This window comes from Canis lupus, chromosome 9, assembly GCF_003254725.2.
Source record: "Canis lupus dingo isolate Sandy chromosome 9, ASM325472v2, whole genome shotgun sequence".
In the NCBI taxonomy this organism is placed as follows: domain Eukaryota; kingdom Metazoa; phylum Chordata; class Mammalia; order Carnivora; family Canidae; genus Canis; species Canis lupus.
The window spans coordinates 61,369,876-61,441,964 of record NC_064251.1 but is presented as its reverse complement, the minus strand read 5'-3'; the positions used below and the strand labels follow the sequence as shown (position 1 = coordinate 61,441,964).

Here is a 72,089-nt window from a genome sequence, read left to right as displayed (position 1 = left end):
TGTGTAAATTGCCCTGGGTAACATTGACATTTTCACAACATTAATTCTTCCAATCCATGAGCAATATTTTTCTATCTCTTTGTGTCTTCCTCAATTTCTTTCAGAAAAGTTCTATAGTTTTTAGGATATAGATCCTTTACCTCTTTGGTTAAGTTGCTTTTGGGTGCAATTGTCAATGGGATTGACTCCTTAATTTCTCTTTCTTCAGTCTCATTGTTAGTGTATAGAAATGCCACTGGCTTCTGGGCATTGATTTTGTATCCTGCCACACTGCCAAATTGCTGTATGAGGTCTAGCAATCTTGGGGTGGAGTCTTTTGGGTTTTCTATGTAGAGTATCATGTCATTGGCAAAGAGGGAGAGTTTGACTTCTTCTTTGCTGATTTGAATGCCTTTAGCGTCTTTTTGCTGTATGGACATTTTCTTTCCTGGACAGATACCTTATTATAAAATATTACTATTGTCATTTTTGAAAATGAGGAATCTGAAACTCTTTAATATTAAATAATTTCTCTGAATTGAAAGTAACCTTGAGTATCATCTAGGTCAACTCCAGTCTGATATATGAGCTATCTTTGCAATACCCTTTTCTGGTGAGGATGGATGTCACCTTTCAATAATTCTGACTCTTGGTATATGGGGGGCAACATGGCAGAGAGTAGGGTCCCCAAGTCACCTGTCCCCACCAACTTATCTCGGTAACTTTCAAATCATCCTGAAAACCTACGAATTCGGCCTGAGATTTAAAGAGAGAACAGTTGGAATGCTACAGTGAGAAGAGTGCATGCTTCGACCAAGGTGGGAAGACAGAAAAATAAATAAATAAAAAAATCCAAGGGGGAGGGGCCCCGCGAGGAGCCGAGTTAAGGCCGAGTGGTGAATGTCCCCAGGACAGGAAAACCCCAACCTGGAGAAGTAGGAGCTTCACCAATGTTCCCAGAGGGAAAGGCGCTTGCAGGGAGCTCCAGCAGGATACTAGGAGGGGCAGTGGAGCCTCCAGGTTCCCGGAGTCTCTAAAAGAGGAAGTGCACCCCGGGGAGAGCAGCCACACCCCATGGCCGAGCTCCCTAAAGGGCTGCAGCGTGTGGCCGGCAGGGCCGGGAGCAGCTCGGGTGGCGGCGGCTCAGGTGGCAGTTCTGCACCACGGGGGCTGCACGGCCCCAAGAGCGTGATTCCAGCAACGCAGGCCCCGGAGCCCAGTGTGCCAGGGGACACAGCCCATGATCCAGTGCTCCTCCCGAGACAGGCAAAGGCGGGGAGGACACAGGACAGCAAGGATGCTCCTGCCCCCGGGTGGCCCCGAGCTGTGCAGATCAACGGCCCCGCCCCTAGAGCATCCAGGCCCCTGCGGACTGGGAGCTCCAGTAGTTACTGCGGGAGCTGACTCCAGGGCTGGAGAGCTGGCCGCCGCCACTGTTGTTGTTCCTCCTGGTGTCACCTTGTGCCTGGGACTGAGCAGGGCTGCCAGGGAGCAGGAGCCTCACAGGATAAACAGCTCCCACTGAGCCGTGCACCTGGAAGGGGCGGGGCATCTCCCCAGCTGCACACACCTGAGAATCAGCACAGCAGGCTCCTCCCGCAGAAGACCAGCTGGAAGGACACAGGGGAAGAGCAAGTTCATGACCAAGCAACGCTGGAAATTCCAGGGGAAGTCGAAGGATTTACAGTATATAGAATCAGAGGATACCCCTCCTTGGTTTTTGGTTTTTGTTTGCCCCCCCCTTTTTTTTCTCTTTTTCTTTCCTTTTTCCAGTACAATTTGTTTTTAGCCACTCTGCACTGAGCAAAATGACTAGAAGGAAAAATTCACCACAAAAAAGAATCAGAAACAGTCCTCTCTCCCACAAAGAGTTATAAAAACTTGGATTACAATTCAATGTCAGAAAGCCAATTCAGAAGCAATTATGAAGCTACTGGTGGTTCTGGAAGAAAGCATAAAGGATTCAAGAGACTTCATGACTGCAGAATTTAGATCTAATCAGGCTGAAATTAAAAATCAATTAAATGAGATGCAATCCAAACTGGAGGTCCTAACGATGAGGGTTAATGAGGTAAAGAACGAGTGAGTGATGTAGAAGAGAAGTTGATGGCAAAGAAGGAAGCTGAGGGAAAAATGAGAAAAACAATGAAAAGATCATGAGGAAAGGTTAAGGGAAATTAATGACAGCCTCAGAAGAAAAAAAATCTACGTTTAATTGGGATTCCAGAGGGTGCCAAAAGGGACAGAGGACAAGAAAGTGTATTTGAACAAATCAGAGCTGAGAACTTCCATAACTTGGGAAGGGAAACAGGCATTCAGATCCAGGAGATAGAGAGAAACCCCCCTAAAGTCAATAAAAACCGTTCAACACCCTGACATTTAATAGTGAAACTTGCAAATTCCAAAGATAAAAGGAAGATCCTTAAAGCAGCAAAGGACAAGAAATCCCTAACCTTTATAGGGAAAAGTATTAGGTTAACAGAAGACCTCTCCACAGAGACCTGAAAGGCCAGAAAGGGCTGGTAGGATAAATTCAGGGTCCTAAAAGAGAAGAACATGCAACCAAGAATACTTTATCCAGCAAGGCTCTCAATCAGAAATGAAGGAGAGATAAAGAGCTTCCAAGATAGGTAGAAATTGAAAGAATATGGGACCATCAAACCAGCTCTGCAATAAATATTAAGGGAGACTCTGTAAAAGAAAGAGGAAGTACAAGGAAACAATCCACAAACACAGGGACTGAATAGGTATCATGATGACACTAAATTCATATCTTTCAATAGTAACTTTGAACGTGAATGGGCTTAATGATAGCATCAAAAGGCACAGGGTTTCAGACTGGATAAAAAATTAAGACCCATCTATTTGCTGTCTACAAGAGACTCATTTTAGACAGAAGGACACCTACAGGCTGAAAATAAAAGGTTGGAGAACCATTTACCATGCAAATGGTCCTCAAAAGAAAGCAGGTGTAGCCATCCTTATATCAGATAAATTAAAGTTTATCCCAAAGACTGTAGTAAGAGATGAAGAGGGACACTGTATCATACTTAAAGGATCCATCCAACAAGAGGACCAAACAATCATGAATATTTATGCCCCGAATGTGGGAGCTGCCAAGTATATCAATCAATTAATAACCAAAGTTAAGACATACTTAGATAATAATACATTTATACTGGGAGACTTGAACACGGCGCTTTCTGCGATTGATAAATATTCTACGCACAACATCTCCAGAGAAACAAGAGCTTTAAATGATACACTGGACCAGATGGATTTCACAGATATTTACAGAGCTTTACATCCAAACGCAACTGAATACACATTCTTCTCAAGTGCACATGGAACTTTCTCCAGAATAGACCACATACTGGGTCACAAATCAGGCCTTAACTGATACCAAAAGATTGGGATTGCCCCCTGAATATTTTCACACCATAATGCTTTGAAACTAGAACTAAACCACAAGAAGAAGTTTGGAAGGAATTCAAACACATGGAGGTTAAATACCATCCTGCTAAAAGATAAAAGGGTCAACCAGGAAATTAGAGAAGAATCAAAAGATTCATTGAAACTAATGAAAATGAAGATACAACCTTTCAAAATCTTTGGGATACAGCAAAAGCAGTCCTGAGGGGGAAATACATTGCAATACAAGCATCCATCCAAAAACTGGAAAGAACTCAAATACAAAAGCTAACCTTGCACCTAAAGGAGCTGGAGAAAAAACAGCAAATAGATCCTACACCCAGCATAAGAAGACAGTTAAAGGTTCGAGCAGAGCTCAATGAAATAGAGACCAGAAGAGCTGTGGAACAGATGAACAAAACCAGGAGTTGGTTCTTTGAAAGAATTAATAAGATAGACAAACCATTAGCCAGTCTTGTTAAAAAAAGAGAAAAGACCCAAATAATAATATCACAAATGAAAAAGGAGAGATCACCACTAATACTAAGGAAATACAAATGATTTTAAAAATTATTATGAGCAGCTATACGCCAATAAATTAGGCAATCTAGAAGAAATGGACGCATTTCTGGAAAACCAAAAACTACCAAAACTGGAACAGGAAGAAATAGAAAACCTGAACAGGCCAATAACCGGGGAGGAAATTGAAGCAGTCATCACAAACCTCCCAAGACACAAAAGTCCAGGGCCAGATGGCTTCCTAGGGGAATTCTATCAAACGTTTAAAGAAGAAACCATATCTATTCTACTAAAGATGTTCAGAAAGATAGAAAGAGATGGAATAGTTCCAAACTTGTTCTATGAGGCCAGCATCACCTTAATTCCAAAACCAGACAAAGACCCCACCAAAAAGGAGAATTATAGACCAATATCCCTGATGAACACAGAGGCAAAAATTCTCAACAAGATACTAGCAAATAGGATCCAACATACATTAAGAAGATTATTCACCATCACCAAGTGGGATTTATCCCCGGGATGCAAGGCTGGTTCAACACTTGTAAAGTAATCATTGTGATTGATTATATCAACAAGAGAAAAAACAAGAACCATAGGATCCTCTCATTAGATGCAGAGAAAGCATTTGACAAAATACAGCATCCATTCCTGATCAAAACCCTTCAGAGTGTAGGGATAGAGGGAACATTCCTCAGCATCTTAAAAGTCGTCTACGAAAAGCCCACAGCAAATATCATTGTCAATGGGGAAACACTGGGAGCCTTTCCCCTAGGATCAGGAACACGACAGGGATGTCCACTCTCACCACTGCTATCCAACATAGTTGTAGAAGTCCTAGCCTCAGCAATCAGACAACAAAAAGAAATAAAAGGCATTCAAATTGGCAAAGAAAAAGTCAAACTCTCCCTTTTTGCAGATGACATGATACTGTACCTAGAAAACCCAAAAGACTCCACCCCAAGATTGCTAGAACTCATACAGCAATTTGGCAGTGTGGCAGGATACAAAATCAATGCCCAGAAGTCAGTGGCATTTCTATACACTAACAATGAGACTGAAGAAAGAGAAATTAAGGAGTCAATCCCATTTACAATTGCACCCAAACGCATAAGATACCTAGGAATAAACCTTACCAAAGAAGTAAAGGATCTATACCCTAAAAACTACAGAACACTTCTGAAAGAAATTGAGGAAGACACAAAGAGATAGAAAAATATTGCTCATGGATTGGAAGAATTAATATTGTGAAAATGTCAATGTTACCCAGAGCAATGTACACATTTAATGCAATTCTTATCAAAATGCCATAGAGTTTCTTCAGAGAGTTGGAAGATGTGTGGAATCAGAAAAGACCCCGAATAGCAGGGGAGTATTAAAAAAGAAAACTAGAGCCAGGGGCATCACAATGCCAGATTTCAGGTTGTACTACAAAGCTGTGGTCATCAAGACAGTGTGGTACTGGCACAAAAACAGACACATAGATCAATGGAACAGAATAGAGAATCCAAAAAAGGGTCCTCAACTCTATGGTCTACTAATATTTGACAAAGCAGGAAAGACTATCCACTGGAAGAAAGACAGTCTCTTCAATAGATGGTGCTGGGAAAATTGGACATCCACATGCAAAAGAATGAAACTGGACCACTCTCTTACACCATACACAAAGATAAACTCAAAATGAATGAAAGATCTAAATGTGAGACAAGATTCCATCAAAATCCTAGAGGAGAACACAGGCAACAGCCTTTTTGAACTTGGCCACAGCAACTTCTTGCAAGATACATCCACGAAGGCAAAGGAAACAAAAGCAAAATGAGTTATTGGGACTTCACCAAGATAAGAAGCTTCTGCACAGCAAAAGAAACAGTCAACAAAACTAGAAGACAACCTACAGAAGGGGAGTAGGTATTTGCAACTGACGTATCAGATAAAGGGCTAGTTTCCAAGATCTATCAAGAACTTATGAAACTCAACAGCAAAGAGACAAACAATCCAATCATGAAATGGGCAAAAGACGTGAACAGAAATCTCACAGAGGAAGACATAGACATGGCCAACAAGCACATGAGAAAATGCTCTGCATCACTTGCCATCAGGGAAATACAAATCAAAACCACAATGAGATACCACCTCACAACAGTGAGAATGATGAAAATTAACAAGACAGGAAACCACAAATGTTGGAGAGGATGTGGAGAAAGGGGAACCCTCTTGCACTGTTGGTGGGAATGTGAACTGGTGCAGCCACTCTGGAAAACTGTGTGGAGGTTCCTCAAAGAGTTAAAAATAGACCTGCCCTACGACCCAGCAATTGCACTGTTGGGGATTTACCCCAAAGATACAGATGCAATGAAACGCCAGGACACCTGCACCCCGATGTTTCTAGCAGCAACGTCCACAATAGCCAAACTGTGGAAGGATCCTCGGTGTCCATTGAAAGATGAAGGGATAAAGAAGATGTGGTTTATGTATAAAATGGAATATTCCTCAGCCATTAGAAACGACAAATACCCACCATTTGCTTCGACGTGGATAGAACTGGAGGGTATTATGCTGAGTGAAGTAAGTCAATCGGAGAAGGACAAACATTATATAGTCTCATTCATTTGGAGAATATAAAAAATAGGGAAAAGGAATAAAGGGAAAGGAGAGAAAATGAGTGAAAATATCAGTGAGGGTGACAAAACATGAGAGACACCTAACTGTGGGAAAGGAACAAGGGGTAGTGGAAAAGGAGGTGGGAGGGGGGGTGGGGGTGACTGGGTGACGGACACTGAGGGGGCACTTGGTGGGATGAGTGCTAGGTGTTATGCTATATGTTGGTAAATTGAACCTCAATAAAAAATTTTTTTTAAAAGAAAATTCAAAGTATAGATACACCATAGCCAGATAGTTCATTCAGAGAGATCTCTGACACTCAGACAATCCAGAAACCAGCCCATTATCTTGCGCTCTGTCCTGGGAGAAGCGTCATCTGTATAAGACAGACGGTAGGAAGTTTGCAGCTGTATCCAGCACCTGCTGCATGGTTTACACCGGAACCTTTGGACCAACTGGCTCAGGCTTCTTCCCATAACCGTTATACCACTCTAGGCACAGGCTCAGGATTCTACACCATAATCACTGTCCCATGGACATATTAATAACTGAGAGCTTTCCTATCTCTTGTCTCAATTTCCCACCAAGGCCCACCAATCAGAAAGTATCACCCATGACAATCACATAGGGTGCCTCACTTCTGGACAGCTCACTATAACCTCTTCACACAATAGCTTCCCATCACGGTATATATGAAGCCTTCCATTTACCCCACTAGAGTGAGTTTGCACCCTCTGTCTGATGCTAGGACTCTGCTCAACACAAATAATAGTGGCTGGTTCCCTTCCTCTAACAAGGGCTGAGTCAATATTCTTTGCTTATTTTCATTTGGTTGGACCTTGTTCATTGAACAGGCAATCACAAGAGGTCCATAGAGACACCTTGAGAGCTTCCTGTTGCTTTGAGGAAGTGTCATGCTCACAGAGGTCCCCTGTGCATTGCTCCTGGCAGATATCGAGTCCAAGATGACAAGAAGAGGGAGCCCTGGATCTGAAATGTGTTCTCTGAGGCAGTTCTTAGGCAGTTTGTACGAGTCGGGCACCTGGGTCATGTTTTTGTTCCCATTTCTTTGGCCTCTTTTGTGGAATCAGAGTTTTGTTTTTGTCCTTTTATGCTGACTTGTTTTGTTACCATTTGTGCTGTGCTGTGCTGTGCTGTGCTGTGTAAAACCGGTGTGTGTCTTAAGAAGATGAACCTGATCGGGGATCCCTGGGTGGCGCAGTGGTTTGGGCCTGCCTTTGGCCCAGGGCGCGATCCTGGAGACCCGGGATCGAGTCCCACGTCGGGCTCCCGGTGCATGGAGCCTGCTTCTCCCTCTGCTTGTGTCTCTGCCTCTCTCTCTCTCTCTCTCTCTCTCTCTGTGACTATCATAAATAAATAAAGAAAAAAATATTAAAAAAAAAAGAATCTGATCATAGAAACAGGAATAGTGCCCTGTGAATCTCTCTGAGCCAGCCTCACAGAGCAGTGAGCTTCAGGATCTCACAGAACTGGTGTCCAACCCGAAGAAGAACTTTGGTGAGGCTCACCAATACAATCAGTTGAGATTTTCCCTCTATCTCAGTTTTATGCCCTGAGAGTATTCACTCTGGGTTATGCCTGCTGTGGTGGACAGATCATTGGGCATGTGTTCTGAGGTGTCCAGTCATTTGGAGTCAAGACATGAGGTACACAAATGTGGTATTTCCATCAACTGTCACCAGCTGTCTTGAATCATCTAAATCTAAACCCTCTCCTCTATCTTCCAGGCCAACTCTGGATCACCGGATCTGAGCAATTCCTTCTGTTGAGAAAGCTCTTAGAAAAGAAGGAAGACAAATGGGCATTGACCCAAGACTTTCAGAACAAGCAAATGATGATAAATAGTTGTCAGCTTCCACCCAAGATACTGGGCCAAGATTCTCATCTAATCATTTTCCGTTTTCTATTCCCTCCGTTAAAATAATTCTTCTCATTTTCCACAGACCGTTTGTGGCCCTTCAGTCAGAATGACCCCTTTCCCCCCTTTTCTTCTTATTATACTTGTTATACTAATTATAATTATTGTTAGGTTGGGACATAACAAAAAAGATGCCATGACTCTGTCTTTCTGACTACTGGATATGCCATCCATCACTGAAGCTCATGGTAAATCCCTCTGGGAAATGTGGATTTCATTCAATGAAATGAATCACTCCCAAGGCTGGAATTTCCAACTTACGTATGAGTTCCCACTGAAGATCACTTTTGTTTATTCAGGCACAGTACTTGGAGGAATTGCTGTTTATGCCAAAGATTAGAAAACTCCTCTGATGGGTGTAAATTGAACAAACCAGAAAGCCAGAAATACAGCGACCTCTAATTTTGGCAAATGTTACTGATGATACAATGTATGTCCTAGATGAAATATGGATCAGTCACTATTGGCATGAATAGTGATGGACGGTCACATTGCACTAGGTTTCTTGTTGCCCTAAATTTCTTCTTGTGGGGGCAACTGTGTCATTGTTAACACCTTCTGTGCCTGGACCAATAAAGTCAAGTGGGTAGGAAAAAAAATTCCGACTCTTGAATTTCTTCCTTATACTGTGTTGGGAATTGTTTTCCAAATTCTTACAAATATTGGGTCTAATTCTATCTTCCAAAGCCACTCAGAATAAACCTCATTACAGAGAAATGATCTTCTCATCTTAGAAAACAGGCCAATGGATAGTGATGATGTCAGAAATACAGATGCTTCCAGGGTGAATGACACCAAAATGACACTTAGGAAGAGGGGAAAGACCAAAAGCTATGAGAGGGCAAAGGGAAGGATGCCAGGGAAGACACACTGAAGTAGACCAGGTCATCTGGAGTGCTGGATCTAAGTCACTAAGTCAACCAGCTCCTGAGGGCCAACTCTTGATTCTACACTGTGTTCAGGACCCAGAACACTGTGCTGAGAGAGAGATTCCAGAAATGGAGGAGACATCATCTATTCCCTGTCTGATGTGAAAAATAGTCTCTGCTGTTGGGGAGGTCCTAATCTTATGGGGAAGACAACAGGCACATGCACCTGCACGCATACACACACACACACACACACACACACACACACACAACCACTTTAAGTAATTTCAGGGACATTAAAATTGCTGCAAATTGAATAACTGATTGAAGATGTTTCTTTTAAAAAAAGTTTTTATTTAAATTCCCGTTAACATACAGTGTAATATCAGTTTCAGGTGTACAACATAGTGATTCAACATTTCCATATGACACCTGGTGCTCCTCACAAGTGTCCTCCTTAATCCCAATCACCTATTTCCACCCATCCCTACCATCACATCCCTCCCCTCTAGTGACCATCAGTTTGTTCTCCATAGTTAAGAGTCTGTTTCTTGGTTTGCCTCTCTCTCTCTTTTTCCTCTTTGCTTAGATTCCATATATGAGTGAAACCATATGGTATTTGTCTTTCTATGATTTATTTTGCTTAGCATAACACTCTCTGTAGCTTCATCTACATCACTGCAAATGGCAAGATCTCATTCTTTTTGATGATTGAGTAATATTCCATGGTATATATGTACTGTATCTAATTGAAGATGTTTGTTAATTACATAAAGATACTGGGAACTCAGAGTTTTTAACAGGGAAAATTTGACCAAGAAAAACTAATGAGAAGTTTTCAGCTACACTTGGAAGGAGTGAGTGGGAAGGGGAAATGGGAGTCGGGAATGAGAAATGGGTGCAAAGACCCTGGGTCAGTAAGGGGACCTTAATGAGGTGGCTTTGATTGGTGGGTATATATATGTAAGATATATTATTATTATTATTTTAAAATATTTTATGTATTTATTCATGAGAGACACACAGAGGGAGGCAGAGACACAGGCAGAGGGAGAAGCAGGCTCCCTGCAGGGAGTCCAATGTGGGACTCGATCCCGGGACTCTGGGATCATGCCCTGAGCCAAAGGCAGATGCTCAACCATGGAGCCACCTAGGAATAACAAAATATATTATTATTATATTGGAAGATAAATGTAAGATATTATATATAATACTGGGTATAATATTCTAGTATGGTCACTTATACAATTTCCCATGAACACTCAGCTTAGGCATATTAACCTCTAGTAGTTCAGTATGCATGCCAGCAATCAGCAGAAATGAGAGCTCAACAGAGAAGACTTGTTTCTTTTTTTTTACATTTTTAAAATTTATTTATTTATTTATTTATTTATTTATTTATTTATTTATTTTTTATTGGTGTTCAATTTACTAACATACAGAATAACCCCCAGTGCCCGTCACCCATTCACTCCCACCCCCCGCCCTCCTCCCCTTCTACCACCCCTAGTTCGTTTCCCAGAGTTAGCAGTCTTTACGTTCTGTCTCCCTTTCTGATATTTCCCACACATTTCTTCTGTCTTCCCTTATAGTCCCTTTCACTATTATTTATATTCCCCAAATGAATGAGAACATACAATGTTTGTCCTTCTCCGACTGACTTACTTCACTCAGCATAATACCCTCCAGTTCCATCCACGTTGAAGCAAATGGTGGGTATTTGTCATTTCTAATAGCTGAGTAATATTCCATTGTATACATAAACCACATCTTCTTTAAAATTTAAATTCAATTTGCCAACTATAGTGAACACCCAGTGCTCATCCCATCAAATGCCCTCCTCATTGCCCATCACCCATTTACCCCATCTCCCGAGAAGACTCATTTTTGAGTGTGCTCACGGAGGTGCTGTCTGGGACTGAAAGCTGCCCATCAGCTTTCTCATGCCCCACTTCATGTCTTTGTTCCTCAGGCTGTAGATTAAAGGGTTCAGCATGGAGGACAGAACTGTGTAGATGACTGTCACCACCCTGTCCTTGATTGTATAGCTGGACAGAGGTCAGAAATAAACATAAATAATACTTCCATAAAAGAGAGTCACCATGGTGAGGTGGGAGCCATAGTTAGAGAAAGCTTTATGCTTCCGAGCAGCTGAGGGGATCTTAAGAATAGCAATGAGGACCCAGAAGTAAGAGATGATAACACATATAAAGGGGGTCATCAGTGTTATCAATCATTCTGTGTTAATTACAACTTCATTGACAAATGTGGAAGAGCAGGACAATTTCTTTTTTTTTTTTTTTTTTTTTTGAGCAGGACAATTTCAGCAGAGAGTTGATGTTGCAGAGGAAGTGGGGGTATAACATTGGAGTCACAGAAAGTGAGGCATTCACCAGAAGAACAAGTAAGAGGGAATGGAGGTCAGGGATGGAGCAGGAGAAGGCAAGCAGCAGGAGACAGTGGCAGTGGCTCATGGTGGTGACATAATGGAAGGGGTCACAGATAGCCACAAAGCGATCAATGGCCATGGTCGCCAGGAAACTTTCTGTGTTGGCAAAAGCCAAGAAGAAATACATCTGGGTCATACACTCAGCGTAGGAGATGGGCTTCTTTTTCTGATAGGAAGTTCACCAGCATCTTGGGAATGATGGTTGTGGTGTAGCAAATGTCAATGAAGGATAATATGCTGAGGAAAAAAATACATAGGTGTCTGGAGCTGAGTGTCAGAGCAGATGGCTAGGGTGATGAGCAGGTTCCCTCCCAGAGTGACCATGTACATGATGAAGAACAGGGAAAAGAATGGCTTCTGGTCCTCAGGAGAGAAGGAGAGTCCGAGGAGGAACTTGGAGACACTGCTGGTTTGGTTGACCTTCTCCATAATCCTGCACGTGCCAATGAATATGGAAAATCTTAGAGTTTTCAATTCAACAAGTTTCAATTTATTCCTATCTTTCCTAGGATTCCTATAAGTGGCCTGTGATTCTGTCTTCTCTTGCACAGTCCACAAAAAGTTGAACAATACAAAAGTATTGTTCAAAATGTAGGGACATCAGAGAGAGGATTTTCTTTCAGAAAGAATCCCAGGTGGACCTCAGTGATGCATATTTCTCTAGCTTCCCATAAACACTTATTCAGATATGTCAGGTTGAGGCTAATCTCTCTACTATCCTTGCAAACAAAACAAAGCAAATAGACAAAAAACCAAACACCTAAGTGAATCGGGTAAGAAGATGAATGCCAACTAGGTGCACAGTGTTTATAGTCACCCTTTCAGAGCCAACATTTCATTAAAAGCTAGCAAAAAAACCTCTATTACATATGAACCTATTTATTCAAACATTCTTAGACATTGGGGATTTGTGTCTTCACAGTTATCAAACACTGTTGCATTACATGCTTACTGGAAAGCCAATACTGAGATTACGAAGATGATTCATTCTCAATTCCTGTACTTAGGATTGTTAGAGTCTAGTGGGGAAGAAATTTTTAAACAAATAAGCACAATGAAATGCTACAGATACAGTGAGAGATGCACTGGAAAGAAAAGAGCTTAGTGTGGTGTCTTTGTAAGATAGCACACATTTTAAAATCAGCTCCTTCGTTTTCTGGCTGTGTGGTCTTGAACTGATTACCCACTATCTTTGATTCTTGGTGTTCTCGTCTATAATATGGGGACAGCAAATACCATCTCACTCTACCCCTACTTTTCCTCCTTTATCACTTGCTTTATTTCTTCCTTTACTTCCTACTCAAATCCTCTTCTTTGTCTGGTTTCCGGGATGTTCTTGAAAGCAGTTAGTTATTCTGTATTTCTTTGCAAAATAGCGAAGGCTTTAGCCTTTTTATTGTTTGACTACCCTTTGTTTTGAGACTTTGAGAGAGACCCATTTTATGTGTGCTTTCAGGATTTGGAAATGAATATGCAATTAAGATAAATAATAACAGTTATGCCTAAAACATATTGAGTCCTTATTATGTATCAGGCACTGAGCTAAATACTTCATGTATTTATATTTATATATATTATTCATGTATTTATTCATAACTACTCAAAACAGCTCTGATCTGGCTCTGGACAGTATTCCCTTTTAAAAGATTAGAAAATTGAGGTGAAAAGTGTTGAGTACTTTTCTCAAGGTCTTGTAGCCCACAAGGGCCAGAGCCTAGATCTCAACTAGGATGGTCTGAAACACTACAGTATCTCCTCATGCTTTAGCAAAGCTTCAACAAGTTTATTGGTTAAGAAACAAATGTGCAGGAGTGTAATTTTTCACTGTGGAAATCTTTGACCATAACATCCTTATTCCAGTAACTGACAGGCTATTTATTTATTTATTTATTTATTTATAAATTTATTTTTTATTGGTGTTCAATTTGCCAACATGTAGAATAACACCCAGTGCTCATCCCAGCAAGTGCCCCCCTCGGTGCCTGTCACCCAGTCACCCCCACCCGCCGCCCACCTCCCCTTCTACCACCCCTAGTTCGTTTCCCAGAGTTAGGAGTCTCTCATGTTCTGTCTCTCTTTCTGATATTTCCCACTCATTTTTTCTCCTTTCCTCTTTATTCCCTTTCACTATTTTTTATATTCCCCAAATGAATGAGACCATATAATGTTTGACTGACAGACTTTCAAAATCAATATTGCATGGAGTCCTTTACTGTAATTGCTAGAGACAGAACCTCTCTCAAGCCCCGTGTTGACGGAGGCTGTGTAATTGGAGCTGTGGCAGGGTACAGCAAAATACTCGGGATGTAGAGACAGAAGCTGTGGATTTAAGTCCTGGCTCTGCTACTTACAACGAATCTTTGGCAAAGTCCCTTCCCTCCTCTGTTTCACTTTCCTCATACGTAAGACAAAATAAAGCTTGCTCTCAAGAGAAGAGTGAGGAACATGTATGCGGAAGCAGTTTGTAAGCTATGAGCACAATATCCATCATGGGGATAACTGGGAAATGTCTGATAAAGAAGCTGGTGGCCAGGAAGGAGAGGCTGGACCAAATGCAGAGGGTAAGGGACAGACCTCTGGCTGTGAGAGCAGAGGGGCCTGGGACGAGAAGCATGCAGGGGGCTAGTGTTGCCAGAATCAGAATCATTTTTCCATCTTCTGTCTCGTGCCTATCAGCATGGACTTTGTTTCTCCAGGGATCTATCTGGTTTTATTGCCTAAATATCTCTCGAATCTTGTAGGCCTTTTCATCTCCCCACTGGCACTCTGGTGAAAGCCATCATTCCCGCCTAACATAAGTACGTTATGTTATTATGTATTGCATATGTATTGGAGTATTGTCCTCATGACATATTTGGCTCCCACAGCCTCTCTTGACATTCTCTGAGAATGTCACCACCATTCCATTCTCTGCAATGAAACCACGACATTCTTTTAACAATAAAAAAAATGTGATCATCTTACTCTTCAGGTTAAAGTCTGGTTTAGTGTCCTAGGGCTGCTATAACAAAGTACCACAAACTGGGTGGCTTAAAACAATAGAAATGTATTTTCTCTCAGTTCTAGAAGCTACAAGTCCACCATCAAGGAGTTGGCAGGCTTAGTTCCTTCTGGGGGCTGTGAGGGGTCTGGTCCATGCCTCTCTTCTTGACTTGTAGGTGCTGGTCTTCTCTCTTCTTTTCTTCACATTGTCTTCCCTCATATAAGTGTGTTTCTGTGTCCAAATTCCGTCTTTTCGTGACGATGTCAGTCATGTTGGAGTAAGATCTGCTCTAATGACTTCATTTTTACTGGATCACTTCTATAAAGACCCTATTTCCAAATAAGGTCACATTCTGAGGTACTGGGGATTAGGACTCCGATGTATCTTTTTTGAGGGACATACCCCATAACAGGCACTTTCATGCTGCATAAGCCTCCCCATTATCCACAGAATTCTTTCCTGTGGTTCATGGAGCTTCCTGAGAGGTGGCTCCTGTGGGCTCTTTGGCTCATCTCCTGCCTCCTTCCCTGCCCTCTCACATTTTAAGCTCCAACTCTAAGGCATGTCTTGCATTTTCTTGCCTCAGGGATTTGTTATTCCACCTACCTGAATTACCTGTTATCCCTATCTATTACCCTAGTGGTAGATCCTCACTTTTTCAGACCCTGGCTGTCCCTCCTGCCCACACACTAGGGACTGGAGCTGAATCTTAGGATGTACAACACTGTCTTCCCCACTAGACTTTAAGTTGCCCAAGTATGAGGACCACGTCTGGTTCTTTGTTACCCACACCCCCCACCCCGCCCCTCTGGTGTAGTGTCTGGAACATAATAGTCCCTTGATAAATATTCGTGGAATGAAAGAATGCCTGGATGGTCATTTCTGATTCTGAACAGATGTAAAGAGGAAATGCAATGGCCCTCCAGTGGTTGTCTAAAGAACAGCACTCCATGTAATTCACTGCGGGTGGGGCACAGGCCAGACAGGAATGAAGGAGCCTTCTCTCCTGGAAGGTGCCCTTTGGTTTCCTACTGCTTGGATTTTAAAACACAGGGACTCATGTTTTAGACTTGTAGGGAATCTATGCTGGAGAAACTCTTAGAGATCATGTAGTCCAACCCCCTCACTTTAAAGAAGAAGGATATTGAGGCCTGCTGGGAAGAAGGACCTTCATTATCATGACATTTGAATTGCTAGGACCAGGGGCCTCTTGGCTCCCCACTGAGGGGGAGAAAATGCCTCTGCTGTTGCAGAGGTCACACTGAGTGTGTGGGTCCACTTTCTAGGTATGGGGTCTTCTCTTTGTCAGGTGAGTGGTCTAAGGCAAGTTACTTAACTTCTTTGTGACATAGTTTCTCCATCTGTGAAGGGATAATGGGAAAACCTGTCTCACAGCATGACTGGCTCAGTGGACATGTAAAAGCATAGTGCCCGGCAGAAGGTCAGCACCCCCACCCCTCCCTGAGTTCACAATTTATACTACAAGACAGGGGAAAATATTTTGATAAAGTAAATAACCAGGCATGGTCAAATTTTGGAAGCCTGCCTGTTCTGCACTTAGATTAACCAAACATGTGAAAACCAGAGGCTTAGTCATAGTGACCACCCATTCCTTTTTGAACACAGATAGCACTCGACTTTGTTGGGTTAATTTTCACAAAAACACATGGATAACCCCTTTTCTGATTCACTGATATCTAATCAATCCACTCAAAATGATTTTGACATGGGCACTTGGGAACTCACTGTTCTCAGGTGGCAGGCAATGGGAAAGGCAGGCCTGGTAAGCATGTGGACTGTAAACGTGGACTTTTGTCCTGGTTGTTTGCTACATCCAGATGTTTTCTCTCCACTGTACTCTCTCCAGATGCAAAGGATGTTTCTGTGCCATGTCTGCAAATTTATTTAGAATCTGTACTTCAGGAAAAGGTTCCAGGCTCCTTATGTTCTCCCTTCACCTCTGCTACAGGAAATGAGGGGAGCAAGGAGAAGCAGCACACATGGTCAGCACATCTCCTGACACTGTTTCAAACTTCTTTCTCATCTCCACCTCTCATCTCCATCCCCAGCCTGACTCCTCACTGCAGAAGACTGTCACCCAGAGTCACCAAGCTGAGGACTTATGTGTCCAGAGACCTCTTTCAGCTTGTAATGCTTTGGCCTCTACTCACCAGGCCTCCGTAGCGGCCCTTGTGCTCTGAGGGAACAGTGTATTCTCTCTGCCCACTGTTTCCTCGGGGAAGTCTGTTCTGTGCCTGCTCTGGGTTTAGAAAGCAAAGCATAGCCCAAGGGGATGGAGAATGTCTGGGGCCTCCTACTTGTTGAGAGTATTCCCTACTCAGATTCATGGCCAGGTCTCACAGGTGTGCCTCAGCTTCCCCATTTGTAGGTGACTGAGGGTTGAGGAACATGTCGGGTATTTTGGAAGATGGGGATGTCAATGCAAGTGACCTGCTGTTTTTATTTTGGTGGGGAGAGTAATATAGATAATTGGGGGGCAACAGTTTTCAGACAATGGAAGGGAGTGTGTATCGGTGCACATAAGCACCTGTGTGTGTGTGCTTGTGCTCATCCAAGGACAAGTGATGAAGGTAGATTAAAGTCTGATGTTGGTTTATAAGATAGTATCAGTTTCTTCAGTTTCAAAGAGGTGTTGATGATGTCAGGAGCTCCTAAGTGTTGGATTTCCAATATGGAGTCAGAGTAATATTTTACATGGTTTATCCATTGTGAAAGCTCTTAGATTTCTTCTACATTCAGCTGAAGTAGTGGCCCAGCTGGTGTGGAGTCATCTGTACTCTGGGGAGCACCTCTGGCTCTTGGGTTAAGGAGGAGTGTGCAGGCATGGCTCTTTGGATGTTGGGAAGCATCATCAAGAATTTCTGTATGGGCACTGAGGAGGGCACTCAATGGGATGAGCACTGGGTGTCATACTATATGTTGGCAAATCAAACTTCAATTTTAAAAAAGGATAAAAAAAAGAATTTCTGTATAGATCAGAAGAGGTGGAAGCATGTTCAGGAGAAAGACTAGACTCAATTAATTTATATGTTGGGGTTCCTGAAAGTTATCCTCTGAAGTATCCCAGAGTCACATGAAAACTCCCCCCAAAACTAGACAAGTGTTTGGCTCCCTTCCTTGCTTGCCCTTTCCTTTCCTTTCCTTTCCTTTCCTTTCCTTTCCTTTCCTTTCCTTTCCTTTCCTTTCCTTTCCTTTCCTTTCCTTTCCTTTCCTTTCCTTTCCTTTCCTCTCCTCTCCTCTCCTCTCCTCTCCTCTCCTCTCCTCTCTTCTCCTCTCCTCTTCTCTCTCTTTTCCTTCCTTCCTTCCTTCCTTTCTTCCTTTCTTTCTTTCTTTCTTATCTTCTTTCTTTCTTTTCTTCTTTTCTTCTTTCTTTCTTTCTTTCTTCTTCCCTTCCTTCCTTCCTTCCTTCCTTCTTCCTTCCTTCTTCCTCCTTCCTTCCTTCTCTTCTCTTTCTTTCTCTCTGTTCTTTTCTTCTTTCTTTCTTTCTTCTTTCTTCTTTCTTTCTTTCTTTCTTCTTTCTTTCTTTCCTCTTTTTTTTTCTCCTACTTCATCCTGTCCTGAAAAGAATGGGGTTGTTTAGAAAGATAGATACAACAAACATAAAGAAATAAATACTCTTAATAACTAAATATTTAGTCAGAAAATACATCAAAAGTAGCCAACGGACAAGAAGCAAAAAAGTAAGGTGTAAAAGATAATAGTGTGAGGGAGGACACAAGATCAGCAGCAAGTGCTGATACCCTTGCTGGAAGTTCACTGGGCTCTGAGTTTGCTGATGATCAAAGTGGAGAGGGTGAGAAGGTCATTTACAAGACTCTCAGCACCCAAGAGATAAAAGCAAAGCAGTTATGTAGGAAACGCATTACGAATTCTGGCTCTATGGTCTGAGAGAAATATCTCTTGTGGGTTTTTATGAAGAGATTACTGTGCACTACAAAGAACTACCTTCTCCAAGAGACCCTTAGAGGAAACAGAAAATTCTTCTAACTTCCTCAGTGGAGGCTTAGGGGACATCCTACCAAGATCCAATTTAGTCAAAGCGATCCTCAGGGACCGGTAGTGTAGGCAGGTCTGCAGCTCTCTGATGGTCTGGCTTGCTTCGATGCTAGTCTTTCCTGAGGGACAGTGGTTCTGCATGTAGAGACATGCCTGACGGACTCTCCTACAGCATTGTTAGATGCACTACAAGAGACTGTGAACCATCTGGTATGGTGTGTACATTTCCTATATAGGTAGAAATGTGCTTTTTTTTTCCTTTCTGGGGACGATTTACTCTATTTTCATTAGATTCTCACATAGATCCTTGAACTAAAATAGACTGAGCCTTCTATGCAGAGGACTGGTGCTTAAGAAGCCCTCTGTGAACCTTGTTTATCTCCACAAGGGTTTTGATAGTTATGTTAGTGGTGATGAGTTCTGGATTAGCAAGTGCCCAGAGGGTCACTCCTCTGAGTGCCTGGTGAGGGTGGAGAAATCAGCTTTCACTGTCAGCCATGCTGGGCTAGGAATGAGATGCGCTTGCTGCGGTTAAGAAGCCTGATAAAGACAAAGGCCTTTGCCCATTCTAGCTAATCTGACTGGCATCCTGTGGAGTAGGACAGTACACCCTTCTGTTTAGGAGGTTAGCTTGCCTCTGCTTGAATGTGAACCTGAAAATTTCCCCTGGTAAATCCAAGCCTCCCATAAAGAGGAATCTGGAATCTGCTCTAATACAATGCTCAAGACCACCAAATATCTGTGCCAAAAGTAGAGCCACCGTAATTTTAGCCTGGAGCTTTCTTTTTGTAGCTCTGTTTTTAGATTTCAGAAGTAGTTTGAGCTCTTTGTAATATATTCAAATAATTTAGAAGTTCAGTCAAAGTGAAGAGTCTCCCATTCTAATCCCCATAGAACTCTTCTCTTTCTACACAAACATGTATAGACACAAAGCCTTGTCATTTGTATTGTTCTGCAAATTCTTTCCCCCATCGAATCAGTTCTATAAACAGTTCCTATAAACAGCACTGATATTAAAAACATCTAACAATTCGACTACTGATATAAATTAATTTATAAATATAAAATACTCCATTTAGAGTCTAACTCACCCTAACTGTATACATCAAAGGTCCCTGAGTTATGGCCTGCTGGCCAGATTACGTCTACCACCTGTGTCTGTAATAAAGTTTTATTGGAACACAGCACACTCATTTGCTTACATATTGTCTGTGACTGGTTTTGCACTACTGTCACAGTGTTGATACTTGTGACAGAGACTGTATAATCTGAAAAGTATTTACTGTCTGGCCTTTTACAGAAAAATTTGCTGAATCCTGATAAATATTATAGCATCCCTTAAGAATCATTACAAGCTGGAGGGCAAATAGTTTGTCAAGTTATTTTAATGATTTACAAGTAATTTGTTTATTTGAGAGTATTTTATGAGTTGATTGAAAAACATTTTATGGAAGTAGAAACTTGCATAGAAACTATGCAAGTCATAAGAGATTTATCACAAAATGGAAACAGCCATTTAACCGCTACTGAACTCTTATCTGCATCCTAGAGCAGATAAAGAGGAGCCCCTCTTTCCAATGCCTCCTCCTAATTACTATCCTTTCCTCCTCCTCCCAAAGATAACCCCTCTCCTACTTCTAATACTATAGATCAGGTTTTCCTATTTTTAAGCTTACATAAATGGAATCATATCATATGTATTCTTTTGTGCCTGGTCTCCTTGTTTGAGATTATGTTTCAGAGATTTTTAGCAGAGTGTTTTTTTTTTCCCAGAGATTTTTGTTTTGTGTATTTGTAGGTAGTTCATTTTAATCATTTTATAGTATTTGTTTGTATTGCTATATTTCAGTTTAATTAATAATTTTGTTGTTAATGGACATTTGGGTTGCTTTCGGTTCTTTGTTCTTCTGATGATAAAGGTGGAATATTTGTTGCTATAAATATTCTTGTAAATATTTGGAACACATTTACACATTTTTCTGTAGGGCATATATCAGGATCCTAGGGTGTGTATATATTCAATTATAGTAGATAGTGCCAAATAATTTTTCCAGTGTGCTTGTTGCAATTCACATCCCATCAATACCATATGGGTTCTAGTGCTCTCTCTCTACCAACATGTGTGGTTTCATTCCTTTCTTTTTTTTTTTTTACATATTTTTTTAATTGGAGTTCAATTTGCCAACATATAGCATAACACCCAGTGCTCATCCCATCAAGTGCCCCCCTCAGTGCCCGTCACCCAGTCACCCCCCCACCTCCCTTTCACCACCCCTTGTTCACTTCCCAGAGTCAGGAGTCTCTCATGTTCTGTCTCTCTTTCTGATATTTCCCACTCATTTTTTCTCCTTTCCCCTTTATTCCCTTTCACTATTTTTTATATTCCCCAAATGAATAAGACCATATAATGTTTGTCCTTCTCCAGTTGACTTATTTCACTCAGCATAATACCCTCCCGCAGGAAACAACAAATGTTGGAGAGGATGTGGAGAAAAGGGAACCCTCCTGCACTGTTGGTGGGAATGTGACCTGGTGCAGCCACTCTGGAAAACTGTGGAGGTTCCTCAAAGAGTTAAAAACAGATCTGCCCTACGACCCAGCAATACTGCTGGGGATTTACCCCAAAGATATAGATGCAATGAAACGCCAAGATACCTGCACCCCGATGTTTATAGCAGCAATGTGGTTTCATTTTCTACTTCTCTGAGGACTAATGACATTGAACCTATTTCATTTGTTTCCTGGCCATTGCAAATCCTCTTATAAAGTGCCTGCTCAAGTCTATTCCTCACCTTCCCATTGGGTTGCCTGTTTTTTTTTTTTTAAACTAATTCAAGGCATTTAAAAATGTAATATGGATAAGATATATCCATAAGCATGTAGTTATAGGTAATGCAAATAATTTCTTTCACCAGGTGGCTTGCTTTTTCATTTTCTCAGTGGTGTCTATTGATGAATAGAAATTCTCAATTTTAATGTAATTTATCATTTTTCTCCTTTGTGGTTATTTTATTTTCTGTCTTAAAAAATTCCCTAAATTCATAAAGATACTCTTTTGTGATATTTTCTATAAAATTTGTTTTATCTTTTGCACTAAGATTTATAAGTGTGAATTAATTATTTTATATGGTGTAAGATAGGGGTTTCTCCTTCTACATGTATATGCAAGTAATCCAGAACTATTTCTTGGAAAGATTACCTCTTATAATTGCTTTGCAGGGCCAACTGTCACGACCATCCATCAATAAATGTAAGGGTCTGTTTTGGGTGTCTCTATTTTATTCCTTTTTGTCTACTTGACTACCTTTGAGCCAATGTTGTTCTAATTTAATGATTGTCATTTTATAAGTCTTGATATTTCATGGAATACATTTCCCATCTTGTTACTCTTTTTCAAGTTCATTTTTGGCTAATCCTGGTTTTTTGCCCTTCCATGTAAGTTTATGAATCAGTCTATCAAAAATACTTACTTGGGTTTTTTTCCTATTTATTTATTTATTTATTTATTTATTTATTTATTTATTTATTTATTTTATATTTTTTTATTGGAGTTCCATTTGCCAACATATAGTATAACACCCAGTGCTCATCCCGTCAAGTGCTCCCCTCAGTGCCCATCACCCAGTCACCCCATCTCCCCACCCACCTCCCCTTCCACTAACCCTTGTTTGTTTCCCATAGTTAGCTGTCTCTCATGATCTGTCACCCTCTCTGATATTTCCCATTCATTTTCTCTCCTTTCCCCTTTAATCCTTTTCACTATTTTGTATATTCCCTGCTTGGTTTTTTTTTTTTTTTAAGATTTTTTTTTTTTATTTGAGAGAAAGAGAGCGAGAGCAAGAGTGAGACCGAGAGAGAGAGAGAGAGAGAAGCAGACTCCCCCCTGAGTGTGGAGCCCAACCACGCTTTATAATTTTTGGTGTTGAGGTCCTCCACATCTTCATTTATCTCTATGCATTTGGTTTTTAATGCTTATTTAAATAAGGTCTTTTTAAAAATTCATTTTCATAGCTTTATGGAAATATCAATTTTTTATTTCAAAATTTTATTTAAATTCTAGTTAGTTAATATATTGTTAGTGTATAGAAATTCCACTGACTTCTGGGCATTGATTTTGTAGCCTGTCACACTGCCGAATTGCTGTATGAGTTCTAGCAATCTTGGGGTGGAGTCTTTTGGGTTTTCTAGGTACAGTATCATGTCATCTGCAAAGAGGGAGAGTTTGACTTCTTCTTTGCCAATTTGAATGCCTTTTATTTCTTTTTGTCTGATTGCTGAGGCTAGGACTTCTAGTACTATGTTGAATAGCAGTGGTGAGAGTGGGCATCCATGTCGTGTTCCTGATCTTAGGGGAAAGGCTCCCAGTGTTTCCCCATTGAGAATGATATTTGCTGTGGGCTTTTCATAGATGGCTTTTAAGATGCTGAGGCATGTTCCCTCTATCTCTACACTCTGAAGAGTTTTGATCAGGAATGGATGCTGTATTTTGCCAAATGCTTTCTCTGCATCTATTGAGAGGATCATATGGTTCTTGTTTTTTCTCTTGCTGATATAATCAATCACACTGATTGTTTTACGAGTGTTGAACCAACCTTGCATCCCGGGGATAAATCCCACTTTGTCATGGTGAATAGTCTTCTTAATGTTAGTTAATATATATGGTAAAAATTGGTTTCAGGTGTAGAATTAAGTGATTCATCACTTATATATAACACCCACTGCTCATCATAACAAGTGCTCTCCTTAATATCCATACCCATTTAGCCCAACCCCTGCCAACCTCCCTTCATCAGCCCTCAGTTCTCTATCATTAATAGTCTCTTTATGGGTTGCTTCCATCTCTCTCTTTTTTCCCCTTCCCCTATGTTCATCTGTCTGTTTCTTAAATTCCATATATGAGTACAATCATAGGATATTTGTCTTTCTCTGATTGACTTATTTATTTCATTTAGCATAATACTCTCTAGCTTCTTCAAAGGACAAATGGACATTTGAGCTTTTTCTTTTTTTTTAATAATAAATTTATTTTTTATTGGTGTTCAATTTGCCAACATACAGAATAACACCCAGTGCTCATCCCATCAAGCGCCCCCCTCAGTGCCCATCACCCATTCACCCCCACCCCCCACCCTCCTCTCCTTCCACCACCCCTAGTTCATTTCCCAGAGTTAGGAGTCTTCATGTTCTGTCTCCCTTTCTGATATTTCCTACCCATTTCTTCTCCCCTCCCTTCTATTCCCTTTCACTATTATTTATATTCCCCAAATTAATGAGAACATATAATGTTTGTCCTTCTCTGATTGGCTCATTTCACTCAGCATAATACCCTCCAGTTCCATCCACATTGAAGCAAATGGTGGGTACTTGTCATTTCTAATGGCTGAGTAATATTCCATTGTATACATAAACCACATCTTCTTTATCCATTCATCATTTGGGCTTTTTCCATAGTTTGGCTATTGTTGATAATGCTGCTGTAACCATTAGGGTGCATATACCCTTCAAATCTGTATTTTTGCATCCTTTGGATAGATACCTAGTAGTGCAATTGCTGGGTTGTATACGGTAGCTCTACTTTTAAATTTTTGAGGAAACTCCATACTGTTTTCCAGAGTAAATTGGAGTAAATTGGCTACACTAATTTGCATTCCCACCAATAGTGCAAGCGGGTCCCTCTTTCACTATATCCTTGCCAACACTTCACACCATTCTAACCGGTGTGAGGTGGTAGCTCATTGTGGTTTTGATTTGTATTTCCTTGATGATAAGTGATGTTGAGGATCTTTTCATGTGTCTGTTAGCTCAAGCTTTTGGAATGTTATGTTTTCATTTTCATTTGCTTCCATGTATTTAACTTTTTTTCTTTAATTTCTTTAATTTCCTGGTTAACCTGTTCATTCTTTGGTAGAATGCTCTTTAACCTCCATGTATTTGTTTTCCAAATTTTTTCTTGTGGTTCACTTCAAGTTTCATAGCATTGTGGCCTGAAAATATGCATGGTATGATCTCAATCCTTTTGTATTTGTTGAGGGTTGATTTGTGACCCAGTATGTGATATATTCTGGAGGATGTTTCATGTGCACTTGAAAAGAGTGTGTATTCTGCTGCTTTGGGGCAAAATGTTCTGAATGTATCTGTTAAGTTTATCTGGTCCAGTGTGTCATTCAAAGCCATTGCTTCCTTGTTGATTTTCTGCTTGGGTCATCTGTCCATTGCTACAAGTGGGATGTTAGAGACTCCTATTATTATTGTATTATTATCAATGAATTCCTCTTGTTTGTTATTAATTGATTTATATATTAGGATACTCCCAAGTTGGGAGCATAAAAATTGTTAGATCTTCTTGTTGGATAGACCCCTTAATAATGATATATGCCCTTCTTCATCTCTTATTACAGTCTTTTGTTTAAAATCTAGTTTGTCTGAATTAAGTATGGCTACTCCGGCTTTCTTTTAACATCCATTAGCATGATAGATGGTTCTCCATCCCTCCACTTTCAATCTGGAGGTGTCCTTAGGTCTAAAATGAGTCTCTTGTAAGCAGTACATAGATTGGCCTTTTTAAAAAATCTATTCTGGCAGCCTATGTCTTTTGATAGGAGCATTTAGTCCATTTACATTCAGAGTAATTATTGGTAGATAAGAATTTAGTGACATTGTATTACTCGTAAAGTCGCTGTTTAGGAAGATTTTCTCTGTTCCTTTCTAGTCTTTGTTGCTTTTGGTCTTTCTTTCCCACTCAAGGGGTCCCCTTTTAATGCTTCTTGCAGAGCTGTTTTAGTGGTCACAAACTCCTTTTGTTTTTGCTTACCCGGGAAATTATCTCTCCTTCTATTCTGAATGACAGCCTCGCTGATAAAGTATTTTTGGTGGCATATTTTTCCCATTCAGCATATTGGATATATTATGCCACTTCTGGCCTGCCAGGTGTCAATACAATAAATTTTTATGCAGTGATCTTGTATTCAGCAACTCTGCTAAACTCACATCAATTTTATTGATTTATGTATATTTTTGGACTTAATAAATTTATAATAATATTATCTGTGAATAAAGGCAGTTAGTTCTTCCTTTCAAATCTTTATGCTTCCCCCCATCCTTTGACTTACTGCATCAACTAAGAATTCTAATATAGAAGATGTAGCAGTGTCTTGTCTCATTCCAAATCTCAGAGAAAGCATTACCTATTAATTCTTTCTAAAAATTTTATTTAAATTCAATTTGCCAACATATAGTATGACACCCAGTACTCATCTCATCATGTGCCCTCCTTAATGCCCATCAACCAGTTACCTTAGCCCTCTCACCCACCCTTCCTTCTGCAACCTTTTATTTGTTTCCCAGAGTTAGGAGTATTTCATCTTTTTTAAAACATTTATTTTTTTTCAAAGATTTTATTTATTTATTCATGAGAGACACACAGAGAGAAGCAGAAGGAGAGAAGCAGGCTTCATGGAGGGAGCCTGATGCAGGACTTGATCTCAGGACCATGGGATCATGCCCTAAGCAAAAAAGCAGACGCTCAACTGCTGAGCCACCCAGGTGTCCCAAAAAAGATTTATTTATTTATTTGAGAGAGAGAGAGAGAGAATGCAAGCAGGAGGGGCAGAAAAAGAGGGAGAAAGAATCTCAAGCAGACTCTGTGCTAAGTGCAGATCCTGGGGCTCAATCCCAGGACCCTGAGATCATGACCTGAGCCAAAGCCAAGAGTTGGATGCTTAACTGCCTGCTTCACCCAGGTGCCCCACATATTTCATCCTTTTTAAAAAATTTAAATTCAATTTGCTAACATATAACAGTGCTCATCACATCACATGCTCTCCTTAATGCCTGTCACCCAATTACCCTATCCCTCCCCCCCACCTCCTCTTCTGAAACCCTTTGTTTCCCAGGGTTAGGAGTCTTTCATGGTTTGTCTTCCTCTTTGATTTTTCCCTACTCAGTCCCCCCTGCCTTCCCATATGGTCTCTTTCACTATTTCTTATATTCCACATATCACATATTTCATCTTTAAGTGTGTTTACTATAGTTTTTGGAAATACTCTTTATAAAATAAATGAAGTGCTCCCCCTCATAGTTTGCCAGGAGTTTTAATTTGTTTTTTACTAGTTATAAATGGAGGTTAAGTCTCATAAAATGTTACTACCACATTTGTTAGATATTCTTATAATTTTCTCCTTTAATCTATTAATAGGTAAATTACACAGGTTGATTTAGACTGTTTAAACAACCACACCTTATTGAACGCATTTCTACAGACAATGCAATTTTTTATTTTTTAACAATTATTATTATTTTTAAGATTTATTTGAGAGAAAGAGAGCAGAGAGAGAGAGAGAGTATGAGGTGAGGGGGAGAACAAGCAGACTCCTTGATGATCAGGGAGCTCAATACAGGGCTTTATCCTGGGACCCTGAGATCATGACCTGAGCCCAAGGCAGACACTTAACTGACTGAGCCACTCAGGTTCTCCAACAATTATATTTTTAAGATTTTTTTCTTTTCAAAAATTTAAAAAGATTTATTTACCTATCTCAGAGAAAAAGAACAAGTGAGGGGTGGGGGAGAGGGAGAGAATCCTTAAGCAGACTCCCTACTGAGTGTGGAGCCCAATGCCAGGCTTGGTCTCATAACCCATGAGACCACGACCTAAGTCAAAACCAAGAGTTGGGGGAGGCGGGGCAAGATGGCAGAGAGTAGGGTCCCCAAGTCACCTGTCCCCACCAACTTACCTAGATAACTTTCAAATCATCCTGAAACCTACGAATTTGGTCTGAAATTTAAAGAGAAGACAGCTGGAACGCTACAGTGAGAAGAGTTTATGCTTCTATCAAGGTAGGAAGATGGAAAAAAATATAAAGAAACAAAAGGCATCCAAGGGGGAGGGGCCCCGCGAGGAGCCGGGCTGAGGCCGGGGCGAGTGTCCCCAGGACAGGAGAGCCCCGTCCCGGAGGAGCAGGAGCTGCACCGACCTTCCCGGGCGGAAAGGGGCTCGCGGGGAGTTGGAGCAGGACCCAGGAGGGCGGGGATGCCCTCGGGCTCCCGGGGACACTAACAGACACCTGCGCCCCGGGAGAGTGCGCCGAGCTCCCTAAGGGCTGCAGCGCGCACGGCGGGGCCCGGAGCATCTCGGGGGGCTCGGGGGGGGCTCCCCGTGGAGGGGGCTGCGCGGCCCGGGAGCAGGATCCCAGCGGCGCAGGCCCCGGAGCCCAGGGCGCTGGGGGACAGAGCCCAGGATCCGGCGCGGCCCTGCCCCCGGGACAGGCAGAGGCCGGGAGGACACAGGACAGCAAGGACGATTCTGCCGTGGGGTGGCCCCGAGCTGTGCAGATCGGCGCCCCGCCCTGGAGCATCCAGGCCCCTGCGGACTGGGAGCTGCGGTAGTTACTGCCGGAGCTGAATCCAGGGCTGGAGAGCTGGCCACCGCCACTGTTGTTCCTCCTGGTGTCACCTTGTGCCTGGGACTGAGCAGGGGCCTCACAGGATAAACAGCAACCACTGAGCCCTGCACCAGACAGGGGCTGGGCAGCTCCCCCAGGTGCACACACCTGAGAATCAGTACAGCAGGCCCCTCCCCCAGAAGACCAGCTGGAAGGACAGGGGAAGAGCAAGTTCTTGACCAAGCAGCACTGGAAAGTTCCAGGGGAAGTTGAGGGATTTACAGTATATAGAATCAGAGGATACTCCCCCCTTGTTTTTTGTTTTCTGTCCCCCCCCCCCTTTTTTCCTTTTTTTTTTCACTCTCTCTTTTCCTCCTTTTTCCAGTACAACTTATTTTTGGCCGCTCTGCACTAAGCAAAATTACTAGAAGGAAAAACTCACCACAAAAGAAAGAATCAGAAACAGTCCTCTCTCCCCCAGAGTTACAAAACTTGGATTACAATTCAATGTCAGAAAGCCAATTCAGAAGCACTATCATAAACCTACTGGTGGCTCTAGAAAAAAGCATAAAGGACTCAACAGACTTTATGACTGCAGAATTTAGATCTAATCAGGCAGAAATTAAAAATCAATTGAATGAGATGCAATCCAAACTAGAGGTCCTAACGATGAGTGTTAACCAGGTAGAAGAATGAGTGAGTGATACAGAAGACAAGTTGATGGCAAGGAAGGAAACTGAGGAAAAAAGAGAAAAACAATGAAAAGATCATGAGGAAAGGTTAAGGAAAATAAATGACAGCCTCAGAAAGAAAAATCTACGTTTAATTGGGGATCTCGAGGGTGTGAAAGGGACAGAGGTACAGAATGTGTATTTGAACAAATCATAGCTGAAAGCTTTCCTAATCTGGGAAGGGAAACAGGCATTCAGATCCAGGAAATAGACAGATTCCCCCCCCCCCAAATCAATAAAAACTGCTCATCACTGCGACATTTAATAGTGAAACTTGCAAATTCCAAAGATGAAGAAAAGATCCATAAAGCAGCAAGAGACAAGAAATCCCTAGTCTTTATGGGGAGAAGTATTAGGATAACAGCAGACCTCTCCACAGAGACCTGGCAGGCCAGAAAGGGCTGGCAGGATATATTCAGGGAACTAAAGGAGAAGAACATGCAGCCAAGAATACTTTATCCAGCAAGGCTCTCATTCAGAATAGAAGAGATAAAGAGAGATAGAGAGAGATAAAGAGAGAGATAAAGAGCTTCCAAGATAGGCAGAAACTGAATATGGGACCACCAGCTCTGCAAGAAATTTTAAGGGGGACCCTGTAAAAGAAAGAGGAAGGCCTAGGGAATAATCCACAAAACCAGGGACTGAATAGGTATCATGATGACACTAAATTCATATCTTTCAATAGTAACTCTGAACGTGAATGGGCTTAATAACCCCATCAAAAGGTGCAGCGTGTCAGACTGGATAAAAAAAGCAGGACCCATCTATTTGCTGTCTACAAGAGACTCGTTTTAGACATAAGGACACCTACAGGCTGAAAATAAAAGGTTGGAGAACCATTTACCATTCGAATGGTCCTCAAAAGAAAGCAGGGGTAGCCATCCTTATATCAGATAAATTAAAGTTTATCCCAAAGACTGTAGTAAGAGATGAAGAGGGACACCATATCATACTTAAAGGATCTATCCAAGAAGAGGACTTAACAATCATGAATATTTATGCCCGGAATGTGGGAGCTGCCAAGTATATCAATCAATTAATAACCAAAGTTAAGACATACTTAGATAATGATACTCTTATACTTGGTGACTTCAATCTAGCTCTTTCTATACTCGATAGGTCTTCTAAACACAACATCTCCAAAGAAACAAGAGCTTTAAATGATACACTGGACCAGATGGATTTCACAGATATTTACAGAACTTTACATCCACAGCACAGCAAAGGATACAGTCAACAAAACTAAAAGACAACCTACAGAATGGGAGAAGATATTTGCAAATGACATATCAGATAAAGGGCTAGCTTCCAAGATCTATAAAGAACTTATTAAACTCAACACCAAAGACACAAACAATCCAATCATGAAATGGGCAAAAGACATGAACAGAAATTTCACCAAAGAAGACATACACATGGCCAACAAGTACATGAAAAAATGCTCTGCATCCCTTGCCATCAGGGAAATACAAATCAAAAGCACAATAAGATACCACCTCACACCAGTATGAATGGGGAAAATTAACAAGACAGGAAACAACAAATGTTGGAGAGGATGTGGAGAAAGGAGAACCCTCTTGCACTGTTGGTGGGAATGTGAACTGGTACAGCCACTCTGGAAAACTGTGTGGAGGTTCCTCACAGAGGTAAAAGTAGACCTGCCCTACAACCCAGCAATTGCACTGCTGGGGATTTACCCCAAAGATACAGATGCAGTGAAACGCGAGGACACCTGCACCCCGATGTTTCTAGCAGCAATGTCCACAGTAGCCAAATTGTGGAAGGAGCCTCGGTGTCCATTGAAAGATGAATGGATAAAGAAGATATGGTTTATGTATACAATAGGATATTCCTCAGCCATTAGAAATAACAAATACCCACTATTTGCTTCAATGTGGAGGGACCTGGAGGGTATTATGCTGAGTGACATAAGTCAATCAGAAAAGGACAAACATTATATGGTCTCATTCATTTGGGGCATATAAAAATTAGTGAAAGGGAATAAAGGGAAAGGAGAGAAAATGAGTGAAAATATTAGTGAGGGTGACAAAACATGAGAGACACGAACTCTGGGAAATGAACAAGGGGTAGTCGAAGGGGAAGTGGGTGGGGGGTTGGGGTGACTGGGTTATGGGCACTGATGGGGGCACATGGTGGGATGAGCACTGGGAATTATGGTATATGTTGGCAACATAAACCAAAAAACTAATACAAAAAAAAAAAAAAAAGAAACCAAGATCAGACACTTCTTGCAAGATATCCATGAAGGCAAGAGAAACAGACTGACCCACCCAGGTGCCCCTTTACAAATTCTTATTTAAATTCTAGTTAGTTAACATACAGTGCAATATTGGCTTCCAGAGTAGAATTCAGCGGTTCATTACTTACATACAACATACAGTGCTCACCATAACAAGTGATCTCTTTAACACCCATCACCCATTTAGCTCATCTCCCACCTACCTCTTTATTAACCTTAAGTTTATTCTCTACCATTAAGAGTCTTTTATGGTTTCTCTCTCTCTCTGTCTCTCTGTCTCTCTCTCTCTCTCTCTCCCTTCCCCTATGTTAATCTGTTTTGTTAAATTCTACATAGGAGTGAAATCATATGGGATTTGTCTTTCTCTGACTGACTTATTTCACTTAGCATAATACTCTCAAGCTCCATCCACATTGTTGCAAGGGCAAGATTTCATTCTTTTTGATGGCTGAAAAATACTTCATTATACACACACACACACACACACACACACACACACACCACCTCCTCTTTATCCATTCATCTTCAATGGACATCTGGGCTCTTTCCAAAGTTTGGCTATTGTTGATAATGCTGCTATAAACATTGGGGTGCCTGTACCCCTTTAAATCACTGTATTGGTATCCCTGGGCTAAATATGTACTAGTTCAATTGCTGGGTCATAAGGTAGTTCTATTTTTAACTTTTTGAGAAAATTCCATATTATTTTCTCCAGAGAAAATAATGGCTCCACCTGTTTGCATTCCCACCAATAGTGCAAGAGGATTCCTCTTTCACTTGCCAACATCTGTTGTTTCCTGTGTTTCTCTCTTTTTTCCTCAGTTTCCCTCTTTGCCATAAACTTGTCTTGTATGTCACTCACTCGTTCTTCCACCTCATTAACCCTTGTTGTTAGCACTTGTAGTTTGGATTGCATCTCATTCAATTGATTTTTAATTTCTGCCTGATTAGATCTAAATTCTGCAGTCATGAAGTCTCTTGAGTCCTTTATGCTTTTTGCTAGAGCCACCAGTAGCTGTATAATAGTGCTTCTGAATTGGCTTTCTGACATTGAATTGTAATCCAGGTTTTGTAACTCTGTGGGAGAGAGGACTGTTTCTGATTCTTTCTTTTGAGGTGAGGTTTTCCTTCTAGTCATTTTGCTCAGTGCAGAGTGGCCAAAAACAAGTTGTATTGGGAAAAGGAGAAAAAGAGAAGAGAGAAAGAAGGAAAGAAAAGAGAAAAAGAAAAAAGAAAAAAGGAAGAAAAAAAGAAAAAAAAAGAAAAGAAAAAGAGAAAGAAAAAGAAAGAAAGAAAAAAAAAGGTGGGGGAAGCAAACAGAAATCAAAAAGCAAAAAAAAAAAAAAAGAAAAAAGAAAACAAAAACAAAACAAACAAACAAAAAAAAACACGGGGGAGTATCTTCTGCTTCTGTATATTTTAAGTCCCTTGACTTCCCCTGGAACTTGTCCGTCTAGCTGGTCTTCTGGGGGAGGGGCCTGTTGTGCTGATTTTCAGGTGTTAGCACTTGGGGGAGCTGTTCTGCCCCCTGCCTGGTGCAGGGCTCAGTGGGGGTTGTTTACCCCGTGAGGCCCCAGAAGGAACAACCACAGTGGTGGCTGCCAGCTCTGCAGCCCTGGAGTCAGCTCCCGCAGTAGCTCCGGAGCTCTCCGTCTGCAGGGCCTGGAGGCTCCGGGGCGGGGCCGCTGATCTGCTCAGCTCGGGGCAGGAGCGTCCTTGCTGTCCTGGGCCCTCCTGGCCTCTGCCTGTCCCGAGGGAGGCCGGATCCTGGGCGGTGTCCCGGCGCCCTGTGCTCCAGGGCCTGCCTGTTGGATTCGCTCCCGCCCCACAGCCCCCTCTGCGGAGCCGCCCCCGAGCCCCCCGAGCTGCTCCGGGTCCCGCCGTGCACGCTGCAGCCCTTAGGGAGCTCGGCGCATCTCCCGGGGCGCAGGTGTCTGTTAGTGTCCCCGGGAGCCCGAGGGCATCCCCGCCCTCCTGGGTCCTGCTCCATCTCCCTGCGAGCCCCTTTCCGCCCGGGAAGGTCGGTGCAGCTCCTGCGTCTCCGGGACGGGGCTCTCCTGTCCTGGGGACACTCGCCCCGGCCTCAGCCCGGCTCCTCGCGGGACCCCTCCCCCTTGGAGGCCTTTTGTTTCTTTAGCTCTTTTTCCCCATCTTCCGACCTTGATAGAAGCACGAATTCTTCTCACTGTAGCATTCCAGCTGTTCCCTCTTTCAATCTCAGGCCGAATTCGTAGATTTTCAGGATGATTTGAAGGTTATGTAGGTAATTTGGTGGGGACAGGTGACTTGGGGACCCTCCTCTTCCCCCATCTTGCCCCTCCCCCTCTGTAAGTAGAATTCTGAGCAGCAACGCCTCCTTCTGTCTGGACATGCAGATGTTGTCTTAGACTCAAGTCAGTTGGATTCACAAGACACAGACATTTTGGGAGGTGAAGATAATTTTTGTGAGGTGATAGGAAGCATCATCCCTAATCTTCTCATTCTCACCTCTGCACCTTCTCAAATTTCCAAAGATATTCTTATACTGTCCCTTATTTTCAGATGAAGCACACATTTGCCTCGTATTAATCTATACTGTACATCAGTACTGATAGTCCCAAAGCGTTTGCTCATTATCTCCAGGTCACTCAACTTCTTTTAAGGGTGAGGTATAGGAAAAAAAAAAAAAAAAGAGTGAGGTATAGGGCAGGCTGGGTGGCTCAGTGGTTTAGCGCCACCTTCAGCCCAGGGAGTGATCCTGGAGACCCAGGATTGAGTCCCGTGTCAGGCTCTCTGCATGGAGCCTGCTTCTCCCTCTGCCTGTGTCTCTGCCTCTCTCTCTTATTCTCTCATGAATAAATAAATAAAATTTTAAAAAAAGATTGGGGTATAGTTTATATACAGTAAAATAATGCAAATCCTAAGTGTATAGCCTTTTACTGATGATTTGTTTATCTAATTCCTGCTGATGAACGTTGGAGTTGTTTTTAGTTTGTTCTATTATGAATAAAACTCCTGTGAATATTTTGTACAAGATTTTTTATAGACACATGGTTGCTGTATGTTTAATTTTATTAAGAATTGCCAAACTGTTTTCCAAAATAATTACAGAATTTCATATTTCCACCATCAATATATGAGAGTTTCAGTTGCTTTAAATCCTACAAAAATGTTGTATTTTCTTATTATTGTAGTCATTCTATTGAGTGTTCAGTGGTATCACATTGTTACTTTAATTTACATTTCCCTGATAATTAATGATGTTGAGTGTCTTTCACATGCAATATTGGCCATTCAAATATCTTATTTTGTAAGGTGTCTGCTCAAATTTTTTGAATACTTTTTAAAAATTTAAATTCAATTAATTAACATATAGTGTATTATTGGTTTCAGAGGTAGAGTTCAGTAAGTCATCAGTTGTATTATATACATACCCATTGCTCATTACATTATGTGCCCTTCTTAATGGCCATTCCCCTGTTACCCCACCCCCCCACCTCCCATCCAGCAACCCTCAGTTTGTTTCCTCTGGTTAATAGTCTATTATAGTTTGTCTCCTTCTCTGATTATATCTTGTTTTATTTATTTTTAAATTTTTGTCCACTTTAAAAAATTAGATTGGGGGTGCCTGGGTGACTTAGTTAAGTGTCTGCTTTGGGGTCAAGTCATGATCCTGGGGTCCTGGGATCGAGCCCCACGTAGGGCTCTCTGCTCAGTGCAGAGTCTGCTTCTCCCTCTCCTTCTGCCTGCTGCTCCCTCTGCTTGCATTCTCTCTCTCTCTCTTTCTCAAATAAACAAATAAAACCTTTAAAAAATAAAAAATAAAAATTAGATTATATACTTTCACTTTTTGATTTGTATAGGTTTATATATTTTGAGTATGTCTTTTGTCAGATATATGTAGTGTGAATATTTTTTCCATTTTCACTTCTTAATATGACTTTTGATGAGCAGAAGTTTTTAAATGGTGAAATTCATTCAATAATTTTTCTTTTGTGGTTAGCCATTTTGTTTCTTGACTAAGAAATCTTTACTCATGTCAATACACTTTTATAATATTTTTGGTTTAAAATTTTTTTAATACTTTTAGTCCTCACATTTAAGTCTATGAGCCACTTTGAATTCATTTTTGTATATGGTGTGGAGTAAGGAGTCAAGGTTAATTATTTTTTATGTGCATATCTGGTTGTCCCAGCATAATTTATTGAATGGATCTTCCTTTCTCCACTAAATTGCATTGACACTTTGCCAAAAATCAATTGATTATATAACTAAGGATTTATTTCTGTGTTCTCCATTCTGTTACCTTGATCTATTAATGTATTCTTATAAAATATTATGCTATGTTAATTTTTTAGCTTTTGAAGTCTTAAAATTTGGTAATGTATTTTCTCCAACTTAGTGATTTTTCTTTAAGATTGTCTTGGCTATTTTAGGGCATTTTCATCTTCATTTAAATTTTAAAATGGGCCTGTCAATGTGCAAGGACAATGACCAGGTTCCTGTGCTCAGGCCTGGAGTAAAGTGGGTAGAATCAGCGTTCTCTCTCCTATAACCTACACAGTGGCAACCTGGCCAAGTTCGGTGCAGGGTATCTATAGACTGTGGTTGGGGAGGAGGTCACAAAGGAACACAAATTACATTGACCTCTTGTTTCTCACTGAAAACACTTGATGCAGTAGGACAATGCCAGTATATCTTTAAACTTTCACAAGTTTTGGCACCTAGAATGCTATATACTATAAAATTATCATTCAAGTGAAAGAGCCAAATAATGACGTGTTTCAGATATGCATGCAAATAGAAAGTTTCTCCTCTTTGGACTTTACAAAGAAATTCTCTCACCATTATATTAGTCATCTGATTTATTAATGGGCTTACATTCCATATACTATACATATTTATTTAAACAAATAAGAGATTATAAATGTATGTTAATTGGAAATCCTCTCCGTCTCTGTCCCCTACTGCATTACATTCTTACTGCATTGTCTATACCCACATATATATTTATGTAATCTTTAAAAACATAATGAATTCATACTTTCATACTTGTTACATATCTTGAGTTTTTTACCTAATGGCTTTCGAAGAATAGACATCCATTTGATTCTTTCAAGTTGCTGCGTATTCTTACACATAATTTCCCCATCTTTATTAATAGGGTTTTAGGTTGTTGCCAATTCTTACCTGTCATAAACAGGAAATCACTGAAAAATATATTTCAATATCCAATATATTTTTATGGTAGTATTTCCATAGGTTAGAATCCTAAAAGTGGGAGTTTCTAGAATAAAATATTAAATCACATATTTCTAAACACCTAGCTTTAGGGATAGATGGGAGAAAGAAAGGTTCCAAAGTCTCCATTGTGAAATAGATAACTTTCATGTAATCATCTTGGTTCTTGTTCTTTCTGGCCATTACCATTTTTAAATTGTATAGTAAATAAATAAGAGGCAATTAAAAGAAATAAAGCCACAGAGAAACAATCAAGAATAGAAAGATGAGAGAAAAGGCAAAAACTTAATTTTTAAGCAAGAAAAAGTTTTATGAAAGAGAATATTAAGGAATTATAAAAATACTCATAATAAGAAAAGTAGCTAAAATGTAACTCCTTTCCTCACTTTGCCCCTCTCCTTCCATTCTTTTCCTCCTGAAATGTTTGTCAAAGTATTCAACCGCTGTTTTCAGCAATATACTGAAATGTGAAGGATTTTAGAGGGTAAGTCTTAATAAATGGAGAGCAATTTGTTCAGGATATATTGTCAACATATGATTAGTTTAAAGCAGTATTTGGAAGATAAGAACATGATGAATCTTTGTGGAAAAGTGGAGGAATAGTCAGGAGAAACTTGATGATTTCAGCAGTCAGGGACAATTGGTCAGCTGACATCAATAGATGTGAGCGCCCACAATAGGCTTGTCTCACTTAGGTTAAAAAAGCTAAACTCCAACCGTTCTATTGTTCGCCAAGGTCTAGTAGGGACCAGATTCCAGTGGAGCAGATTTCACTTGTGAGTTTGTCAAGAGGGTGTTGCTTGAGAATTCCACCTGCCCATCAGCTTCCTTAGGCTCTGTTTCAGGTCTTTGTTTCTCAGGCTGTAGATAAAAGGGTTTAGCATGGAGGAAAGAACTGTGTAGACAATTGTTGCTATGTGGTCCCTGGCACTGTAGGTGGACAGGGGCTGTAAATAGACATAGAAGATGCTTCCATAAAAGAGTGTGACCACCGTGAGGTGAGAGCCACAGGTGGAGAAGGCTTTGCGTTTCCCAGCAGCTGAAGGGATCTTAAGAACTGCGATGAGAATTCGTACATAAGAGAGAGTGATGCACAGAAATGGAGTCACCAAAACAACAGAACCTTCTGATATTATCACAACTTCATTGACAAATGTGGAGGAACAGGACAATTTCATCAAGGGACTGAGGTCACAGAGGAAGTGGTGGATGACATTGGAGTCACAGAAAGTGAGACCGTTCAGTAGCAGTGTGTGTACGAGTGAGTGGAAGTGGGGAAGTGAGCAGGAAAAGGCCACCAGCAGGACACAGCAGCGGCGGTTCATGGTGGTGACGTAGTGGAAGGGGTCACAGATAGCCACATAGCGGTCAAAGGCCATGACTGCCAGAAGGCAGCTGTCGGTGTTGCCCAGAGCATAAATGAAATACATCTGTGTCAGACACCCAGCATAGGAGATGGTCTTCTTAGAAAGGAAGTTCACTAGCATCCTGGGGACAACAGTTGTTGTAAAGCAAATATCAGTGAAGGACAGGAAACTCAAGAAGAAATACATGGGGGTCTGGAGCTGGGGATCAGAATGGATGGCCAGGATGATGAGTAGGTTCCCTATTATGGTGATCAGGTACATGGTGAGGAAGAGGATAAAGAGTGGCTTCTGGTCCTCAGGCTGGGAGGAGAGTCCCAGGAGAATGAACTCAGAGACACTGCTGGTTTGGTTGACCCTTGCCATTGGCTTCGGCCTAGTTATATAAATGAAGTTTTGTTATTTACCTTACTCCAAGTCCAGAACCCAGTTAGTCTTTGTTTTCTCTGTTTGGTCACAATTAGCTGCTGTGCAGGGACAGCTTGTCAATCTCATGGTCCTTGATGTGGCCTTCGCTTCCCAACTTCCCTTCCCAAATCCATGGCATCACAAGGCCTTATAGTGAAGGTTGGAGGGGCAGAAGAAGAGTTTTCCTTTAGAAACTATCAGAGATGGGGGATCCCTGGGTGTCTCAGAGGTTTAGCGCCTGCCGTCGGCCCAGGGCATGATCCTGGAGTCCCGTGTCGGGCTCCCTGCATGGAGCCTGCTTCTCCCTCTGCCTTTGTCTCTGCCTCTCTCTCTCTCTGTGTCTATCATGAATAAATAAATAAAATCTTTTTTTTTTTAAAAGAAACTATCAGAGATGGACCTCACCGATTCCAGTTCATTAGTTCCTATTCCATGGAAGCACTGTTCCCTTGCTAGAGATTTAGCAATAAAAACAGGCAAATCCTTGTCATTATGTAGCTCCTGTCCTAGATGGGGAGTCAGATCATTGACAAACAACATTAAACAGTGTATAAGGGATAGAGATGGACGAGGGATGAGTTTGCCAAAATATAAACAGGGAAAATCTAGGGGGAATGTTGAACCTGTTTCAGCAAAGTGAGCTCTTTCTCCTTTGGGTGCAGGATAAGGGATTCCTCTTCCTTAGCCCATGTCATGCTGTCATCACTGGTCTGGGCACATGTCTGTTTTTCTGTAAATTAATTTTTCTTTCTTTAATATTTTGTCCTAAATCACATTTGTATAGGATGGGTACCCATTTTTTTTTTTTTTTTTTTTTTTTTTTTTTTTTTTTTAGGATGGGTACCCATTATTGAGTATTCAACTCATGCTTTATAATTCACCAGTCATGTGGATGCAACAATACCTATGAAAACATTAATTTTTTATATATTAAGAATTTATGTACATATGTATGCTTTTTTCAATCATATCCAGTTACCTAGTGATGGACATCAAAGCGGCCTCTAATTTTTTTTGTTGATACCACAAAAAGCTCTTCAGTGAGAGATATTATATAAGCCAAGTGTTTTATTTATTTTATTTTATTTTATTTATTTATTCATGAGAGACACAGAGAAAAAAAGGTAGAGACACAGGCAGAGGGAGTAGCAGTCTCTCTTCAGGAGCCCAATGTGGGACTCTATCCGGACCCCTGAGCCGAAGGCAGATGCCCAACCACTGAGCCACCCAGGCGTCCCAAGCCAAGTGTTTTAAATTAATTTTTAAATGGTCAGCATATTCATCCATACCTCATTAATAGAGATTTCCTTTTTCTATTTTAAGATTTTCAAGTATTTTCAGACATTGGTTATTTATCTATTCCTTATTACCATAAAAAGCTCTACAATGGCCATGGGTGTATCTCCAAAATGTTTGAAATAATTTTTTCAGAAGCACCATAATCTTTCACACCTTTTCAATGGTCTTTTCACATTGGAATTTTCAGACATTACAATTTTTATTCTATATTAATATATTAACTTATTGAACATTGAAATATTAATATATTAATTAATTTATAAAGCAAATGCTATAATTGCATTAACAAATGATGTCATGTATATAATAGTGGTTACACTTCATAATACTGTTTTTCATATTTGGAATTTGCTAAGACAGTAAATGATAGAAGTATGCTTACATTTTAATTGTAAATTACTAAACATCTTTAAACCTCAATTTTACCATGTATAATATTGGATAGAAATATCCTTGTTATTGTGAGGATTTAGTGAGAAATGCATCTAAAGCACTCAGCAGAGAGACAAACATATGTGAATACTCAAGAGAAACTTATTTTTTTGAGAAAGAGAGGAGAAAGGGGAAGAAGGATAGGAAGAGAGAATATCTTATGTAGGCTCCTGGCACATCATGGAGCCCAACTTCAGACTGCAATCTCCCAACCCTGAGATCATGATAAATCAAGAGTCAAACCCTTAACTGACTGAGCCACTTAGGCACCCCAACTCAAGAGAAACACTTGATCATCATCAGACTCAGTGTCACCTTCCCTTATCTGATATTAGTGGTTGTCCTCAAAATCAGTCAACTCACCTGCTTAAAATACACCCCTCCCTGCCAAGTTGTCAGACTAATCTCATGATTTTGCAAGATCTAACGGAAGGATTATTTGTGTATGCATTGAGTGATTTGAACAAACCTGTAGTTAAAGTTAATAACAATAACCAATGTTACTAAAATTCTACTACGTGTGAAGCTTGTGCTAAGCACTTCACGAATCCCATGATGAGGGATCACAAGGCATGTGTTTGTTTGAATTTTAAGATTTTATTTATGGCCCTTCACGAAGATGGTGCCGAAGGCGAAGAAGGAAGCCCCTGCTCCCCAAAGCCGAAGCCAAAGCAAAGGCTTTGAAAGCTAAGAAAGCAGTGCTGAAAGGCGTGCACAGTCACAAAAAAAAAGATCCTCACATCACCTGCATTCCAACAACCCAAAACCCTGCGTCTCCGAAGACAGCCCAAATATTCTCGAAAGAGCGTCCCCAGGAGAAACAAGTTTGATCACTATGCCATCATCAAGTTCCCCCTAACTACTGAGTCAGCCATGAAGAAAATAGAAGACAACAACACACTTGTGTTCATTGTGGATGTCAAAGCCAATAAGCACCAGATCAAACAGGCTGTGAAGAAGCTCTATGACATTGATGTGGCCAAGGTCAACACTTTGATCAGGCCTGATGGAGAGAAGAAAGCATATGTTCGACTGGCTCCTGACTACGATGCTTTGGATGTTGCCAACAAAATTGGGATCATCTAAACTGAATCCAGCTGGCTATAAATCTAAATATAGATTTTTTCACCATAAAAAAAGATTTTATTTATGTATTTATGTATTTATTTCAGAGAGAGCGAGCACAAACTGGGATGGGGCAGATGGAAGAAAACAATAGTTTTCTTTTTTAAAAATTTATTTTCTTGGGGGATACCTGGGTGGCTCAGTGGTTTGGCGCCTGCCTTTGGCCCAGGGCACGATCTTGGAGTTCCGGGATCCCACGTCGGGGTCCCGGCATGGAGCTTGCTTCTCCCTCCTCTTGTGTCTTTGCCTCTCTCTCTCTCTCTCTCTCTATATATATATATATATATATATATATATACATATATATAATAAAAATAAATAAATAAATCTTTAAAAAATTTTTCTTTTTAACTGATGGTGTTTTGCTTCCACCAAATCCCGCAGTGTAGACTATCTAGAGGTCAAATTGGATTGGACTGAAAACCAAAAGCTGCATGGAGGTTTTAGTTGGACCCCAAGACTGCCTAATCCATGAAATATTTGAAACTCTCAGGAAGGAAAGAGTAAGTGACTTTGGTCAAGCACAAGCTTGACCAATGTCAAGCAGGTGACCAACTTACTGAAGCTCACCTCCAGATCCAGATGCTCCTTTTACCTTCCCCACGTCTCCAGAAGCTGATCTGCGCACATTTGCTACTCGGCTGCCAATCTTCCTCTCAGCCAAGCACAGCCGCCTCACGTTTCTCCCATGACAATCTTGGTTGATGAACAAGGAGATGAATAGGAAAGGCAGGAAGCTGATATGCTACTTTAAAGGGATAGCGTGTTTCCCCTCCCTGGCCTCCAACCTCTAATGTCTGGTTCCTAGCATGCTGCTGCTTTCTCAGCTCCCCATCTCAGAAGGCAAAAATGCCCTGACTCAGGGGACAAGGACCCTCCTGATTGTGAAAGCCCAGGCAGTGTCTCCTGAGTCTGAGCTCTGGTTTGCTGGCCTCGGGGGCCCTTGTTAGGTTGAAGGAGTTGTGGTGTGATGACTTCTCAAGGGAGCTGGTCCTGTGATTGCTCTAAGCAGAGCAAGCCGACTGGGGATGACACATAGTAGGGCTGACCCCAGGGGATAGGGGAGCCCTGAGGCTTCCTGTTTTGATTATGGTACTCATCCTAAAACTTCATAACCTCAGCACAACATCTCAAAGGTGTGTAAGTATTCCCAACTCTGGGTTATCAAGGGTGAACAAATATTATGTTGGTGAATATTTTTATGTTTGGGGAAACAGGTGTGGACCTTGGTGTATTCTAGAACTGGGGAGGTTGCAGTTTTCAAGGGATTCAGTGAGGGTAGATCAGTGGTGTGTGCTGTGTTCCAGTATCTTGGCAGGCATCTAGACTAGCTTTTTTTCTATATGGGATTAGCTTAATGTTAGTTTACGTATACTTAAAGCACAGGGTATGGCAGTGATTGTTGTCATGTTTAGTAAAGGGGCTTTGGAAAAATAGTGTTGGTGTTTCACAGTTAGGCTCAGAAAATTCTTTGAAGGTTAGTGATAAGGAAAGAAGATATTTAGAGCATTGTGGCCTTGCCAGTAAGTTAGTTGCTTTTAATAATTTACACTATAGAGGTTCCTCACAAAGTTAAAAGTTCAACTACCCTACAACCCAACAATTGCACTACTAGATATTTAAAGACACAAATATGGTGATATGAAGGGGCATATGCACCCCAGTATTTATAGCAGCAATGTCCCCAATTACCAAAATGTGGAAAGATCCCAGATGTCCATTGATGATGAATCAATAAAGAAGAAGTGGTAAATATATGCAATGGAATATTACTCAACCATCAGAAAGAATTAAATCTTGTCACTTGCCATGACATGGATGGAACTAGAGGGTATTATGCTAAGCAAAATAAGTCAGAGAAAGATAAATACTATATGATTTCACTCATATGTGGAATTTAAGAAGCAAAACAGATGAACATAGACAAATGGAAGGGAAAATAAAATAAGATGAAAACAGGGATGCAAACCATAGGAAACTCATAAATCTAGGAAACAAACTGAGGGTTGCTGGAAGGAAGTAGGTGGAAGGATGGGATAATTGGGTAATGGGCTAGGGAGGCACTTGATTTAATGAACACTGGGTATTATATCCAACTGATGAATCACTAAATTCTACACCTAAACTGATAAAAGAAAAAAAGAGGGGAAAAAAGAACAAAGAAACAAAATAAGATAAAAATTGGGAAGGAAGTAAACCTTAAGAGATACTGAACTCTAGGAAACAAACTAAGTGTTGCTAGAGGGGAGGTGGGTGAGGGGAAGGCATAAGTGGGTAATGGACATTAAGGAGGGCACTTGATTCAATAAGCCCTGAGTGTTATATGCAACTGATGAATCATTGAATTCTACCTCTGAAACTAATAAAAAATTTAGAAAAGAAAAAAAATAGATGGTAAGTACAAAATTGACTTAATTCAACTTTGTAAGAATTGAACTAGATAGGGGGATCCCTGGGTGGTTCAGTCGTTTAGCGCCTGCCTTCGGACTAGGGCATGATCCTGGAGTCCCGGGATCGAGTCCCACATCAGGCTCCCTGCATGGAGCCTGCTTCTCCCTCTGCCTGTGTCTCTGCCTGTCTCTTGTGAATAAATAAATAAAATATTTTTTTAAAAAGAATTGAACTAGATGATAATAATTTAAAGGGAAAATGATAAAAAAATAAAATACTAGCCTTACCAAATGCAAAAAAAGAACAACAAAAACCAAGTTACTCAGCCTCTGTATATCTGGGTTTTCATCTGAAGAATGAGGATAATGACTATTCCTGGCACTAAACCAGATAGAAAATTGCCCTTGGGTTTTTACACAGAGAATATTGTGTATCACGGTGAACATCATCCATTACAATGTATAGGAAATGAAACACATTCTGTTGTTGCCCTCAATGTAAATCAATGTCTCACACAATACATATGTGTCTTTTTACTTAACCTCCAGCTTAAGTGTTCAATTTTAATCTACATTTTAGAGCGGCAGGACAAAGACGGAAAGCCCTGGATTTGAGTCCTGTCTCCTTCTCCTCTTACTAGTCATGTGGCCGTGATTTCTATTCATTCATTCAACTCTTTCTTTCTTCCTCTCTTTCTTCCTTACTTCCTACCTCCCTCCATCTCTCTCTCTTTCCTCTTTCTCGCTTGTTCTTTCAGTCATTGTTTCTTATACTTACTTATTCCAGCTTTATTGATATATAAGTGACATGTAACATTGTGTAAGTTTCAGGGGTACAATTTAATGATTTGAAATATGGATATATTGTGAAATTTTACCATAGTCATGATAGCTGTAATATCCATTACTTCACAAGTTACAACATTTCTGGTGTGATGAAAACTTTAAAAATCTACTCTCTTAGTAACTTGCAGATATAAAATACAGTCTTATTAACTATAGTCACCATGCTGTAAGTTACATCCTCAGAACTGATTCATCTTATACCTGAATAAGGACCCAGAGGCAACTCTGGCCCCTGCATGCTTGCCTGATCAGTGGTGTGCTGAACTACTAAGTCACTTAGCTAATCAAGGCTAAGAGTTCGGCTTGTGTTCATTACAGAAACCTGGATAATCTTTCTGTCAGCAATAGAGAAGAAGGAAGAGGCATGATCTCTGTATAAACTGACATGCCAGACACATTATTTGCTTTGGTGGAAGTTTCAAATTTAGGAAACTCCCAATCTCTCTATTTCTGCCTCTCTTCTCATCCTAAACTACTTTAAAGACTTTCAAAAAGCTAGCAAAACTGATTACAGAAGTTTATTAATGTATGAAGAATACTAAGGAGATCAAAGTAATTGAACAGGTATGAATTAGTACCAGAAATTTTTGTGAAAAGCAGAGGTTTCAATAGCAGTTAGAGGGAAAGAAAAAGATGTGGTTTTCTGGAGAAGAAAAGAAGAAAGAGAGAGGTAGATATGTGGAAATGGAATCTAGGAACTTGGTAGATCTTGAGCCTATTACTGAATCATAATTGTTTCAATTGTTGATGGTTGCAAATGTAAAGAAATGGATATCATTCAACAAGCATGACACATATGAATTATACCTACTGTCCAGGGGAAACAGGGTCCAGAGGAGCAGAGACCCTCATGAGCATGTTCCCAGAGAATCTGGCTAGGACTTCCACCTGCCCATCAGCTTCCTTAGGCCCTGTTTCAGGTCTTTGTTTCTCAGGCTGTAGATAAAAGGGTTTAGCATGGAGGAAAGAACTGTGTAGACAATTGTTGCTATGTGGTCCCTGGCACTGTAGGTGGACAGGGGCTGTAAATAGACATAGAAGATGCTTCCATAAAAGAGTGTGACCACGGTGAGGTGAGAGCCACAGGTGGAGAAGGCTTTGCGTTTCCCAGCAGCTGAAGGGATCTTAAGAACTGCGATGAGAATTCGTACATAAGAGAGAGTGATGCACAGAAATGGAGTCACCAAAACAACAGAACCTTCTGATATTATCACAACTTCGTTGACAAATGTGGAGGAACAGGACAATTTCATCAAGGGACTGAGGTCACAGAGGAAGTGGTGGATGACATTGGAGTCACAGAAAGTGAGACCGTTCAGTAGCAGTGTGTGTACGAGTGAGTGGAAGTGGGGAAGTGAGCAGGAAAAGGCCACCAGCAGGACACAGCAGCGGTGGTTCATGGTGGTGACGTAGTGGAAGGGGTCACAGATAGCCACATAGCGGTCAAAGGCCATGACTGCCAGAAGGCAGCTGTCGGTGTTGCCCAGAGCATAAATGAAATACATCTGTGTCAGACACCCAGCATAGGAGATGGTCTTCTTAGAAAGGAAGCTCACTAGCATCCTGGGGACAACAGTTGTTGTAAAGCAAATATCAGTGAAGGACAGGAAACTCAAGAAGAAATACATGGGGGTCTGGAGCTGGGGATCAGAATGGATGGCCAGGATGATGAGTAGATTCCCTATTATGGTGATCAGGTACATGGTGAGGAAGAGGATAAAGAGTGGCTTCTGGTCCTCAGGCTGGGAGGAGAGTCCCAGGAGAATGAACTCAGAGACACTGCTGGCTTGGTTGGCTTTCTCCATGTCAAAAAGCCAAATGAAACAGAAGATCTTACCACTTGATGAACACACATTTCTTCCATAAGTGTAATCACAAACAAGCCCATAACCATGTGTCTTCATACCTTTACTTCCCTCCCTTAAACTCATGAGTAGCTACCATGTGAGCACCTTGTCAACTTTGTGGTGCTTGATCCTGCCACCTGAGCTTTCAGACTTTACATGTTTCTGGTGTTGATAGTATGAACTTGGGGAATAATTTTCCTTCAGAAACAGAGTTTAATTAATTCAGTTTAATATTAAATCTTAACAATAGTTGTTTATTGGTTACCAACTTTGTAAAAAATACTCTTCTGGGAGTAGGGACACCACTGTAAAAAAGGGAGAGACAAGCCTGTCTTTGTGAAATCTGCATTCTAATGAGGATCTATCTATCTATTTATCTATCTATCGATCATCAAAAAGTTCTACATGCTTAATGAAAAATAAACTACATAAAGGGAGAGATACTGCCAAAGGTAGGGTGGAGAATTTAAATTAGATTAGATGGTTTCATTTTTCTCTGTCTATATCAAAACAAATTTTCAGTTATGTCATGCTAAGCTTTATCTTTGAATCTCCTTGTCAGAAATTGTGTATTTGGGGGAGGAGGGGCAAGATGCCGGAAGAGTAGGGTCTCCAAATCACCTATCCCCACCAAATTACCTAGATAACCTTCAACTTACCCTGAAAATCTACGAATTCGGCCTGAGGTTTAAAGAGTGAGCAGCTGGAATGCTACAGTGAGAAGAGTTCGCGCTTCTATCAAGGTAGGAAGACGGGGGGGAAAAGAACTAAAGAAACAAAAGGCCTCCAAGGGGGAGGGGCCCCGCGAGGAGCCGGGCTGAGGCCGGGGCGAGTGTCCCCAGGACAGGAGAGCCCCGTCCCGGAGGAGCAGGAGCTGCACCAACCTTCCCGGGCGGAAAGGGGCTCGCGGGGAGGTGGAGCAGGACCCAGGAGGGCGGGGATGCCCTCGGGCTCCCGGGGACACTAACAGACACCTGCGCCCCGGGAGAGTGCGCCGAGCTCCCTAAGGGCTGCAGCGCGCACGGCGGGACCCGGAGCAGCTCGGAGGGGCTCGGGGGCGACTCCGCGGAGGGGGCTGCGGGGCGGGAGCAGCTCGGGGGGCTCGGGCACAGGAAGAGGCTCCGTGTGGAGGGGGCTGCGCGGTTCCAGGAGCAGCTCGGAGGGTCTCGGGCGGCGGCTCCGCAGAGGGGGCTGTGGGGCAGGAGCACGAATCCAACAGCGCAGGCCCCAGAGCACAGGGCGCCGGGACACAGCCCAGGATCCGGCCTCCCCCGGGACAGGCAGAGGCCGGGAGGGCCCAGGACAGCGAGGACGCTCCTGCCCCAACTGAGCAGATCAGCGGCCCCGCCCCGGAGCCTCCAGGCCCTGCAGATTTGTGACCCAGTATGTGGTCTATTCTGGAGAAAGTTCCATGTGCACTTGAGAAGAATGTGTATTCAGTTGAGTTTGGATGTAAAGTTCTGTAGATATGTGTGAAATCCATCTGGTCCAGTGTATCATTTAAAGCTCTCGTTTCTTTGGAGATGCTGTGCTTAGAAGACCTATCGAGGGTAGAAAGAGCTAGATTGAAGTCACCAAGTATAAGTGTATTGTTATCTAAGTATTTCTTCACTTTGGTAATTTTTTTATTTTTATTTTTTTTTAATTTAAAAAAAATTTTTTATTTATTTATGATAGTCACAGAGAGAGAAAGGGAGAGAGGCAGAGACATAGGCAGAGGGAGAGGCAGGCTCCATGCACCGGGAGCCTGATTTGGGATTCGATCCCGGGTCTCCAGGATCGTGCCCTGGGCCAAAGGCAGGTGCCAAACCGCTGCGCCACCCAGGGATCCCCACTTTTGTTATTAATTGATTTATATATTTGGCAGCTCCCACATTCGGGGCATATATATTGAGGATTGTTAAGTCCTCTTGTTGGATAGATCCTTTAAGTATGAGATAGTGTCCCTCTTCATCTCTCACTACAGTCTTCGGGGTAAATTTTAGTTTATCTGATAGAAGGATGGATACCCCTGCTTTCTTTTGAGGACCATTTGAATGTTAAATGGTTCTCCAACCTTTTATTTTCAGGTTGTAGGTGTCCTTCTGTCGAAAATGAGTCTCTTGTAGACAACAAATATATGGGTCCTGCTTTTTTATCCAGTCTGAAACCCTGCGCCTTTTGATGGGGTCATTAAGCCCGTTCACGTTCAGAGCTACTGTCGAAAGATATGAGTTTAGTGTCATCATGATATCTATTCAGTCCTTGTTTTTCTGGATTGTTGCACTGAACTTCTTCTTAAAGAGGAATTTTAAAAGTCCCCCTTAAAATTTCTTGCAGAGCTGGTTTGGAGGTCACATATTCTTTCAGTTCCTGCCTGTCTTGGAAGCTCTTTATCTCTCCTTCCATTCTGAATGAGAGCCTTGCCGGATAAAGTATTCTTGGTTGCATGTTCTTCTCATTTAGGTCCCTGAATATATCCTGCCAGCCCTTTCTGGCCTGCCAGGTCTCTGTGGAGAGGTCTGCTGTTACCCTAATACTCCTCCCCATAAAAGTCAGGGATTTCTTGTCTCTTGCTGCTTTAAGGATCTTCTCTTTATCTTTGGAATTTGCAAGCTTAACCATTAGATGTCGAGGTGTTGAACGGTTTTTATTGATTTTAGGGGTTAATCTCTCTATTTCCTGGATCTGAATGCCTGTTTCCCTTCCCAGATTAGGAAAGTTTTCAGCTAGGATTTGTTCAAATACATATTCTGGCCCTCTGTCTCTTTCGGCGTCCTCGGGAACCCCAATTAAACGTAGGTTTTTCTTCCTCAGGCTGTCGTTTATTTCCCTTAATCTATCTTTATGGTCTATTAATTGTTTGTCTCTTTTTTCCTCAGTTTCCCTCTTTGCCATCAACTTGTCTTCTATGTCACTCACTCATTCTTCCACCTGGTTAACCCTCATCGTTAGGACTTCTAGTTTGGATTGCATCTCATTCAATTGATTTTTAATTTTTGCCTGATTAGATCTAAATTCTGCAGTCATAAAGTCTGTTGAGCCCTTTATGCTTTTTTCTAGAGGCACCAGTAGCTGTATAATAGTGCTTCTGAATTGGCTTTCTGACATTGAATTGTAATCCAGATTTTGTAACTCTGTGGGAGAGAGGACTGTTTCTTTCTTTCTTTTGAGGTGAGGTTATCCTTCTAGTCATTTTGCTCAGTGCAGAGTGGCCAAAAACAAGCTGTTTTGGGAAAAGGAGAAAAAGAGAGAGAGAAGGAAAGAAAAGAGAAAAAGAAAAAAGAAAAAAGGAAGAAAAAAAGGAAAAAAGAGAAGAAAAAGAGAAAGAAAAAGAAAGAAAGGGGAAAAAAGGGTAGGGGAAGCAATCAGAAATCAAAAAAGAAAAAAAAAAAAAACCACGGGGGAGTATCTTCTGCTTCTGTGTACTTTAAGTCCCTTGACTTCCCCTGGAACTTGTCCGTCTAGCTGGTCTTCTGGGGGAGGGGCCTGTTGTGCTGATTCTCAGGTGTTAGCACTTGGGGGAGCTGCTCTGCCCCTTGCCTGGTGCAGGGCTCAGTGGGGGTTGTTTACCCCGTGAGGCCCCAGGAGGAACAACCGCAGTGGCGGGGCCAGCTCTGCAGCCCTGGAGTCAGCTCCCGCAGTAGCTCCAGAGCTCTCCGTCTGCAGGGCCTGGAGGCTCCGGGGCGGGGCCGCTGATCTGCTCAGCTCTGGGCTGGAGCCTCCTTGCTGTCCTGGGCCCTCCTGGCCTCTGCCTGTCCCGGGGGAGGCCGGATCCTGGGCTGTGTCCCGGCGCCCTGTGCTCCGGGGCCTGCGCTGTTGGATTCGCTCCCGCCCCGCAGCCCCCTCCACGGGGAGCCCCCGCCCGAGCCGCCGGAGCTGCTCCGGGTCCCGCTGTGCACGCTGCAGCCCTTAGGGAGCTTGGCGCACTCTCCCGGGGCGCAGGTGTCTGTTAGTGTCCCCGGGAGCCCGAGGGCATCCCCGCCTTCCTGGGTCCTGCTCCACCTCCCCGTGAGCCCCTTTCAGCCCGGGAAGGTCGGTGCAGCTCCTGCGTCTCCGGGACGGGGCTCTCCTGTCCTGGGGACACTCGCCCCGGCCTCAGCCCGGCTCCTCGCGGGGCCCCTCCCCCTTGGAGGCCTTTTGTTTCTTTAGTTCTTTTTCCCCATCTTCCGACCTTGATAGAAGCACGAACTCTTCTCACTGTAGCGTTCCAGCTGTTCCCTCTTTCAATCTCAGGCCGAATTCGTAGATTTTCAGGGTAAGTTGAAGGTTATGTAGGTAATTTGGTGGGGACAGGTGACTTGGGGACCCTCCTCTTCCCCCCATCTTGCCCCTCCTCCTCTGTAAGTAGAATTCTGAGCAGCAACGCCTCCTTCTGTCTGGACATGCAGATGTTGTCTTAGACTCAAGTCAGTTGGATTCACAAGACACAGACATTTTGGGAGGTGGAGATAATTTTTGTGAGGTGATAGGAAGCATCATCCCTAATCTTCTCATTCTCACCTCTGCACCTTCTCAAATTTCCAAAGATATTCTTATACTGTCCCTTATTTCAGATGAAGCACACATTTGCCTGGTATTAATCTATACTGTACATCAGTACTGATAGTCCCAAAGCGTTTGCTCATTATCTCCAGGTCACTCAACTTCTTTTAAGGGTGAGGTATAGGAAAAAAAAAAAAAAAAAGAGTGAGGTATAGGGCAGACTGGGTGGCTCAGTGGTTTAGCGCCACCTTCAGCCCAGGGAGTGATCCTGGAGACCCAGGATTGAGTCCCGTGTCAGGATCTCTGCATGGAGCCTGCTTCTCCTTCTGCCTGTGTCTCTGCCTCTCTCTCTTATTCTCTCATGAATAAATAAATAAAATTTTAAAAAAAGATTGGGGTATAGTTTATATACAGTAAAATAATGCAAATCCTAAGTGTATAGCCTTTTACTGATGATTTGTTTATCTAATTCCTGCTGATGAACGTTGGAGCTGTTTTTAGTTTGTTCTATTATGTATAAAACTCCTGTGAATATTTTGTACAAGATTTTTTATAGACACATGGTTGCTGTATGTTTAATTTTATTAAGAATTGCCAAACTGTTTTCCAAAATAATTACAGAATTTCATATTCCCACCATCAATATATGAGAGTTTCAGTTGCTTTAAATCCTACAAAAATGTTGTATTTTCTTATTATTGTAGTCATTCTATTGAGTGTTCAGTGGTATTACATTGTTACTTTAATTTACATTTCCCTGATAATTAATGATGTTGAGTGTCTTTCACATGCAATATTGGCCATTCAAATATCTTATTTTGTAAGGTGTCTGCTCAAATTTTTTGAATACTTTTTAAAAATTTAAATTCAATTAATTAACATATAGTGTATTATTGGTTTCAGAGGTAGAGTTCAGTAAGTCATCAGTTGTATTATATACATACCCATTGCTCATTACATTATGTGCCCTTCTTAATGGCCATCCCCCTGTTACCCCACCCCCCCACCTCCCATCCAGCAACCCTCAGTTTGTTTCCTCTGGTTAATAGTCTATTATAGTTTGTCTCCTTCTCTGATTATATCTTGTTTTATTTATTTTTAAATTTTTGTCCACTTTAAAAAATTAGATTGGGGGTGCCTGGGTGACTTAGTTAAGTGTCTGCTTTGGGGTCAAGTCATGATCCTGGGGTCCTGGGATCGAGCCCCACGTAGGGCTCTCTGCTCAGTGCAGAGTCTGCTTCTCCCTCTGCTTGCATTCTCTCTCTCTCTCTTTCTCTCTCAAATAAATAAATAAAACCTTTAAAAAATAAAAAATAAAAATTAGATTATATACTTTCACTTTTTGATTTGTATAGGTTTATATATTTTGAGTATGTCTTTTGTCAGATATATGTAGTGTGAATATTTTTTCCATTTTCACTTCTTAATATGACTTTTGATGAGCAGAAGTTTTTAATTTGGTGAAATTCATTCAATAATTTTTCTTTTGTGGTTAGCCATTTTGTTTCTTGACTAAGAAATCTTTACTCATGTCAATACACTTTTATAATATTTTTGGTTTAAAATTTTTTTAATACTTTTAGTCCTCACATTTAAGTCTATGAGCCACTTTGAATTCATTTTTGTATATGGTGTGGAGTAAGGAGTCAAGGTTAATTATTTTTTATGTGCATATCTGGTTGTCCCAGCATAATTTATTGAATGGATCTTCCTTTCTCCACTAAATTGCATTGACACTTTGCCAAAAATCAATTGATTATATAACTAAGGATTTATTTCTGTGTTCTCCATTCTGTTACCTTGATCTATTAATGTATTCTTATAAAATATTATGCTATATTAATTTTTTAGCTTTTGAAGTCTTAAAATTTGGTAATGTATTTTCTCCAACTTAGTGATTTTTCTTTAAGATTGTCTTGGCTATTTTAGGGCATTTTCATCTTCATTTAAATTTTAAAATGGGCCTGTCAATGTGCAAGGACAATGACCAGGTTCCTGTGCTCAGGCCTGGAGTAAAGTGGGTAGAATCAGCGTTCTCTCTCCTATAACCTACACAGTGGCAACCTGGCCAAGTTCGGTGCAGGGTATCTATAGACTGTGGTTGGGGAGGAGGTCACAAAGGAACACAAATTACATTGACCTCTTGTTTCTCACTGAAAACACTTGATGCAGTAGGACAATGCCAGTATATCTTTAAACTTTCACAAGTTTTGGCACCTAGAATGCTATATACTATAAAATTATCATTCAAGTGAAAGAGCCAAATAATGACGTGTTTCAGATATGCATGCAAATAGAAAGTTTCTCCTCTTTGGACTTTACAAAGAAATTCTCTCACCATTATATTAGTCATCTGATTTATTAATGGGCTTACATTCCATATACTATACATATTTATTTAAACAAATAAGAGATTATAAATGTATGTTAATTGGAAATCCTCTCCGTCTCTGTCCCCTACTGCATTACATTCTTACTGCATTGTCTATACCCACATATATATTTATGTAATCTTTAAAAACATAATGAATTCATACTTTCATACTTGTTACATATCTTGAGTTTTTTACCTAATGGCTTTCGAAGAATAGACATCCATTTGATTCTTTCAAGTTGCTGCGTATTCTTACACATAATTTCCCCATCTTTATTAATAGGGTTTTAGGTTGTTGCCAATTCTTACCTGTCATAAACAGGAAATCACTGAAAAATATATTTCAATATCCAATATATTTTTATGGTAGTATTTCCATAGGTTAGAATCCTAAAAGTGGGAGTTTCTAGAATAAAATATTAAATCACATATTTCTAAACACCTAGCTTTAGGGATAGATGGGAGAAAGAAAGGTTCCAATGTCTCCATTGTGAAATAGATAACTTTCATGTAATCATCTTGGTTCTTGTTCTTTCTGGCCATTACCATTTTTAAATTGTATAGTAAATAAATAAGAGGCAATTAAAAGAAATAAAGCCACAGAGAAACAATCAAGAATAGAAAGATGAGAGAAAAGGCAAAAACTTAATTTTTAAGCAAGAAACAGTTTTATGAAAGAGAATATTAAGGAATTATAAAAATACTCATAATAAGAAAAGTAGCTAAAATGTAACTCTTTTCCTCACTTTGCCCCTCTCCTTCCATTCTTTTCCTCCTGAAATGTTTGTCAAAGTATTCAACCGCTGTTTTCAGCAATATACTGAAATGTGAAGGATTTTAGAGGGTAAGTCTTAATAAATGGAGAGCAATTTGTTCAGGATATATTGTCAACATATGATTAGTTTAAAGCAGTATTTGGAAGATAAGAACATGATGAATCTTTGTGGAAAAGTGGAGGAATAGTCAGGAGAAACTTGATGATTTCAGCAGTCAGGGATAATTGGTCAGCTGACATCAATAGATGTGAGCGCCCACAATAGGCTTGTCTCACTTAGGTTAAAAAAGCTAAACTCCAACCATTCGATTGTTCACCAAGGTCTAGTAGGGACCAGATTCCAGTGGAGCAGATTTCACTTGTGAGTTTGTCAAGAGGGTGTTGCTTGAGAATTCCACCTGCCCATCAGCTTCCTTAGGCCCTGTTTCAGGTCTTTGTTTCTCAGGCTGTAGATAAAAGGGTTTAGCATGGAGGAAAGAACTGTGTAGACAATTGTTGCTATGTGGTCCCTGGCACTGTAGGTGGACAGGGGCTGTAAATAGACATAGAAGATGCTTCCATAAAAGAGTGTGACCACCGTGAGGTGAGAGCCACAGGTGGAGAAGGCTTTGCGTTTCCCAGCAGCTGAAGGGATCTTAAGAACTGCGATGAGAATTCGTACATAAGAGAGAGTGATGCACAGAAATGGAGTCACCAAAACAACAGAACCTTCTGATATTATCACAACTTCGTTGACAAATGTGGAGGAACAGGACAATTTCATCAAGGGACTGAGGTCACAGAGGAAGTGGTGGATGACATTGGAGTCACAGAAAGTGAGGCTGTTCAGTAGCAGTGTGTGTACGAGTGAGTGGAAGTGGGGAAGTGAGCAGGAAAAGGCCACCAGCAGGACACAGCAGCGGCGGTTCATGGTGGTGACGTAGTGGAAGGGGTCACAGATAGCCACATAGCGGTCAAAGGCCATGACTGCCAGAAGGCAGCTGTCGGTGTTGCCCAGAGCATAAATGAAATACATCTGTGTCAGACACCCAGCATAGGAGATGGTCTTCTTAGAAAGGAAGCTCATTAGCATCCTAGGGACAACAGTTGTTGTAAAGCAAATATCAGTGAAGGACAGGAAACTCAAGAAGAAATACATGGGGGTCTGGAGCTGGGGATCAGAATGGATGGCCAGGATGATGAGTAGATTCCCTATTATGGTGATCAGGTACATGGTGAGGAAGAGGATAAAGAGTGGCTTCTGGTCCTCAGGCTGGGAGGAGAGTCCCAGGAGAATGAACTCAGAGACACTGCTGGTTTGGTTGACCCTTGCCATTGGCTTCGGCCTAGTTATATAAATGAAGTTTTGTTATTTACCTTACTCCAAGTCCAGAACCCAGTTAGTCTTTGTTTTCTCTGTTTGGTCACAATTAGCTGCTGTGCAGGGACAGCTTGTCAATCTCATGGTCCTTGATGTGGCCTTCGCTTCCCAACTTCCCTTCCCAAATCCATGGCATCACAAGGCCTTATAGTGAAGGTTGGAGGGGCAGAAGAAGAGTTTTCCTTTAGAAACTATCAGAGATGGGGGATCCCTGGGTGTCTCAGCGGTTTAGCGCCTGCCGTCGGCCCAGGGCATGATCCTGGAGTCCCGTGTCGGGCTCCCTGCATGGAGCCTGCTTCTCCCTCTGCCTTTGTCTCTGCCTCTCTCTCTCTGTGTGTCTATCATGAATAAATAAATAAAATCTTTTTTTTTTTAAAGAAACTATCAGAGATGGACCTCACCGATTCCAGTTCATTAGTTCCTATTCCATGGAAGCACTGTTCCCTTGCTAGAGATTTAGCAATAAAAACAGGCAAATCCTAGTCATTATGTAGCTCCTGTCCTAGATGGGGAGTCAGATCATTGACAAACAACATAAAACAGTGTATAAGGGATAGAGATGGACGAGGGATAAGTTTGCCAAAATATAAACAGGGAAAATCTAGGGGGAATGTTTGTTTCAGCAAAGTGAGCTCTTTCTCCTTTGGGTGCAGGATAAGGGATTCCTCTTCCTTAGCCCATGTCATGCTGTCATCACTGGTCTGGGCACATGTCTGTTTTTCTGTAAATTAATTTTTCTTTCTTTAATATTTTGTCCTAAATCACATTTGTATAGGATGGGTACCCATTATTGAGTATTCAACTCATGCTTTATAATTCACCAGTCATGTGGATGCAACAATACCTATGAAAACATTAATTTTTTATATATTAAGAATTTATGGGATCCCTGGGTGGCGCAGCGGTTTGGCGCCTGCCTTTGGCCCAGGGCGCGATCCTGGAGACCCGGGATCGAATCCCACGTCGGGCTCCCGGTGCATGGAGCCTGCTTCTCCCTCTGCCTGTGTCTCTGCCTCTCTCTCTCTGTGTGACTATCATAAATAAATAAAAATTTAAAAAAAATTTATAAAAAAAAAGAATTTATGTACATATGTATGCTTTTTTCAATCATATCCAGTTACCTAGTGATGGACATCAAAGCGGCCTCTAATTTTTTTTTGTTGATACCACAAAAAGCTCTTCAGTGAGAGATATTATATAAGCCAAGTGTTTTATTTATTTTATTTTATTTTATTTTATTTATTCATGAGAGACACAGAGAAAAAAAAGGTAGAGACACAGGCAGAGGGAGTAGCAGTCTCTCTTCAGGAGCCCAATGTGGGACTCTATCCGGACCCCTGAGCCGAAGGCAGATGCCCAACCACTGAGCCACCCAGGCGTCCCAAGCCAAGTGTTTTAAATTAATTTTTAAATGGTCAGCATATTCATCCATACCTCATTAATAGAGATTTCCTTTTTCTATTTTAAGATTTTCAAGTATTTTCAGACATTGGTTATTTATCTATTCCTTATTACCATAAAAAGCTCTACAATGGCCATGGGTGTATCTCCAAAATGTTTGAAATAATTTTTTCAGAAGCACCATAATCTTTCACACCTTTTCAATGGTCTTTTCACATTGGAATTTTCAGACATTACAATTTTTATTCTATATTAATATATTAACTTATTGAACATTGAAATATTAATATATTAATTAATTTATAAAGCAAATGCTGTAATTGCATTAACAAATGATGTCATGTATATAATAGTGGTTACACTTCATAATACTGTTTTTCATATTTGGAATTTGCTAAGACAGTAAATGATAGAAGTATGCTTACATTTTAATTGCAAATTACTAAACATCTTTAAACCTCAATTTTACCATGTATAATATTGGATAGAAATATCCTTGTTATTGTGAGGATTTAGTGAGAAATGCATCTAAAGCACTCAGCAGAGAGACAAACATATGTGAATACTCAAGAGAAACTTATTTTTTTGAGAAAGAGAGGAGAAAGGGGAAGAAGGATAGGAAGAGAGAATATCTTATGTAGGCTCCTGGCACATCATGGAGCCCAACTTCAGACTGCAATCTCCCAACCCTGAGATCATGATAAATCAAGAGTCAAACCCTTAACCGACTGAGCCACTTAGGCACCCCAACTCAAGAGAAACACTTGATCATCATCAGACTCAGTGTCACCTTCCTTTATCTGATATTAGTGGTTGTCCTCAAAATCAGTCAACTCACCTGCTTAAAATACACCCCTCCCTGCCAAGTTGTCAGACTAATCTCATGATTTTGCAAGATCTAACAGAAGGATTATTTGTGTATGCATTGAGTGATTTGAACAAACCTGTAGTTAAAGTTAATAACAATAACCAATGTTACTAAAATTCTAATACGTGTGAAGCTTGTGCTAAGCACTTCACGAATCCCATGATGAGGGATCACAAGGCATGTGTTTGTTTGAATTTTAAGATTTTATTTATGGGCCCTTCACGAAGATGGTGCCGAAGGCGAAGAAGGAAGCCCCTGCTCCACCCAAAGCCGAAGCCAAAGCAAAGGCTTTGAAAGCTAAGAAAGCAGTGCTGAAAGGCGTGCACAGTCACAAAAAAAAGAAGATCCTCACATCACCTGCATTCCAACAACCCAAAACCCTGCGTCTCCGAAGACAGCCCAAATATTCTCGAAAGAGCGTCCCCAGGAGAAACAAGTTTGATCACTATGCCATCATCAAGTTCCCCCTAACTACTGAGTCAGCCATGAAGAAAATAGAAGACAACAACACACTTGTGTTCATTGTGGATGTCAAAGCCAATAAGCACCAGATCAAACAGGCTGTGAAGAAGCTCTATGACATTGATGTGGCCAAGGTCAACACTTTGATCAGGCCTGATGGAGAGAAGAAAGCATATGTTCGACTGGCTCCTGACTACGATGCTTTGGATGTTGCCAACAAAATTGGGATCATCTAAACTGAATGCAGCTGGCTATAAATCTAAATATAGATTTTTTCACCATAAAAAAAGATTTTATTTATGTATTTATGTATTTATTTCAGAGAGAGAGAGCACAAACTGGGATGGGGCAGATGGAAGAAAACAATAGTTTTCTTTTTTAAAAATTTATTTTCTTGGGGGATCCCTGGGTGACTCAGTGGTTTGGCGCCTGCCTTTGGCCCAGGGCACGATCTTGGAGTTCTGGGATCCCACGTCGGGGTCCCGGCATGGAGCTTGCTTCTCCCTCCTCTTGTGTCTTTGCCTCTCTCTCTCTCTCTCTCTCTCTCTCTCTCTCTCTCTCTATATATATATATATATATATATATATACATATATATAATAAAAATAAATAAATAAATCTTTAAAAAATTTTTCTTTTTAACTGATGGTGTTTTGCTTCCACCAAATCCCACAGTGTAGACTATCTAGAGGTCAAATTGGATTGGACTGAAAACCAAAAGCTGCGTGGAGGTTTTAGTTGGACCCCAAGACTGCCTAATCCATGAAATATCTGAAACTCTCAGGAAGGAAAGAGTAAGTGACTTTGGTCAAGCACAAGCTTGACCAATGTCAAGCAGGTGACCAACTTACTGAAGCTCACCTCCAGATCCAGATGCTCCTTTTACCTTCCCCACGTCTCCAGAAGCTGATCTGCGCACATTTGCTACTCGGCTGCCAATCTTCCTCTCAGCCAAGCACAGCCGCCTCACGTTTCTCCCATGACAATCTTGGTTGATGAACAAGGAGATGAATAGGAAAGGCAGGAAGCTGATATGCTACTTTAAAGGGATAGCATGTTTCCCCTCCCTGGCCTCCAACCTCTAATGTCTGGTTCCTAGCATGCTGCTGCTTTCTCAGCTCCCCATCAAAGATGCCCTGACTCAGGGGACAAGGACCCTCCTGATTGTGAAAGCCCAGGCAGTGTCTCCTGAGTCTGAGCTCTGGTTTGCTGGCCTCGGGGGCCCTTGTTAGGTTGAAGGAGTTGTGGTGTGATGACTTCTCAAGGGAGCTGGTCCTGTGATTGCTCTAAGCAGAGCAAGCCGACTGGGGATGACACATAGTAGGGCTGACCCCAGGGGATAGGGGAGCCCTGAGGCTTCCTGTTTTGATTATGGTACTCATCCTAAAACTTCATAACCTCAGCACAATATCTCAAAGGTGTGTAAGTATTCCCAACTCTGGGTTATCAAGGGTGAACAAATATTATGTTGGTGAATATTTTTATGTTTGGGGAAACAGGTGTGGACCTTGGTGTATTCTAGAACTGGGGAGGTTGCAGTTTTCAAGGGATTCAGTGAGGGTAGATCAGTGGTGTGTGCTGTGTTCCAGTATCTTGGCAGGCATCTAGACTAGCTTTTTTTCTATATGGGATTAGCTTAATGTTAGTTTACGTATACTTAAAGCACAGGGTATGGCAGTGATTGTTGTCATGTTTAGTAAAGGGGCTTTGGAAAAATAGTGTTGGTGTTTCACAGTTAGGCTCAGAAAATTCTTTGAAGGTTAGTGATAAGGAAAGAAGATATTTAGAGCATTGTGGCCTTGCCAGTAAGTTAGTTGCTTTTAATAATTTACACTATAGAGGTTCCTCACAAAGTTAAAAGTTCAACTACCCTACAACCCAACAATTGCACTACTAGATATTTAAAGACACAAATATGGTGATATGAAGGGGCATATGCACCCCAGTATTTATAGCAGCAATGTCCCCAATTACCAAAATGTGGAAAGATCCCAGATGTCCCCAGGGCTCGGGGCGGCTCCGCGGAGGGGGCTGCGGGGCGGGAGCAGCTCGGGGGGCTCCGGGGGCGGCTCTGCGGAGGGGGCTGCGGGGCGGGAGCAGCTCGGGGGGCTCGGGCACAGGAAGAGGCTCCGTGTGGAGGGGGCTGCGCGGTTCCAGGAGCAGCTCGGAGGGTCTCGGACGGCGGCTCCGCAGAGGGGGCTGCGGCCCGGGAGCGCGAATCCAACAGCGCAGGCTCGGGAGCACAGGGCGCCGGGACACAGCCCAGGATCCGGCCTCCCCCGGGGGAGGCAGAGGCCGGGAGGGCCCAGGACAGCGAGGACGCTCCTGCCCCAACTGAGCAGATCAGCGGCCCCGTCCAGGAGCCTCCAGGCCCTGCAGATGGAGAGCTCTGGAGCTACTGCGGGAGCTGACTCCAGGGCTCCAGAGCTGCCGCCGCCACTGCGGTTGTTCCTCCTGGGGCCTCACGGGGTAAACAACCCCCACTGAGCCCTGCACCAGGCAGGGGCAGAGCAGCTCCCCCAAGTGCTCACACCTGAAAATCAGCACAACAGGCCCCTCCCCCAGAAGACCAACTAGACGGACAAGTTCCAGGGGAAGTCAAGGGACTTAAAGTATACAGAAGCAGAAGATACTCCCCCGTGGTTTTTTTTTTTCTTTTTGATTTCTGATTCCTTCCCCTACCCTTTTTTCCCCTTTCTTTCTTTTTCTTTCTCTTTTTCTTCTCTTTTTTCCTTTTTTTCTTCCTTTTTTCTTTTTTCTTTTTCTCTTTTCTTTCCTTCTCTCTCTCTTTTTCTCCTTTTCCCAATACAACTTCTTTTTGGCCACTCTGCACTGAGCAAAATGACTAGAAGGAAAACCTCACCTCAAAAGAAAGAATCAGAAACAGTCCTCTCTCCCACAGAGTTACAAAATCTGGATTACAATTCAATGTCAGAAAGCCAATTCAGAAGCACTATTATACAGCTACTGGTGCCTCTAGAAAAAAGCATAAAGGACTCAACAGACTTTATGACTGCAGAATTTAGATCTAATCAGGCAAAAATTAAAAATCAATTGAATGAGATGCAATCCAAACTAGAAGTCCTAACGATGAGGGTTAACCAGGTGGAAGAATGAGTGAGTGACATAGAAGACAAGTTGATGGCAAAGAGGGAAACTGAGGAAAAAAGAGACAAACAATTAATAGACCATAAAGATAGATTAAGGGAAATAAACGACAGCCTGAGGAAGAAAAACCTACGTTTAATTGGGGTTCCCGAGGACGCCGAAAGAGACAGAGGGCCAGAATATGTATTTGAACAAATCCTAGCTGAAAACTTTCCTAATCTGGGAAGGGAAACAGGCATTCAGATCCAGGAAATAGAGAGATTAACCCCTAAAATCAGTAAAAACCGTTCAACACCTCGACATCTAATGGTTAAGCTTGCAAATTCCAAAGATAAAGAGAAGATCCTTAAAGCAGCAAGAGACAAGAAATCCCTGACTTTTATGGGGAGGAGTATTAGGGTAACAGCAGACCTCTCCACAGAGACCTGGCAGGCCAGAAAGGGCTGGCAGGATATATTCAGGGACCTAAATGAGAAGAACATGCAACCAAGAATACTTTGTCCAGCAAGGCTCTCATTCAGAATGGAAGGAGAGATAAAGAGCTTCCAAGACAGGCAGGAACTGAAAGAATATGTGACCTCCAAACCAGCTCTGCAAGAAATTTTAAGGGGGACTTTTAAAATTCCCCTTTAAGAAGAAGTTCAGTGCAACATTCCAGAAAAACAAGGACTGAATAGATATCATGATGACACTAAACTCATATCTTTCGACAGTAGCTCTGAACGTGAACGGGCTTAATGACCCCATCAAAAGGCGCAGGGTTTCAGACTGGATAAAAAAGCAGGACCCATATATTTGTTGTCTACAAGAGACTCATTTTCGACAGAAGGACACCTACAACCTGAAAATAAAAGGTTGGAGAACCATTTACCATTCAAATGGTCCTCAAAAGAAAGCAGGGGTATCCATCCTTCTATCAGATAAACTAAAATTTACCCCGAAGACTGTAGTGAGAGATGAAGAGGGACACTATCTCATACTTAAAGGATCTATCCAACAAGAGGACTTAACAATCCTCAATATATATGCCCCGAATGTGGGAGCTGCCAAATATAAAAATCAATTAATAACAAAAGTGGGGATCCCTGGGTGGCGCAGCAGTTTGGCACCTGCCTTTGGCCCAGGGCACGATCCTGGAGACCCGGGATCGAATCCCAAATCAGGCTCCCGGTGCATGGAGCCTGCCTCTCCCTCTGCCTATGTCTCTGCCTCTCTCCCTTTCTCTCTCTGTGACTATCATAAATAAATAAAAATTTTTTTTAATTTAAAAAAAATAAAAATAAAAAAATTACCAAAGTGAAGAAATACTTAGATAACAATACACTTATACTTGGTGACTTCAATCTAGCTCTTTCTACCCTCGATAGGTCTTCTAAGCACAGCATCTCCAAAGAAACGAGAGCTTTAAATGATACACTGGACCAGATGGATTTCACAGATATCTACAGAACTTTACATCCAAACTCAACTGAATACACATTCTTCTCAAGTGCACATGGAACTTTCTCCATAATAGACCACATACTGGGTCACAAATCGGGTCTGAACTGATACCAAAAGATTGGGATCATCCCCTGCATATTCTCAGACCATAATGCCTTGAGATTAGAACTAAATCACAACAAAAAGTTTGGAAGGACCTCAAACACGTGGAGGTTAAGGACCATCCTGCTAAAAGATGAAAGGGTCAACCAGGAAATTAAGGAAGAATTAAAAAGATTCATGGAAACTAAAGAGAATGAAGATACAACCGTTCAAAATCGTTGGGATACAGCAAAGGCAGTCCTAAGGGGGAAATACATCGCAATACAAGCATCCATTCAAAAACTGGAAAGAACTCAAATACAAAAGCTAACCTTACACATAAAGGAGCTAGAGAAAAAAATGGCAGATTGACCCCCACGCCCAGCAGAAGAAGAGAGTTAATTAAAATTCGAGCAGAACTCAACGAAATCAAGACCAGAAGAACTGTGGAACAGATCAACAGAACCAGGAGTTGGTTCTTTGAAAGAATTAATAAGACAGATAAACCATTAGCCAGCCTTATTAAAAAGAAGAGAGAGGAGACTCAAATTAATAAAATCATGAATGAGAAAGGAGAGATCACTACCAACACCAAGGAAATACAAATGATTTTAAAAACATATTATGAACAGCTATATGCCAATAAATTAGGCAATCTAGAAGAAATGGACGTATTTCTGGAAATCCACAAACTACCAAACCTGGAACAGGAAGAAATAGAAAACCTGAACACGCCAATAACCAGGGAGGAAATTGAGGCAGTCATCAAAAACCTCCCAAGACACAAGAGTCCAGGGCCAGATGGCTTCCCAGGGGAATTCTATCAATGTTTAAAGAAGAAACCATACCTATTCTACTAAAGCTGTTTGGAAAGATAGAAAGAGATGGAGTACATCCAAATTCGTTCTATGAGGCCAGCATCACCTTAATTCCAAAACCAGACAAAGACCCCACCAAAAAGGAGAATTACAGACCAATATCCCTGATGAACATGGATGCAAAAATTCTCAACAAGATACTAGCCAATAGGATCCTAGCCAATAGGATCCAACAGCACATTAAGAAAATTATTCACCATGACCAAGTAGGATTTATCCCCGGGACACAAGGCAGGTTCAACACTTGTAAAACAATCAATGTGATTCATCATATCAGCAAGAGAAAAACCAAGAACTATAGGATCCTCTCATTAGATGCAGAGAAAGCATTTGACAAAATAGAGCATCCATTGCTGATCAAAACTCTTCAGAGTGTAGGGATAGAGGGAACATTCCTCAACATCTTAAAAGCCATCTACGAAAAGCCCACAGCAAATATCATTCTCAATGGGGAAGCACTGGGAGCCTTTCCCCTAAGATCAGGAACAAGACAGGGATGTCCACTCTCACCACTGCTATTCAACATAGTACTGGAAGTCCTAGCCTCAGCAATCAGACAACAAAAAGACATTAAAGGCATTCGAATTTGCAAAGAAGAAGTCAAATCTCCCTCTTCGCCGATGACATGATACCCTACATAGAAAACCCAAAAGTCTCCACCCCAAGATTGCTAGAACTCATACAGCAATTCGGTAGCGTGGCAGGATACAAAATCAATGCCCAGAAGTCAGTGGCATTTCTATACACTAACAATGAGACTGAAGAAAGAGAAATTAAGGAGTCAATCCCATTTACAATTGTACCCAAAAGAATAAGATACCTAGGAATAAACTTAAACAAAGATGTAAAGATCTATACCCTAAAAACTATAGAACTCTTCTGAAAGAAATTGAGGAAGACACAAAGAGATGGAAAAATATTCCATGCTCATGGATTGGCAGAATTAATACTGTGAAAATGTCAATGTTACCCAGAGCAATATACACGTTTAATGCAATCCCTATCAAAATACCATGGACTTTCTTCAGAGAGTTAGAACAAATTATTTTAAGATTTGTGTGGAATCAGAAAAGACCCCGAATAGCCAGGGAAATTTTAAAAAAGAAAACCATATCTGGGGGCATCACAATGCCAGATTTCAGGTTGTACTACAAAGCTGTGGTCATCAAGACAGTGTGGTACTGGCACAAAAACAGACACATAGATCAGTGGAACAGAATAGAGAATCCAGAAGTGGACCCTGAACTTTATGGGCAACTAATATTCGATAAAGGAGGAAAGACTATCCATTGGAAGAAAGACAGTCTCTTCAATAAATGGTGCTGGGAAAATTGGACATCCACATGAAGAACAATGAAACTAGACCACTCTCTTGCACCATACACAAAGCTAAACTCAAAATGGATGAAAGATCTAAATGTGAGACAAGATTCCATCAAAATCCTAGAGGAGAACACAGGCAACACCCTTTTTGAACTCGGCCACAGTAACTTCTTGCAAGATACATCCACGAAGGCAAAGGAAACAAAAGCAAAAATGAACTATTGGGACTTCATCAAGATAAGAAGCTTTTGCACAGCAAAGGATACAGTCAACAAAACTCAAAGAAAACCTACAGAATGGGAGAAGATATTTGCAAATGACGTATCAGATAAAGGGCTAGTTTCCAAGATCTATAAAGAACTTCTTAAACTCAACAGCAAAGAAACAAACAATCCAATCATGAAATGGGCAAAAGACATGCACAGAAATCTCACAGAGGAAGACATAGACATGGCCAACACGCACATGAGAAAATGCTCTGCATCACTGGCCATCAGGGAAATACAAATCAAAACCACAATGAGGTACCACTTCACACCAGTGAGAAAGGGGCAAATTAACAAGGCAGGAAACCACAAATGTTGGAGAGGATGTGGAGAAAGGGGAATCCTCTTGCACTGTTGGTGGGAATGTGAACTGGTGCAGCCACTCTGGAAAACTGTGTGGAGGTTCCTCAAAGAGTTAAAAATAGACCTGCCCTATGACCCAGCAATTGCACTGCTGGGGATTTACCCCAAAGATACAGATGCAATGAAACACCGGGACACCTGCACCCCAATGTTTATAGCAGCAATGTCCACAATAGCCAAACTGTGGAAGGAGCCTCGGTGTCCAACGAAAGATGAATGGATAAAGAAGATGTGGTTTATGTATACAATGGAATATTACTCAGCTATTAGAAATGACAAATACCCACCATTTGCTTCAAGCTTTTGCACAGCAAAGGATACAGTCAACAACTGGAACTGGAGGGTATTATGCTGAGTGAAGTAAGTCAGTCAAAGAAGGACAAACATTATATGTTCTCATTCATGTGGGGAATATAAATAATAGTGAAAGGGAATATAAGGGAAGGGAGAAGAAATGGGTGGGAAATATCAGAAAGGGAGACAGAACGTAAAGACTGCTAACTCTGGGAAATGAACTAGGGTGGTAGAAGGGGAGGAGGGCCAGGGGTGGGAGTGATTGGGTGACGGGCACTGGGGGTTATTCTGTATGTTGGTAAATTGAACACCAATAAAATATAAATTTATTTAAAAAAAGAAATTGTGTGTTTGATGAAATACTCAACAGAGAAAAGAGGAATAATAAACCCAGGCCAACAAAGTTTTACTGTCATGTTTAGTTTATCTTAAGATGTACCTATTTAGAAGCTCATATTCCTTAATGAATGTCAACCTATCACTATCAGTCCATATAATTCCTTGTTTTTTAATGTACTTTTTATTATTTAAAAAATATTTTATTTATTTATACATAAAAGACACACAGAAAGAGGCAGAGACAATGGCAGAGGGAGAAGCAGGCTCCCTGAAGGGAGCCCAATGAGGGACTTGATTCTGGGACCCCAGGATCATGTCCTGAGCCAACCACTGAACCACCCAGGCATCCCTACTTTTTACTATTTCACTTTCTACTATTTACTATTTTTCCTCTAGTTTCCTAAATCAGATCATGTTCCCACATCTCGGACAACCAAGCTTTAAGCAAGCATGTGTCCTTCCATGCCAGCAGCCATTTGATTATTTAGTTATATATATATTCTTGGAAAATATGTAGTTTTGCCTAGGTATGTTTTTCTTCAATAATTACTTCAATAATACCGTGACATATATCTCATTCTGGTTTATCCTCTTTATATAAAAATTTTTGGAGATCTACCAGTGTTCTGGGTCTTTACTTCTGACTCTTTCCGATATATGCATGCAGCACACTTGACTTACTATGTTTCCCTAAATGTCCTGTGAATCTTTGCTACAATGAACAGCATAGATTCAGATATCACTATATGCCTACAAAATGTATTAAGTTATTCATCCAGACATTGAGAATGGGCACATTAGATAGGCATGTTTTTAATAGCAGTTCAAAGAATGGCCATTTATTTATTCACTTGTTCATACAACAGTTAAATGCCTAGTTTCCAACTGGTTAATGGCAGGTAAGTAATTAAATATCTTTAAATTTCAGTGTTCTTATCTGTGAATAGCTATCCTAGTATTTTCCCATTATATTTTTACGAGCACATGATATTATGTGCTTAAAAAGCACTTATAATCGTTCCAGGGACACAGTTAAATATTTGATGCAATTTTTTTCTTTCCCCATCACTACTGGTGCCAATGACTTTTTCCCCAACAAGGTATTTGTATATGTTCTCAAAAGTTATGAATCTGAATGCTAAAATAACCGTAACCCACACATTCTAATGCTCTAATGGTCAAATTAACCTTAATATGAATTTTAAAAACTTTTTTAGTAGGCGTATTTATCCATGCTTTGAATAATTAAGCTCTTATACAGGTGGAACTTTGTTTAAACCTCACTGTAACTTTATGATGCATAAACTATTATTATTCTCACTTTTTTTTCTGATGAGGAAACAAATAGAGAGAATAACAATAATTTTCTAAACTCACACATCAAGTAAATGGCAGAAACAGGTTTCAAACTCAGGACTAATTCTGAATTTCACAATTTAACCATTATGCATCTTCTTGTATTTTAGTAAAGCTATAAAATATATCTGAAACAATCATGCACATGATCTATTTTTTCCCAATTTGATCATTTTCTATTTTATTTTATTTTATTTATTTTTTTTCATTTTCTATTTTAACACACACACATGTCCTACACATTTTTTCCCTAAATGTTTTTCATTCCACATTAAAAACAGACCTTTGTTGTTACAATGGGAAATCTATGTTTTCTGTGTTGAACAGATTTCAGAACTTGAAAATTCTAAGATACATGATTGATTGGGAACAAAAAGGGGGAATTTAGTCTTGGGTGGCTGGTACATTATGTGTGTGTTGAGTTGAGTGTGTGGTAGAAAGTGTACTGGACTTGGAAGCACAAGATGGAGGTTTATACTTGACCTCTATCACCTATGCATTGAGTGATTTTAGGTGTTCTAAAGAACTAATGAAATAATATATAAGTGTAGCTTGTAAAATATACATCAGCAAAAATAAATTATTTGTGAAGGGGATGCCTGGGGAGCATGAGATAAAGGTTTAAAGTGATCAAGTCAGGTTGGGTACCCCCGTGTCTCATCTTGGCTGAGTACTTGGCAAAATGGAAGGAAGTTTTGGAAGTGAGAATCTGAGGGAATCATTCTAAATGACTGGAATGTGTCAGGGAGGGGAACTTGTGTATGTGCTTGTGTGTGTGTGTGTGTGTGTGTGTGTGTGTGTGTGTCTTTTCTACTGAATTCCCCATCGCCACTTATTGGGAATCTGGTTCCTCAAAAACCATGGGATAATGATATACACTAGCCCAGAGATCAAGTAGGGTGATCACAAAATATATAGCCAGACTTAAATTTTAGGCTGAACTCTGGTATCCTGTGTCCATGTGGTTTTTGGAGCCAAAGGAGCAAAAGGAGGCTGAAATAAGTAGCCTCCAAGTGGATGGTCAGGTGGGAAGCCAGCATACTGGTGTTCTCTTTCTATATCCAGATATCTTTTCACCTTTCCAAGGTTAAAAAAAATCTTTTCTCTCTCATAAACCATTTTTCCAAATTGGTTATGTTTACTTATCAGTCAAAGCCGACCTTTTGACTTCCTAGCCAGTGATGAGCAAGAGGAGTTAGGAGGAAGAAAGAAAAAGCAGATACATTGCTCTAGATTCCAGAAGGAAAAAATATTTTCCCGATACTGCCTCACATCCCTATTTCTCATCCTATGTCTCTCAGAATCATTCAATTTTTCTCTGCTTCCCACTGTAGAAGAGGTACCCAGACTCACTGTAGCAGGAACTTTCCTGATTGGGGAAACCCTGTGGGCTTCTCACAGGTTTTCCTCTGCTCTCCTGACCTCTTTTTGGTCCTTGCTGGGCTGAGGAAACTTTGGTGTGCTGATTCCAACCAGAACCCTCAAGAGAATTTGCTCTGTGACCTCTCTCTCGGTATGGAAATTGCAATGGCAGCAGAATTGAGGGGAGCTGCCCTCAGGGGGACAGCTGAACTCCTGAGGCCACCTTCTGAAGATTGAGGCTATTTTCAGAGCCTTTTAAATTTACCATAACATCTTCAGGGTGTGCTTTAGTGTCCCCAAGGTAGGTTAATTAAAGATGATAGAATGTGTGTGTGTGTGTGTGTGTGTGTGTGTGGTGAGTAGGTAGTGTTACAGTTTGGGTTCTTCACGAAGCAGACTTTTGGATGGAGATCAGGCTGCAGGCTGTTTATTACAGAGTGCTCTAGGGATTCACACCTGTGGAAGGGAGAGGAAAAGCAGAGCTGGGAGAGGGAGAAGGTGGGTTGTGATACAGTCCTCATGAAGGTCTCAGCCACCCTACTGGGAGCTCTGGAACTGGGATGCAAACAGGACAGTTCTTTATATTACCATGTTAATCATTGGGTTGTAGGCTGCTCCTAGAAGGAAGGATGCTTGAGTGTAGTAGTTTCTTTCAGCCAAGGCTATCCCCAAAGAGAGCTTAAAACTGAGGACTATCTCACAAGACTACCCTTGACGAGTTATAGTGCATTCATTATCCATTTTTTACCTGCACTTACATGGTGAGCTGACTCATTTATGAACCATGCTCAGGCATTTCTCTCCTCTGTCAGCTGGTTATAAGGAATATTCCATGCAACCATAGCTTCCTAATCCTCTCCTAGATCACGAGGTTCTAATCAATGATACTATCATGGGTCCCCTGCACCTTTACAGTGCTTTTCTTCTACCCTCAAGACTGTATCTTGCTAAGGCTCCAACTTGTTAGAAACTTCTTGGTTATCTGGTCCAATTACCGTGGTATCATTGATATAGTGGACTAGCATGTTGTTCTATGGGATATCCAAATTGTCTGCATGTTTTCAGACTGTAGTATGGCAGAATTCAAAAGAGTTACTAGAGCCCTGAGGAATAATATACCATTTCCATTCAAAGTGTTTTTGATCCTTTTTATGTGTTAGGGGTGGAAAGGAATGTGTCCTCCAGATCGTGGCTGCAAACCATGTACCTAAGGCCACATACTAGTCTTCAGTAGCAAATATACCACATCTGGTAGGAAGGCAGAGATTGAGGCTACTACTTGGTCAAGTTTGCAATAGTCCACTGTGACTTTCCAGGGTCTCTATGGTTTTTGTAGGGACTCAAATGGTGAGTTACGGGAAAAATGATGGACATTCACCCTGGCATGCTTTCTCAGCCATTTCCCTGGGATATATTATTTTTTATTTATTACCCTGACTTGGAGATGGGCAGTTTCAGGCACTTCCCACAGGCCAGGGACAGAATAGTGGGGATGTCCCAACTGCCAAGTGTATCATTGTAATTATATATTAGGAACTTAGTGAAATCACACAGTGGGTCTGTATAGGCGATTTGGGCCAGTACTACATTTAATACTTTGTCCCCATATGCATCTTCTCTAACAATGAATCCATGATGACATTTCCCCATTTAAAGTTGCCCAAGTAAATGGCTAGACGTATCTTTGGGAACGACAGAGAGAATTATATGGGTATACTCTTTGTGGTATTGCATAGCTTTTCCTCTTTGGGATGTGGCCTCTCCATACGTTAGTGGATTCTGGGACTGAAAAGTGACTCAGATCTACAAACCAGCAAGGGACCAAAATGTTTTATTGAATACATTCAGCCTCCTCATACATCCTTTATTTTTTTTAATAATAAATTTATTTTTTATTGGTGTTCAATTTGCCAACATACAGAATAACACCCAGTGCTCATACTGTCAAGTGCCCCCCTAAGTGCCCCCCACCCAGTCACCCCAAACCCGCCCTCCTCCCCTTCCACCAACCCTAGTTCGTTTCCCAGAGTTAGGAGTCTCTCATGTTCGGTCTCCCTTTCTGATATTTCCTACCCATTTGTCTCCCTTCCCTTCTATTCCCTTTAACTATTATTTATATTCCCCAAATGAATGAGACCATATAATGTTTGTCCATCTCTGATGGACTTACTTCACTCAGCATAACACCCACCAGGTCCATCCACGTCGAAGCAAATTGTGGGTATTTGTCATTTCTAATGACTAATATTCCATTGTATACATAGACCACATCTTCTTTATCCACTCATCTTTCGATGGACACGGAGCTCCTTCCACAGTTTGGCTATTGTGGACATTGCTGCTAGAAACATCGGGGTGCAGGTGTCCCAGCGTTTCATTGCATCTGTATCTTTGGGGTAAATCCCCAGCAGTGCAATTGCTGGGTCGTAGGGCAGGTCTATTTGTAACTCTTTGAGGAACCTCCACACAGTTTTCCAGAGTGGCTGCACCAGTTCACATTCCCACCAACAGTGTAAGAAGGTTCCCTTTTCTCCGCATCCTCTCCAACATTTGTGGTTTCCTGCCTTGTTAATTTTCCCCATTCTCACTGGTGTGAGCTGGTATCTCATTGTGGTTTTGATTTCTATTTCCCTGATGCCAAGTGATGCAGAGCGTTTTCTCATGTGCTTGTTACCGTGTCTATGTCTTCCTCTGAGATTTCTGTGCATGTCTTTTGCCCATTTCATGATTGGATTGTTTGTGTCTTTGGTGTTGAGTTTAATAAGTTCTTTATAGATCTTGGAAACTAGCCCTTTATCTGATACGTCATTTGCAAATATCTTCTCCCATTCTGTACGTTGACTTTTAGTTTTGTTGACTGTATCCTTTGCTGTACAAAAGCTTCTTATCTTGATGAAGTCCCAATAGTTCATTTTTGCTTTTGTATCTTTTGCCTTCATGGATGTATCCTGCAAGAAGTTACTGTGGCTGAGTTCAAAAAGGGTGTTGCCTGTGTTCTCCTCTAGGATTTTGATGGAATCTTGTCTCACATTTAGATCTTTCATCCATTTTGAGTTTAGCTTTGTGTATGGTGCAAGAGAGTGGTCTAGTTTCATTGTTCTGCATGTGGATGTCCAATTTTCCCAGCACCATCTATTGAAGAGACTGTCTTTCTTCCAGTGGATAGTCTTTCCTCCTTTATCGAATATTAGTTGACCGTAAAGTTCAGGGTCCACTTCTGGATTCTCTTTTCTGTTCCATTGATCTCTGTGTCTGTTTTTGTGCCAGTACCACACTGTCTTGATGACCACAGCTTTGTAGTACAACCTGAAATCTGGTATTGTGATGCCCCCAGATATGGTTTTCTTTTTTAAAATTCCCCTGGCTATTCGGGGTCTTTTCTGATTCCACACAAATCTTAAAATAATTTGTTCTAACTCTCTGAAGAAAGTCCATGTTATTTTGATAGGGATTGCATTAAACATGTACATTGCCCTGGGGAGCATTGACATTTTCACAATGTTAAT

General features: G+C 41.3%; 4 protein-coding genes and 2 pseudogenes across 4 annotated transcripts; 2 read left to right on the top strand and 4 right to left on the bottom strand.

The window, feature by feature from the left end:
• Window positions 1-11,212: 11,212 nt before the first annotated feature.
• On the bottom strand, window positions 11,213-12,193 carry LOC112677115 (olfactory receptor 1L3-like; annotated as a pseudogene).
• A 24,947-nt stretch (window positions 12,194-37,140) lies between these two features.
• Window positions 37,141-38,088, bottom strand: LOC112677116 (olfactory receptor 1L8-like). Its single transcript, XM_025474982.3, has one exon. The coding sequence runs from the start codon at window positions 38,083-38,085 to the stop codon at window positions 37,141-37,143; it is 945 nt and encodes a 314-aa protein (XP_025330767.1). The 5' UTR covers window positions 38,086-38,088.
• Window positions 38,089-40,477: 2,389 nt separating this feature from the next.
• LOC112677081 (60S ribosomal protein L23a-like) lies at window positions 40,478-40,947 on the top strand (annotated as a pseudogene).
• A 4,147-nt stretch (window positions 40,948-45,094) lies between these two features.
• On the bottom strand, window positions 45,095-46,024 carry LOC112677117 (olfactory receptor 1L8-like). The gene has a single exon (XM_025474983.1). The coding sequence runs from the start codon at window positions 46,022-46,024 to the stop codon at window positions 45,095-45,097; it is 930 nt and encodes a 309-aa protein (XP_025330768.1).
• An 8,025-nt stretch (window positions 46,025-54,049) lies between these two features.
• LOC112677118 (olfactory receptor 1L8-like) lies at window positions 54,050-54,994 on the bottom strand. Its single transcript, XM_025474984.1, has one exon. It carries the CDS (start codon window positions 54,992-54,994, stop codon window positions 54,050-54,052), a length of 945 nt encoding a protein of 314 aa, XP_025330769.1.
• Window positions 54,995-57,527: 2,533 nt separating this feature from the next.
• Window positions 57,528-58,006, top strand: LOC112677082 (60S ribosomal protein L23a-like). Its single transcript, XM_035721178.2, has one exon. It carries the CDS (start codon window positions 57,536-57,538, stop codon window positions 58,004-58,006), a length of 471 nt encoding a protein of 156 aa, XP_035577071.1. The 5' UTR covers window positions 57,528-57,535.
• Window positions 58,007-72,089: the final 14,083 nt, after the last annotated feature.

What these genes read in the sequence shown, in the direction of transcription:
- LOC112677117 (XM_025474983.1), bottom strand. Translation starts at nt 46,024, where the DNA reads ATGGAGAAAGCCAACCAAGCCAGCAGTGTCTCTGAGTTCATTCTCCTG.
- LOC112677116 (XM_025474982.3), bottom strand. Translation starts at nt 38,085, where the DNA reads ATGGCAAGGGTCAACCAAACCAGCAGTGTCTCTGAGTTCATTCTCCTG.
- LOC112677118 (XM_025474984.1), bottom strand. Translation starts at nt 54,994, where the DNA reads ATGGCAAGGGTCAACCAAACCAGCAGTGTCTCTGAGTTCATTCTCCTG.
- LOC112677082 (XM_035721178.2), top strand. Translation starts at nt 57,536, where the DNA reads ATGGTGCCGAAGGCGAAGAAGGAAGCCCCTGCTCCACCCAAAGCCGAA.